Source organism: Neolamprologus brichardi, chromosome 20 (genome assembly GCF_056152115.1).
Source record: "Neolamprologus brichardi isolate AB-2024 chromosome 20, ASM5615211v1, whole genome shotgun sequence".
NCBI lineage: Eukaryota > Metazoa > Chordata > Actinopteri > Cichliformes > Cichlidae > Neolamprologus > Neolamprologus brichardi.
The window spans coordinates 30,884,239-30,956,327 of record NC_142123.1 but is presented as its reverse complement, the minus strand read 5'-3'; the positions used below and the strand labels follow the sequence as shown (position 1 = coordinate 30,956,327).

The window sequence follows — 72,089 nt, the reverse complement described above, 5'->3', positions numbered from 1 at the left end:
GCACCAGATAAGAAGTAGCGTTTGCGTACATAAGATTTTCTGGAAGAGGACAGACATTTGTTTAGAACTCTTAAAGATGTAGAAGAAGCTCCTTTAAGCAATTACTTTGGTGTTCCTCCACCTCCAAAGAAATGTCAGAAGGAGTCTGAACCGTAAAAGAAGTGCCTTTTCTCGGAAAAGTGGTTGCTAGAGGTGAGCTGGCTTCAAACAAATGATGAACGCACAGAGATGTGGTGCAGAATATGCCATGAAAATCCCACTCTAGCGGACAAAAACAGTGCCTTTTATATTTACGCAAACACGCGTTGCAACTTCTTATGTGGTGCGCATCTATTATTTTGACAGCGAATGCGCACCTGCGGACCACTTATATGCACCCCTGAATATAATGTATGTTTTTCTGATAGGTCCCTGATAATTCAGTACTTCTATCTATTACTTACTATACTTTGACCTATTATGGATTTTACTGTATTTTATTGTAGCTGTGGCTACAACGTAGCTTGCCATTGCCAGTGTGTGAATGTGTGTGTGAATGGGTGAATGACTGAATGTAGTGTAAAGCGCTTTGGGGTCCTTAGGGACTGATTAAAGCGCTATACAAATGCAGGCCATTTACCATTTACCAAAAAGAGAAAGAAGAGAAAAAAAATCTCCTGGATCACCTGTTGAGAGAAAAAGAAGTGAAAACAAGCAAAAAAAACCAGAGCAACATACTAAACACAACACCATCACGTTAATCTAGCTAAGTGTAAACAGCAGTAAATACTAAATATTGAATGTTGTTGTGTAGCAAGCAGGACCAACAGCACACAATGTGCTTGGAAATAGCAGCCAATAAAGGTGTAGTTTATGTCTATGAACAGTGAACACCCGTGTGCATACCTGTGTGGATCAGCGCGCTTGTATTCAAAAGGTTTCCCCATGTAATGGTCTGCCAGAGGATGTAGAGAGCCATAGCCCTGTCCCCCAGAGCATGAAGCAGGCATGGAGGAGATCCAGGCTCCAGACATCCAGTGGCCCCAGAGTGCGAGAGCCCAAGGAGGACCACCGGAGGGGCATCCGTGCCACCCTCCTGGGAAGAGCTGAGGAGAGCCCCAGATGAGGGGTCACCCAGTAGCCACGGAGCAGAAGCCAGAGGGGGCTGCAGTGGCGTGCCCGCCGGCTCTGCCGGCAGCCAGCTGTGCCAGAGTGTACTGAGCCGCAGGCCCAGGGGCTGGAGGCCCGAGGGCCCCCTTTACCCTGGAGGAGGCCTGACCGAGCAACAGGCGCCAGGCCCCGCCAAGTAGTCACCGGGAGTGAGCTGGTACATACCTGAGCGCCAAGTCCCGGACAACAAGAACCACCAATGCACCGACCCCACAATCACAATCCCCAAGCGTACTCTAAGAACCAGGTCTAGGTACCCTTGCCCCCGGAGGGGGAAACTGCACCAAGACCCAGGTAGTGTTACCCTTTTCCCTGGGGTGGAGAGAAGAAGAGTGCCCCGGCTCGGCAGCAGCAGGGAGGCCCCACATTCCAGACCCCAATCGGACGGCCAACTTCTCCTCCAAGCCCCCCTGCTCCAACAGGCTGCAGAGAATGGGGGTGTGAGAAGACTCCAAACCTCCCTCTGCCCGCTCATATGTAGTGTTGATGCATGTGTGTTCTAAGGTGCATTTAAAACCCAGGAGGGCATCGAGCTACCTGCCAATAATCATATTATTGTTTTGTAATATTTCAGGGTTATTCCAGATAGGTGTACGTCTGCATGGGATTAATGAAGACTCCGTTATTTTTAGAAACTCCCACCATGCTGTCAGAGAAGAGCTGATGTTGATGCTTTTAAAGCATTCATGTCTTTTGATGTTTGAGCTGATAAATGATAGGTCTGAAATCCCTAGATCATTGCATAGTGCCTGTTCAACATCTAGCCAGGGCTCATCTAAGAAGGTACGTTTTAACCATCCTGAGATGTACTGAAGCCTGTTGGCTAAGAAATATTGTTGAAAATTAGACCGATCTAATCCTCCTTTATCCTTGGTTCTTTGAAGCGTTTCTAAGCTGATACGCAGGGGTTTATCTTTCCAAAGGAATTTAGAAATATACGAATCCAGAGATCTGAACCAATCTTGTGATGGTTTGTTCGGGATCATTAAAAATAAGTAATTTATTTTTGGCAAGGTCATCATTTTTATAGTGGCGACCCTTGCCATCAGTGATATGGGTAGAGATTTCCATCTAGTCAGATCGCCTTCTACTTTCTTTAGAAGTGGGATGTGGTTTAATTTAGTTAAGTCTGAAAGCTTAGGAGAGACATTAATACCTAAATATTTAATATTTCCAGATTGTTGTGGGGCAGAAGAAGAATTATGGAAGGAGCAGTTAAGTGACTCATTTCCAACTGTGTTTAACCACAGAAACCCAGAACATATAAAGGACTGATAAAAAATAAGGAAACAATGAAACAGTTTATTAGTACAACTGCTCAACAAAAAACTCAAACTTAGTGATCAACTAGAAATAAAAAAGAAACCAAAAAAAACCCCAATACTAAGAACAAGAAAAGAAATGTGAGAATTTATTCACCAAGGAAGATGAAGGACACCAAAGCATGACAGACTTTCATACCTATGGTTAATCTGACGGTTTAATTTGTCACTTCTCTTTTAAGATAAGGTCCTTTCTTCAAAGAAATCACACCCATACCCCCCCCCCCCCCCGCCCCCCCCAACACACACATACAATTGTACACTTTATGGAGTTCATGTAATCACAATTGTTATTCATTTATTGCCTTTTGTGACAGTGTAGATTACCACCTTCTCTAACTGTAATAACACCTAAACACTTATTTCCATTTCTACTGTCTAAAAAACTTGTTCTAACGCTAAAGACAATAAAACGATTCTCTGAAGGCAACCTTTATTGTGCTAGAAAGCAATATAACAACATCCAGGTAATGTTGAAAATGTTTCTCTCTCCGATGTTGTCATAACTTTCATTTCATCTTTTTTTTTTAATGTCGCTCCCCTTTGGAGCAGGCGGGTGGGGCTGTGAGCCTTGGGTCTCCCTGACACACCCACACAAACCACTAACTGACTCTATTGGACTCCACATATCACTGCCTTTGTAAATATAGATGCTGCTCTATGGACAATCCTACTCTCAGGAATCCTGCTCATGATGGTTACTCTATTTCACACTGCAATCTGTAAAGCTGCTACATGGGTAATTTAAACCACTTCAAAGTCACTTTAAATCTCAATTTTTAAATTGTAAATTTTACTGTTATTAACCCTTTTTACCTCAAAGTGTATCTATATTTATTCTTACTTATTTGTTGTTGTTCTTTTGCACTGAATCGAACTGGAGCCTCATTGTCTCGTCTCTCTATACACTGTACTGTATATAGCAGAGATGACAATAAAGTTTACTTTGACTTTGACTTCACACACGTGGAGCATCAGGCAGCTATTTAAGGAGCGGCATTGCAGACGTCCGGTGTTGGAGTATTTTCTCAGCCAAAAGTCGTAACGAGTCAGTCGTTCTTTGTGTGTAAATTCTGCAACAAAGTATTTATAGGATTCAATGCCAACTTGCTTCACAGTCAATCCAGCCGTCCACAGCCTAAAGACCTCTTCCATGCTCGCCATCTTCCCTTACCATACTTCCTTCCTTGTCATTGACCCACACCACCCCAGCCTCAGCCACTAGCTCCACCCCGTCCAAGTCCTCAGTAAACGTGTGACAAGTAAGCTGTCCAATTTTATTCTTTGCGTTATGGTCTTCCTCTCATCGTTACCCATTTATTATAACCTCTTCTCACTCTCCCTGCCCATAGAATGGTCCAGTGTCTCTGTCAGCAGGCTCCCGCATCCCCGTATTGAATTAGTATTATTTCTCACTGTAAAAAAATATATTTTACTACTACCAAGTAGTGAAATAAGCTGAACACTAAGACCTTTTACCATTTTTTAGCTACGATGTAGAGTGGGGGGAGACGACACAGCAATCTTGTTCTTCCCTAGGTCACAAAACAGTGTACTGAGCTTTGCTTCTTCCACAATAAATACAGCATATTTACAAAAGTATTCACTCACCCATCCAGATGATTGAATTCAGGTGTATAAAACCAAACATCTAGGCTTCCACAATGTTTCTACAATCCTTTGTAAAAGAATATGAAAGAAATTTGCTCAACACTAAATATTCCAGTCAACTGTATAAAGTTATAAAGTAACACATTACTGTAATCACATTACATTTTTCAGTAACACAGTAATGTAATACATTACTATTGTAAAAACAGTTTTAATTACTTTACAGTTATAACTATTTTATTACTTTCATTTAAATATAATCTTCCATTATCAGACCAGGTAGATAGAAAAAAACATCAAACAAATCATTCGTTTTGTTTTCTTCTTGCACACTTATGAAGCAATCGGCTGATTTAAGTTCATGTGCTGAGAGATGGGAAATGGTGAAGCAGTTTACAATTTTCCAGGAGCAGAAATATGAACACACTATTTCTGTCTTTCATTCTTTCATTTTTTTAATTGCACAAAAGGACAAGAACACGATGATGAAATGGAAACTGTGTCCAGGACAGAAACAACTGAATTATACTACTAACATCGGGAATGTCCTGGTGCATCCATGATTCAGTGAAACACATCAGGCTACACTCTCGGTATTCCCTCTGACTCCGTACCAGTGCTGAGAGCTCGTCGATTTTATTCGATAACAATCGCACATTTCCCATTACGATAGACGGCAGACATGGTTTATACCTCCTCCTCGCTTCGAGCCTCCACTGTCTCACCGTCTCCTTCTTTCTTCTCTTCTGTCCTTGACCTCTGCATCCCCGATGTGTTTTTCTCCAAATTTCAGCTGGTACTTCTGCGGGTCTGGCCAGCGAGCCGGCCGGCATCAGAAGAACAAAAACTCTCTCAATCCACATGATTGAGTGAAAGATAATAAACGGGATTTAGGTCCCCTCTTAAAATAGTCAATCATTAAAAAGTAGAATACGACCGACAGGGGCATGTGCTAGGACGTGCTACTGCAAAATAACAAAAGCAAAGTAAAGAAAGAAAACCTGTTTAACTTTGATAAGTTCAAATTTAAATGTGCCATTACACTCAGAGGACCAATATGAATTAAAATATATGTAAATTTTGCATGAAGTACATGACTGATAACTGTTCTCTCCTGAGCTTTTGTTTTTTATAGCACCCACTTGACCACACCATCAGTTTTCCACTGCCAAAGGAGGGTAACTGCAAATGTTTGAGGGAGGAATATCACCGAAAAGTGGGAAAGGTAAGCCCCGATGGGGGTGATAACACCATAAATTTCACTTATGGTCAATTTCCTAAAATTTGACACCAAGCATAAAATTCTCCAAAACAAAACATACCAAACAGGAAGCCAAGGTTGTAACTTTGTCTCACTGAGAGAGAGAAAGAATGTGGATGTTTAGGTTTTATGACTTTGGAGGGGGGCTGAAGCTATAAGAATGTGAGAGACGGTTAGACACTTCCAGATTTTGCCAGACACCCTCCTGTGAAAATCTCCCTTCCTGACTTAATGCTCAAAGTGTTGTATGGAATAAAGAGATTGTTGATTGAGCATTAAACACAGAGTTTTTTTCTTCCTTCAGCCCAGAGATCAAAGAATTGGGGTATTTAACAACACAAATAAAAACATATCTTGAGAATCAAACAGTTTCAACTGCTTTTTTTTATTTCATTTTTATATTTTGTGTAATTTATTGTAGATAAAGATAAGAAAATGCAGTAAAGTCACACACGTAGGTGCCAGTCACTTTCAAAAACACTTGTACATCTAGACGGTATACACAATCAAAACACTGTCAGCATGACAAAAAAAAAAAAAACAGACTCAAAGGATATTACATGGATAACATACAACTCTTGTTATATTCACAGTTTTATTAAGCAAAGTAGTCAGATATTTGTGTTAGTTAAGCCACTTAGCACTCATCTATAAATTATTTAAGCATAAAAATGCTACTAAGTCAAGGGATGAACTGCTGTTGTGTCTCTACATAACGATTAACCTAGTGAAGAATCAATTTTAATTGCATCTCTAGGCACTTTGTTACAAGCGTACAGTCACAAAACACATTTGTTCTCATTTATGTCTGTGAAGGTTCTCAGTAACCCAGGTCATTGTAGTCTAAGGAGCTTGGAAAGAAAAGTGTCTGAGTCTGAGAACAAAGAAAAGCATTTGTTCTCATTTAGTTTCAGACATGGACAAAATTGTTGGTACCCTTCAGTCAATGAAAGAAAAACTCACAATGGTAACAGAAATAACTTTAATCTGACAAAAGTAATAATAAATAAAAATTCTATAAATCTTACCCAGTGAAAGTCAGACATTGCTTTTCAACCATGCTTCAACTGAATTATTTAAAAAAAATAAATGCATTAAACAGGCCTGGACAAAAATGATGGTACCCACAACTTAATATTTTGTTGTACAACCTTTTGAGGCAATCACTGCAATCAAACAATTCCTGCAACTGTCAGTGAGACTTCTGCACCTCTCAGCAGGTATTTTGGCCCACTCCTCATGAGCAAACTGCTCCAGTTGTATCTGGTTTGAAGGGTGCCTTTTCAAGACTGCATGTTTCAGTTCCTTCCAAAGATGCTCATTAGGATTGAGGTCAGGGCTCATAGAAGGCCACTTTAAAATAGTCCAATGTTTTCCTCTTAGCCATTTTTGGGTGTTTTTAGCTGAGTGTTTTGGGTCATTGTCCTGTTTTAAGACCCATGACCTGCAACTGAGACCAAGCTTTCTGACACTGGCCAGCACATTTCTGTCTAGAATCCCTTGATAGTCTTGAGATTTCATTGTACCCTGCACAGATTCAAGACTCCCTGTGCCAGATGCGGCAAAGCATCCCCAGAACATAACCAAGCCTCCCCCATGTTTCACAGTTGGGACAGTGTTCTTAAATTTCTGAATAATATGTGCAACTGTAGTTACAGGAACATCTAGCTGCTTGGAGTTGGCCTTATAGCCTTTACCTTTAACATGCATGTCTATGATTTTCTTTCTAATCTCCTGAGACAACTCTTTCCTCTGGTCCATGTTGAGCGTGGTACACACCATGTCACCAAACAACACAGTGACTACCTGGAGTCCTATATATAGGCCCACTGACTGATTACAAGATTGTAGACACCTGTGATGCTGATTAGTGGACACACCTTGGATTAACAAGTCTCTTTGGTCACATTATTTTCCTTCTTTTCTAGGGGTACCATCATTTTTGTCCAGGCCTGTTTCATGCATTTATTTTTTTAAATAATTCAGTTGAAGCATGGTTGAAAAGCAATGTCTGACTTTCATTGGTTAAGATTTATAGAATTTTTATTTATTATTACTTTTGTCAAGTTATTTCTGTGATCTGTGAGTTTTTCTTTCATTGACCGAAGGGTACCAACAATTTTGTCCATGTCTGTAGGTGAATGTACAAAAAATGCCAATGATGGCACAGTTTGACAGACATAAAATAGTAATTTTGTAGCAACGAGGTGATTCCTAAAAACCTATTAGCTGTAACATGCCACTTTTCTTAAAAAACTATGAAAAATTACATGTTTCAACAAAAAAAGAGGAGGCAGGGTGGAAGGGTGGCTGTCGAGAAGCCATTCCTAAGGAAGGGAAACTACTTGGGAAGGCTTAGGCAGTTTACAGGTCAGGAAAGAGGTACAACAGTGAGTGCCTACAGCCATCTGTAAAACACAGTAGAGGTGGAGATTAAGCCTACTTAAAGAGAAAGCCTGCTTAAGAGGCTGTGCTGAAGAAAGCTTCATGTGTATTGAGGGTGAAAAATCTTTTTTTTAGGCTATAAGATATCATTGCTTTCAGCATGTCAGACTAATTTTCTTTAATGATATTATTGTATGATTAGCATTAAGCATTTACAAGAATAAAGTATAATCAGTAAGCTCTGTATTTTGTCTTTTTTTAGCAAATGAATTATACTCTCAATAAGAATGAAGGGTGATAGAGAGAGTCTACCACTGACCTTTCTTATGTTGTGTGTTGAGGAGCAGGTATGCCATATACTGTATAAATCTGTGCTAAAATCCAACAAGCCTAGACAGAACTGTGCTGCAGTGGACTCAGGACGGTGTAGGGATTTTAATGGGTTGTTTCGTATGCACACACTAGCGTTTATTCTAAAATAAAGAAAAACAACTAAACAATTAATTATTATTTTTCAAAAAATATGCTCTGCAGACTAAACTCAATTAATGAGAAGAGAGCCGTAACCTTAAATTCAGTAGTCTCTGTGTCATTAAAAACTGATGATGTGGATGGGGAACTAATACGATTCAATGAAAAGTGAGCAAGTGAGCAGGAAGTAACCTGAAATGAGTAAATCTCACCTGAGATGTAAACTTCATCTCAAGATTAATTTATGTAAATAGCAACAGTAAAAGCAGCAGGTACAGAAGGGCTTAGAAAGAAAAACTATTTAATGCAATAACACTTGTAGGTAAAACTGTAACATAGATCAAACATAGTATTTCCATGTTGGTAAGATAAACTCTCCAGCTGCTAAAATTTACCATCACATATGACACCGGCGTCTTCACTGTGGCTGCAGTCGTGAGATCCAAACCCTGAGTGGCGACACTCAGAGAGCTTGGATTCCCTGCCTGTGCATGCAATATTACCCATCCATATGGGCCCTGTGCCCTGTCCAAATCGTGCATTAGTTGGTGCAGAGAGGACCCTACCACAGCCCAGCTGCCTACATACCACCTGAGCATTGCCCAGGCCCCAAGAATCATCACACACTGTCCCCCACTGGCCTCTGTTGAAGATCTCCACCCTGCCAGAGCAGGAGCCATGCCCTCCATTAACCAAGCGAACATTCCCTTGAGTTTCTGTGTTAAAATGAAATGCAAGAAAACAATGATAAATTTAGAATGAGTCACTATAAACTGTAGATTAACATTGCAAATTACCCAATTTAAACTCCACATTCCTTCAACTTTAAATGTTTAACAAAATTGAAGCATTCAATGTCAAAGAGCCTGGAGGTAAAATATTGTAGTGTAAAGTGAATATAATTGTGTAATAGAATTTGTCACTGAAAACCTCTCAGTCAAGATTGTATCGGGGACAAACAGTGAAACAGGTGGAAACCTGAGTGCATCCTACTTCTCAAATTTACCTTCACAAATGACACTGGCGTCTTTACTGTGGCTGCAGTTGTGAGATCCAAACCCTGAGTGGCGACACTCAAACAGGTTGGATTCCCGGCCTGTGCATGACACATCATCCATCCAGATGGGCCCTGTGCCTTGTCCAAATGGTGCATTAGTTGGCATGGAGAGGACCCTACCACAGCCCAGCTGCCTACATACCACCTGAGCATCCTCCAGGCTCCAAGAATCATCACACACTGTCCCCCACTGGCCTCTGTGGAAGATCTCCACCCTGCCAGAGCAGGAGCCGTAATCCCTATTTACCAGGCGGACCACCCCCTTTACTCCTGTGTTGTTATCCACTGCTGTTGAACCAGTGACATCTACCGGGGTGGATGGAGAGGTCTGTGGTATTGAAGCAGGTGTGGAATAAGGAGATCCAGATCCTGTTTATAAGTGAAGAAGAAATACAAATCAATTATAATAGTGCGCTGATGCTGAAGGAATTTTGTCAAAAACAGTTTGAGAACAAGATTGAAAAATTAACTTCTTAGCGTGTATTCATATTTAAAATGTATCAATTCAGAGACAAATTTGAGATTACACATTTGAATTTTAACAGTTGAGTTAAGCTAACAGATCATCTGCAGAGGAATGGTTTATTTGAAGAGTTTCAGTCAGGTTTCAGAGTTCATCACAGCACAGAAACAGCTTTAGTGAAGGTTACAAATGATCTTCTTATGGCCTCTGACAGTGGACTCATCTCTGTGCTTGTCCTGCTAGACCTTAGTGCAGCATTCGATACTGTTGACCATAATATCCTATTAGAGCGATTAGAACATGCTGTAGGTATTACAGGTATTGCACTGCAGTGGTTTGTATCATATCTATCTAATAGACTCCAATTTGTGCATGTAAATGGAGAGTCCTCTTCACACACTGAGGTTAATTATGGAGTTCCACAGGGTTCAGTGCTAGGACCAATTCTGTTTACATTATACATGCTTCCCTTAGGCAGCATCATTAGAAGACATAGCATATATTTTCACTGCTATGCAGATGACACCCAGCTCTATCTGTCCATGAAGCCAGATAACACACACCAATGAGTTAAACTGCAGGAATGTCTTAAAGACATAAAGATCTGGATGGCCGCTAACTTTCTGCTTCTTAATTCAGATAAAACTGAGGTTATTGTACTCGGCGCTGAAAAGCTTAGAAATATGGTATCTAACCAGATTCTTACTCTGGATGGCATTACCTTGGCCTCCAGTAACACTGTGAGGAACCTTGGAGTCATTTTTGACCAGGACATGTCCTTCAACCCACATATTAAACAAATATGTAAGACTGCTTTCTTCCATTTGTGCAACATCTCTAAAATTAGAAATATCCTGTCTCAGACTGACGGTGAAAAACTAGTTCATGCATTTATTACTTCCAGGCTGGACTACTGCAATTCATTATTATCAGGATGTCCAAAAAAACTCACTGAAAAGCCTTCAGCTAATCCAAAATGCTGCAGCAAGAGTACTAGACTACTAGAAAGAGAGAGCATATTTCTCCTGTTTTGGCTTCCCTTCATTGGCTTCCTGTTAAATCCAGAATTGAATTCAAAATCCTGCTCCTCACATACAAGGTCTTAAATAATCAGGCCCCATCTTATCTTAATGACCTTGTAGTACCATATCACCCTATTAGAGCACTTCGCTCGCGCTCTGCAGGCCTACTTGTTGTTCCTAGAGTATTTAAAAGTAGAATGGAAGGGAGAGCCTTCAGTTTTCAGGCCCCTCTTCTGTGGAACCAGCTTCCAGTTTGGATTCGGGAGACAGACACTATCTCTACTTTTAAGATTAGGCTTAAAACTTTCCTTTTTGCTAAAGCATATAGTTAGGGCTGGACCAGGTGACCCTGAATCCTCCCTTAGTTATGCTGCAATAGACGTAGGCTGCCGGGGATTCCCATGATGCATTGAGTTTTTCCTTTCCAGTCACCTTTCTCACTCACTATGTATTAATAGACTTCTCTGCATTGAATCATATCTGTTATTGACCTCTGTCTCTCTTCCACAGGATGTCTTTTATTCTGTCTTCCTTCTCTCACCCCAACCGGTCGCAGCAGCCTGGTTCTTCCGGAGGTTTCTTCCTGTTAAAAGGGAGTTTTTCCATCCCACTGTCGCCAAAGTGCTGGCTCATAGGGGGGCATATGATTGTTGGGTTTTTCTCTGTATCTATGAAGCGCCTTGAGGCGACTTTTTTTTGTGATTTGGTGCTATATAAAAAAAATTGAATTGAATTGAAAAATTGAATTGAATTGAGTTTTAACAGTTTTATGTTCTATTGCGAATTAACGACATTTGTCGTACTGCCACAGAGAAACCCTCCCAACAAAAACTCAAAAAGTCTTTAGATGAAACGAATGAAAGATTATCTTGATCTTATTAAATATTCACCATGAATGTGTTAATGGAAGAGGCAATAATGGAAACATCAGTATAATATCAACTTAAATAAAACAGAAGTTTTACTTGTTGGTACAGCCTCTATCTTAACCAAATCCCACACTTTTTCCATTAACATTGAAAATTCTGCCACCCTTCCCTCCCCTTGGGTTCAGAGTTTGGGTGTCATAATTGATAATAGTCTTTCATTCCAGTCTCACATTAATTACATAACCCGGTCTGCATACTTCCACTTAGGTAATATTAACCGACTCCGTCCCTTCCTTACTCCCCATGCTGCCTCCATCCTTGTCCACAGTCTTATTACGTCACGCATTGATTACTGCAATTCCCTCTTATTTGGTCTCCCTAAAAGGTCCCTTCATAAACTCCAACTTCTTCAAAACTCTGCAGCTCGGGTCATAACTCGTACTCCGTCAAGAGCTCATATTACCCCAGTTCTTCAGCAGCTTCACTGGTTGCCCGTAGAAGCCAGGATAAACTTTAAAATCTTACTTCTCACATACAAGTGTATCCATAAATCTGCTCCTTCCTATTTGTGTGACCTGCTTCATATCACCACTGTTTCCCGCACTCTCAGATCCTCATCTGCTATTCATCTTACTGCTCCGTCTGCACATCTTATCGCTATGGGGAACAGAGCCTTCAGTCGCTCTGCTCCTCGGCTCGGGAACTCTCTTCCTCCAGCCATAAGAAATGTAGACTGTCTTCCCGTATTCAAGCAACAGCTCAAAACACATCTGTTCAAACTGGCTTATTCGCTTTAGTGCTGATTTTATCTGTTGTCAAGTTCTGTTTTGCAATTTTAGCTTATTTTATGTATTTTATCACTATTGCTCCTTTTGTTAATTTTGTTCTTTTGTAAGGCGACCTTGAGTTTTTGTAAGGCGCCCTCAAATAAAATGTAAAATGTAGTAGTTCAATTAATAATAGTGGACAGCCTGCTGGGCCTAGGTTATTGTCCAAAGAAGCATTTTTTTGTTTTTCATTAATAACTGATGGCTCCAAATTTCATGACTGTAACTAAAATGCAGTGATTGGGTTGTTTCACTGAAATATTTCATGAGGGCCAACAAAATCATGGAAGATTCAACCAAGTTTTATGAATATTCAAGTTTTCCTTCTCCCTTAACAATAACTTCCGTATTTCGTGGTGAACTGTCTGCCACCAGAGGAGATCATTATATAACCACACGCATAGTTTTTGCATTCGGGGGAAATCAACGTCATTTTTCTGACCACATTTGAGATGGATGTAGTTAGCTTCTGAGGAGGAATAGGCCAAATATATAACATGGCCTTACATCTAGGTGGCGCTCTTACATCTAGGTGGCGCTCTTACATCTAGGTGGTGCTCTAACGATTGATAAATATTGATGTTTAATGACAAAATATTTGATATAACAAAACCTGTGGCTAGCAGACTTTAATGTCAATCAAACATACAAGATTTCTATTATTGTACAATAACCCTTGAACCACAGACACAGATTTAAAAAAAATGGGACCTCAGTGTGTCCACCTTCTGGAATTTACCTTCACATATGACACCGACATCTTCATTGTGGTTGCAGTTGTGAGATCCAAACCCTGAGTGGCGACACTCAAACAGGTTGGATTCCCGGCCTGTGCATGACACATCATCCATCCAGATGGGCCCTGTGCCTTGTCCAAATTGTGCATTAGTTGATGCTGAGAGGACCCCACCACAGCCCAGCTGCCTACATACCACCTGAGCATCCTCCAGGCCCCAAGAATCATCACACACTGTCCCCCACTGGCCTCTGTGGAAGATCTCCACCCTGCCAGAGCAGGAGCCGTAACCCCTATTTACCAGGCGAACCACCCCCTTTACTCCTGTGTTGTTATCTACTGCTGTTGAACCAGTGACATCTACCGGGGTGGATGGAGAGGTCTGTGGTATTGAAGCAGGTGTGGAATAAGGAGATCCAGATTCTGTTTATAATTGAAGAAGAAATACAAATCAATTATAATAGTGCGCTGATGCTGAAGGGATTTTGTCAAAAACAGTTTGAGAACAAGATTGAAAAATTAAATTCTTAGCGTGTATTCATATTTAAAATGTATCAATTCAGAGACAAATTTGAGATTACACATTTGAATTTTAACAGTTGAGTTTTAACAGTTTTATGTTCTATTGCGAATTAACGACATTTGTCGTACTGCCACAGAGAAACCCTCCCAACAAAAACTCAAAAAGTCTTTAGATGAAACGAATCAAAGATTATCTTGATCTTATTAAATATTGACCATGAATGTGTTAATGGAAGAGGCAATAATGGAAACATCAGTATAATATCAACTTAAATAAAACAGAAGTTTTACTTGTTGGTACAGCCTCTATCTTAACCAAATCCCACACTTTTTCCATTAACACTGAAAATTCTGCCACCCTTCCCTCCCCTTGGGTTCAGAGTTTCGGTGTCATAATTGATAATAGTCTTTCATTCCAGTCTCACATTAATTACATAACCCGGTCTGCATACTTCCACTTAGGTAATATTAACCGACTCCGTCCCTTCCTTACTCCCCATGCTGCCTCCATCCTTGTCCATAGTCTTATTACGTCACGTATTGATTACTGCAATTCCCTCTTATTTGGTCTCCCTAAAAGGTCCCTTCATAAACTCCAACTTCTTTAAAACTCTGCAGCTCGGGTCATAACTCGTACTCCGTCAAGAGCTCATATTACCCCAGTTCTTCAGCAGCTTCACTGGTTGCCCGTAGAAGCCAGGATAAACTTTAAAATCTTACTTCTCACATACAAGTGTATCCATAAATCTGCTCCTTCCTATTTGTGTGACTTGCTTCATATCACCACTGTTTCCCGCACTCTCAGATCCTCATCTGCTATTCATCTTACTGCTCCGTCTGCACATCTTATCGCTATGGGGAACAGAGCCTTCAGTCGCTCTGCTCCTCGGCTCGGGAACTCTCTTCCTCCAGCCATAAGAAATGTAGACTGTCTTCCCGTATTCAAGTCACAGCTCAAATCACATCTGTTCAAACTGGCTTATTCGCTTTAGTGCTGATTTTATCTGTTGTCAAGTTCTGTTTTGCAATTTTAGCTTAGCTCCTTTTATTAATTTTTCTCTTTTGTAAGGCGACCTTGAGTTTTTGTAAGGCGCCCTCAAATAAAATGTAAAATGTAGTAGTTCAATTAATAATAGTGGACAGCCTGCTGGGCCTAGGTTATTGTCCAAAGAAGCATTTTTTTGTTTTTCATTAATAACTGATGGCTCCAAATTTCATGACTGTAACTAAAATGCAGTGATTGGGTTGTTTCACTGAAATATTTCATGAGGGCCAACAAAATCATGGAAGATTCAACCAAGTTTTATGAATATTCAAGTTTTCCTTCTCCCTTAACAATAACTTCCGTATTTCGTGGTGAACTGTCTGCCACCAGAGGAGATCATTATATAACCACACGCATAGTTTTTGCATTCGGGCGAAATCAACGTCATTTTTCTGACCACATTTGAGATGGATGTAGTTAGCTTCTGAGGAGGAATAGGCCAAATATATAACATGGCCTTAGATCTAGGTGGCGCTCTTACATCTAGGTGGCGCTCTAACGATTGATAAATATTGATGTTTAATGACAAAATATTTGATATAACAAAACCTGTGGCTAGCAGACTTTAATGTCAATCAAACATACAAGAATTCTATTATTGTACAATAACCCTTGAACCACGGACACAGATTTAAAAAAAATGGGACCTCAGTGTGTCCACCTTCTGGAATTTACCTTCACATATGACACCGACATCTTCATTGTGGTTGCAGTTGTGAGATCCAAACCCTGAGTGGCGACACTCAAACAGGTTGGATTCCCGGCCTGTGCATGACACATCATCCATCCAGATGGGCCCTGTGCCTTGTCCAAATTGTGCATTAGTTGATGCTGAGAGGACCCCACCACAGCCCAGCTGCCTACATACCACCTGAGCATCCTCCAGGCCCCAAGAATCATCACACACTGTCCCCCACTGGCCTCTGTGGAAGATCTCCACCCTGCCAGAGCAGGAGCCGTAACCCCTATTTACCAGGCGAACCACCCCCTTTACTCCTGTGTTGTTATCTACTGCTGTTGAACCAGTGACATCTACCGGGGTGGATGGAGAGGTCTGTGGTATTGAAGCAGGTGTGGAATAAGGAGATCCAGATTCTGTTTATAATTGAAGAAGAAATACAAATCAATTATAATAGTGCGCTGATGCTGAAGGGATTTTGTCAAAAACAGTTTGAGAACAAGATTGAAAAATTAAATTCTTAGCGTGTATTCATATTTAAAATGTATCAATTCAGAGACAAATTTGAGATTACACATTTGAATTTTAACAGTTGAGTTTTAACAGTTTTATGTTCTATTGCGAATTAACGACATTTGTCGTACTGCCACAGAGAAACCCTCCCAACAAAAACTCAAAAAGTCTTTAGATGAAACGAATCAAAGATTATCTTGATCTTATTAAATATTGACCATGAATGTGTTAATGGAAGAGGCAATAATGGAAACATCAGTATAATATCAACTTAAATAAAACAGAAGTTTTACTTGTTGGTACAGCCTCTATCTTAACCAAATCCCACACTTTTTCCATTAACACTGAAAATTCTGCCACCCTTCCCTCCCCTTGGGTTCAGAGTTTCGGTGTCATAATTGATAATAGTCTTTCATTCCAGTCTCACATTAATTACATAACCCGGTCTGCATACTTCCACTTAGGTAATATTAACCGACTCCGTCCCTTCCTTACTCCCCATGCTGCCTCCATCCTTGTCCATAGTCTTATTACGTCACGTATTGATTACTGCAATTCCCTCTTATTTGGTCTCCCTAAAAGGTCCCTTCATAAACTCCAACTTCTTTAAAACTCTGCAGCTCGGGTCATAACTCGTACTCCGTCAAGAGCTCATATTACCCCAGTTCTTCAGCAGCTTCACTGGTTGCCCGTAGAAGCCAGGATAAACTTTAAAATCTTACTTCTCACATACAAGTGTATCCATAAATCTGCTCCTTCCTATTTGTGTGACTTGCTTCATATCACCACTGTTTCCCGCACTCTCAGATCCTCATCTGCTATTCATCTTACTGCTCCGTCTGCACATCTTATCGCTATGGGGAACAGAGCCTTCAGTCGCTCTGCTCCTCGGCTCGGGAACTCTCTTCCTCCAGCCATAAGAAATGTAGACTGTCTTCCCGTATTCAAGTCACAGCTCAAATCACATCTGTTCAAACTGGCTTATTCGCTTTAGTGCTGATTTTATCTGTTGTCAAGTTCTGTTTTGCAATTTTAGCTTAGCTCCTTTTATTAATTTTTCTCTTTTGTAAGGCGACCTTGAGTTTTTGTAAGGCGCCCTCAAATAAAATGTAAAATGTAGTAGTTCAATTAATAATAGTGGACAGCCTGCTGGGCCTAGGTTATTGTCCAAAGAAGCATTTTTTTGTTTTTCATTAATAACTGATGGCTCCAAATTTCATGACTGTAACTAAAATGCAGTGATTGGGTTGTTTCACTGAAATATTTCATGAGGGCCAACAAAATCATGGAAGATTCAACCAAGTTTTATGAATATTCAAGTTTTCCTTCTCCCTTAACAATAACTTCCGTATTTCGTGGTGAACTGTCTGCCACCAGAGGAGATCATTATATAACCACACGCATAGTTTTTGCATTCGGGCGAAATCAACGTCATTTTTCTGACCACATTTGAGATGGATGTAGTTAGCTTCTGAGGAGGAATAGGCCAAATATATAACATGGCCTTAGATCTAGGTGGCGCTCTTACATCTAGGTGGCGCTCTAACGATTGATAAATATTGATGTTTAATGACAAAATATTTGATATAACAAAACCTGTGGCTAGCAGACTTTAATGTCAATCAAACATACAAGAATTCTATTATTGTACAATAACCCTTGAACCACGGACACAGATTTAAAAAAAATGGGACCTCAGTGTGTCCACCTTCTGGAATTTACCTTCACATATGACACCGACATCTTCATTGTGGTTGCAGTTGTGAGATCCAAACCCTGAGTGGCGACACTCAAACAGGTTGGATTCCCGGCCTGTGCATGACACATCATCCATCCAGATGGGCCCTGTGCCTTGTCCAAATTGTGCATTAGTTGATGCTGAGAGGACCCCACCACAGCCCAGCTGCCTACATACCACCTGAGCATCCTCCAGGCCCCAAGAATCATCACACACTGTCCCCCACTGGCCTCTGTAGAAGATCTCCACCCTGCCAGAGCAGGAGCCGTAACCCCTATTTACCAGGCGAACCACCCCCTTTACTCCTGTGTTGTTATCCACTGCTGTTGAACCAGTGACATCTACCGGGGTGGATGGAGAGGTCTGTGGTATTGAAGCAGGTGTGGAATAAGGAGATCCAGATTCTGTTTATAATTGAAGAAGAAATACAAATCAATTATAATAGTGCGCTGATGCTGAAGGAATTTTGTCAAAAACAGTTTGAGAACAAGATTGAAAAATTAAATTCTTAGCGTGTATTCATATTTAAAATGTATCAATTCAGAGACAAATTTGAGATTACACATTTGAATTTTAACAGTTGAGTTTTAACAGTTTTATGTTCTATTGCGAATTAAAGACATTTGTCGTACTGCCACAGAGAAACCCCCCCAACAAAAACTCAAAATGTCTTTAGATGAAACGAATCAAAGATTATCTTGATCTTATTAAATATTCACCATGAATGTGTTAATGGAAGAGGCAATAATGGAACCAGCAGTATAATATCAACTTAAATAAAACAGAAGTTTTACTTGTTGGTATAGCCTCTATCTTAACCAAATCCCACACTTTTTCCATTAACATTGAAAATTCTTCCACCCTTCCCTTTTTGTAAGGCGCCCTCAAATAAAATGTAAAATGTAGTAGTTCAATTAATAATAGTGGACAGCCTGCTGGGCCTAGGTTATTGTCCAAAGAAGCATTTTTTTGTTTTTCATTAATAACTGATGGCTCCAAATTTCATGACTGTAACTAAAATGCAGTGATTGGGTTGTTTCACTGAAATATTTCATGAGGGCCAACAAAATCATGGAAGATTCAACCAAGTTTTATGAATATTCAAGTTTTCCTTCTCCCTTAACAATAACTTTGTATTTCGTGGTGAACTGTCTGCCACAAGAGGAGATCATTATATAACCACACGCATAGTTTTTGCATTCGGGGGAAATCAACGTCATTTTTCTGACCACATTTGAGATGGATGTAGTTAGCTTCTGAGGAGGAATAGGCCAAATATATAACATGGCCTTACATCTAGGTGGCGCTCTTACATCTAGGTGGCGCTCTTACATATAGGTGGCGCTCTAACGATTGATAAATATTGATGTTTAATGACAAAATATTTGATATAACAAAACCTGTGGCTAGCAGACTTTAATGTCAATCAAACATAAAAGATTTCTATTATTGTACAATAACCCTTGAACCACAGACACAGATTTTAAAAAAATGGGACCTCAGTGTGTCCACCTTCTGGAATTTACCTTCACATATGACACCGACATCTTCATTGTGGTTGCAGTTGTGAGATCCAAACCCTGAGTGGCGACACTCAAACAGGTTGGATTCCCAGCCTGTGCATGACACATCATCCATCCAGATGGGCCCTGTGCCTTGTCCAAATTGTACATTAGTTGATGCTGAGAGGACCCCACCACAGCCCAGCTGCCTACATACCACCTGAGCATCCTCCAGGCCCCAAGAATCATCACACACTGTCCCCCACTGGCCTCTGTGGAAGATCTCCACCCTGCCAGAGCAGGAGCCGTAACCCCTATTTACCAGGCGGACCACCCCCTTTACTCCTGTGTTGTTATCCACTGCTGTTGAACCAGTGACATCTACCGGGGTGGATGGAGAGGTCTGTGGTATTGAAGCAGGTGTGGAATAAGGAGATCCAGATTCTGTTTATAATTGAAGAAGAAATACAAATCAATTATAATAGTGCGCTGATGCTGAAGGAATTTTGTCAAAAACAGTTTGAGAACAAGATTGAAAAATTAACTTCTTAGCGTGTATTCATATTTAAAATGTATCAATTCAGAGACAAATTTGAGATTACACATTTGAATTTTAACAGTTTTATGTTCTATTGCGAATTAACGACATTTGTCGTACTGCCACAGAGAAACCCTCCCAACAAAAACTCAAAAGGACTTTAAACGAAACGAATCAAAGATTATCTTGATCTTATTAAATATTCAGCAGGAATTTGTTAATGGAAGAGGCAATAATGGAACCAGCAGTATAATATCAAATTAAATTAAAAATGGTAGACATCCTCTTTGGCCTAGGTGATTGCCCAAAGAAGCATTTTTTTTGTTTTTCAATAATAAGTTATTGACCAAGTTGAAAATTCCATGAAGTTATGAATATCATGAATATTCAAGTTTTCCTTCTCCCATAAAAATAGCTTCATATTTCGTGGTGAATTGTCAGCCACAGGAGGACATCATTATATGAATACCCATAATTTTTGCATTCAGGGAAAATCGAGGTCTTTTTCTGACCACATTTGAGATGGATGTAGTCAGCTTCTGAGGAGGAGTGTGGCAAAGTATATAACATGATATGTTATTATTGTTGTTATGTTATTGTATAATAATTCTTGCAGCATGGACACAGAGGAAAACAATGGGACCTCAGTGTGTCCACCTTCTGGAATTTACCTTCACATATGACACCGACATCTTCATTGTGGCCGCAGTTGTGAGATCCAAACCCTGAGTGGCGACACTCAAACAGGTTGGATTCCCGGCCTGTGCATGACACATCATCCATCCAGATGGGCCCTGTGCCTTGTCCAAATTGTACATTAGTTGATGCTGAGAGGACCCCACCACAGCCCAGCTGCCTACATACCACCTGAGCATCCTCCAGGCCCCAAGAATCATCACACACTGTCCCCCACTGGCCTCTGTGGAAGATCTCCACCCTGCCAGAGCAGGAGCCGTAACCCCTATTTACCAGGCGAACCACCCCCTTTACTCCTGTGTTGTTATCCACTGCTGTTGAACCAGTGACATCTACCGGGGTGGATGGAGAGGTCTGTGGTATTGAAGCAGGTGTGGAATAAGGAGATCCAGATTCTGTTTATAATTGAAGAAGAAATACAAATCAATTATAATAGTGCGCTGATGCTGAAGGAATTTTGTCAAAAACAGTTTGAGAACAAGATTGAAAAATTAAATTCTTAGCGTGTATTCATATTTAAAATGTATCAATTCAGAGACAAATTTGAGATTACACATTTGAATTTTAACAGTTGAGTTTTAACAGTTTTATGTTCTATTGCGAATTAACGACATTTGTCATACTGCCACAGAGAAACCCTCCCAACAAAAACTCAAAATGTCTTTAGATGAAACGAATCAAAGATTATCTTGATCTTATTAAATATTCACCATGAATGTGTTAATGGAAGAGGCAATAATGGAAACATCAGTATAATATCAACTTAAATAAAACAGAAGTTTTACTTGTTGGTATAGCCTCTATCTTAACCAAATCCCACACTTTTTCCATTAACATTGAAAATTCTTCCACCCTTCCCTTTTTGTAAGGCGCCCTCAAATAAAATGTAAAATGTAGTAGTTCAATTAATAATAGTGGACAGCCTGCTGGGCCTAGGTTATTGTCCAAAGAAGCATTTTTTTGTTTTTCATTAATAACTGATGGCTCCAAATTTCATGACTGTAACTAAAATGCAGTGATTGGGTTGTTTCACTGAAATATTTCATGAGGGCCAACAAAATCATGGAAGATTCAACCAAGTTTTATGAATATTCAATTTATCCTTCTCCCTTAACAATAACTTTGTATTTCGTGGTGAACTGTCTGCCACCAGAGGAGATCATTATATAACCACACGCATAGTTTTTGCATTCGGGGGAAATCAACGTCATTTTTCTGACCACATTTGAGATGGATGTAGTTAGCTTCTGAGGAGGAATAGGCCAAATATATAACATGGCCTTACATCTAGGTGGCGCTCTTACATCTAGGTGGCGCTCTTACATCTAGGTGGCGCTCTAACGATTGATAAATATTGATGTTTAATGACAAAATATTTGATATAACAAAACCTGTGGCTAGCAGACTTTAATGTCAATCAAACATACAGGAATTCTATTATTGTATAATAACCCTTGAACCACGGACACAGATTTAAAAAAAATGGGACCTCAGTGTGTCCACCTTCTGGAATTTACCTTCACATATGACACCGACATCTTCATTGTGGTTGCAGTTGTGAGATCCAAACCCTGAGTGGCGACACTCAAACAGGTTGGATTCCCGGCCTGTGCATGACACATCATCCATCCAGATGGGCCCTGTGCCTTGTCCAAATTGTGCATTAGTTGATGCTGAGAGGACCCCACCACAGCCCAGCTGCCTACATACCACCTGAGCATCCTCCAGGCCCCAAGAATCATCACACACTGTCCCCCACTGGCCTCTGTGGAAGATCTCCACCCTGCCTGAGCAGGAGCCGTAACCCCTATTTACCAGGCGAACCACCCCCTTTACTCCTGTGTTGTTATCCACTGCTGTTGAACCAGTGACATCTACCGGGGTGGATGGAGAGGTCTGTGGTATTGAAGCAGGTGTGGAATAAGGAGATCCAGATTCTGTTTATAATTGAAGAAGAAATACAAATCAATTATAATAGTGCGCTGATGCTGAAGGGATTTTGTCAAAAACAGTTTGAGAACAAGATTGAAAAATTAACTTCTTAGCGTGTATTCATATTTAAAATGTATCAATTCAGAGACAAATTTGAGATTACACATTTGAATTTTAACAGTTGAGTTTTAACAGTTTTATGTTCTATTGCGAATTAACGACATTTGTCATACTGCCACAGAGAAACCCTCCCAACAAAAACTCAAAATGTCTTTAGATGAAACGAATCAAAGATTATCTTGATCTTATTAAATATTCACCATGAATGTGTTAATGGAAGAGGCAATAATGGAAACATCAGTATAATATCAACTTAAATAAAACAGAAGTTTTACTTGTTGGTACAGCCTCTATCTTAACCAAATCCCACACTTTTTCCATTAACATTGAAAATTCTGCCACCCTTCCCTTTTTGTAAGGCGCCCTCAAATAAAATGTAAAATGTAGTAGTTCAATTAATAATAGTGGACAGCCTGCTGGGCCTAGGTTATTGTCCAAAGAAGCATTTTTTTGTTTTTCATTAATAACTGATGGCTCCAAATTTCATGACTGTAACTAAAATGCAGTGATTGGGTTGTTTCACTGAAATATTTCATGAGGGCCAACAAAATCATGGAAGATTCAACCAAGTTTTATGAATATTCAAGTTTTCCTTCTCCCTTAACAATAACTTCCGTATTTCGTGGTGAACTGTCTGCCACAAGAGGAGATCATTATATAACCACACGCATAGTTTTTGCATTCGGGGGAAATCAACGTCATTTTTCTGACCACATTTGAGATGGATGTAGTTAGCTTCTGAGGAGGAATAGGCCAAATATATAACATGGCCTTAGATCTAGGTGGCGCTCTTACATCTAGGTGGCGCTCTAACGATTGATAAATATTGATGTTTAATGACAAAATATTTGATATAACAAAACCTGTGGCTAGCAGACTTTAATGTCAATCAAACATACAGGAATTCTATTATTGTATAATAACCCTTGAACCACGGACACAGATTTAAAAAAAATGGGACCTCAGTGTGTCCACCTTCTGGAATTTACCTTCACATATGACACCGACATCTTCATTGTGGTTGCAGTTGTGAGATCCAAACCCTGAGTGGCGACACTCAAACAGGTTGGATTCCCGGCCTGTGCATGACACATCATCCATCCAGATGGGCCCTGTGCCTTGTCCAAATTGTGCATTAGTTGATGCTGAGAGGACCCCACCACAGCCCAGCTGCCTACATACCACCTGAGCATCCTCCAGGCCCCAAGAATCATCACACACTGTCCCCCACTGGCCTCTGTGGAAGATCTCCACCCTGCCAGAGCAGGAGCCGTAACCCCTATTTACCAGGCGAACCACCCCCTTTACTCCTGTGTTGTTATCCACTGCTGTTGAACCAGTGACATCTACCGGGGTGGATGGAGAGGTCTGTGGTATTGAAGCAGGTGTGGAATAAGGAGATCCAGATTCTGTTTATAATTGAAGAAGAAATACAAATCAATTATAATAGTGCGCTGATGCTGAAGGAATTTTGTCAAAAACAGTTTGAGAACAAGATTGAAAAATTAACTTCTTAGCGTGTATTCATATTTAAAATGTATCAATTCAGAGACAAATTTGAGATTACACATTTGAATTTTAACAGTTGAGTTTTAACAGTTTTATGTTCTATTGCAAATTAACGACATTTGTCGTACTGCCACAGAGAAACCCTCCCAACAAAAACTCAAAAGGACTTTAAACGAAACGAATCAAAGATTATCTTGATCTTATTAAATATTCAGCAGGAATTTGTTAATGGAAGAGGCAATAATGGAACCAGCAGTATAATATCAAATTAAATTAAAAATGGTAGACATCCTCTTTGGCCTAGGTGATTGCCCAAAGAAGCATTTTTTTTGTTTTTCAATAATAAGTTATTGACCAAGTTGAAAATTCCATGAAGTTATGAATATCATGAATATTCAAGTTTTCCTTCTCCCATAAAAATAGCTTCATATTTCGTGGTGAATTGTCTGCCACAGGAGGACATCATTATATGAATACCCATAATTTTTGCATTCAGGGAAAATCGAGGTCTTTTTCTGACCACATTTGAGATGGATGTAGTCAGCTTCTGAGGAGGAGTGTGGCAAAGTATATAACATGATATGTTATTATTGTTGTTATGTTATTGTATAATAATTCTTGCAGCATGGACACAGAGGAAAACAATGGGACCTCAGTGTGTCCACCTTCTGGAATTTACCTTCACATATGACACCGACATCTTCATTGTGGCCGCAGTTGTGAGATCCAAACCCTGAGTGGCGACACTCAAACAGGTTGGATTCCCGGCCTGTGCATGACACATCATCCATCCAGATGGGCCCTGTGTCGAGTCCAAATTGTGCATTAGTTGATGCTGAGAGGACCCTACCACAGCCCAGCTGCCTACATACCACCTGAGCATCCTCCAGGCCCCAAGAATCATCACACACTGTCCCCCACTGGCCTCTGTGGAAGATCTCCACCCTGCCAGAGCAGGAGCCGTAACCCCTATTTACCAGGCGGACCACCCCCTTTACTCCTGTGTTGTTATCCACTGCTGTTGAACCAGTGACATCTACCGGGGTGGATGGAGAGGTCTGTGGTATTGAAGCAGGTGTGGAATAAGGAGATCCAGATTCTGTTTATAATTGAAGAAGAAATACAAATCAATTATAATAGTGCGCTGATGCTGAAGGAATTTTGTCAAAAACAGTTTGAGAACAAGATTGAAAAATTAACTTCTTAGCGTGTATTCATATTTAAAATGTATCAATTCAGAGACAAATTTGAGATTACACATTTGAATTTTAACAGTTGAGTTTTAACAGTTTTATGTTCTATTGCGAATTAAAGACATTTGTCGTACTGCCACAGAGAAACCCTCCCAACAAAAACTCAAAATGTCTTTAGATGAAACGAATCAAAGATTATCTTGATCTTATTAAATATTCACCATGAATGTGTTAATGGAAGAGGCAATAATGGAAACATCAGTATAATATCAACTTAAATAAAACAGAAGTTTTACTTGTTGGTATAGCCTCTATCTTAACCAAATCCCACACTTTTTCCATTAACATTGAAAATTCTTCCACCCTTCCCTTTTTGTAAGGCGCCCTCAAATAAAATGTAAAATGTAGTAGTTCAATTAATAATAGTGGACAGCCTGCTGGGCCTAGGTTATTGTCCAAAGAAGCATTTTTTTGTTTTTCATTAATAACTGATGGCTCCAAATTTCATGACTGTAACTAAAATGCAGTGATTGGGTTGTTTCACTGAAATATTTCATGAGGGCCAACAAAATCATGGAAGATTCAACCAAGTTTTATGAATATTGAAGTTTTCCTTCTCCCTTAACAATAACTTTGTATTTCGTGGTGAACTGTCTGCCACAAGAGGAGATCATTATATAACCACACGCATAGTTTTTGCATTCGGGGGAAATCAACGTCATTTTTCTGACCACATTTGAGATGGATGTAGTTAGCTTCTGAGGAGGAATAGGCCAAATATATAACATGGCCTTACATCTAGGTGGCGCTCTTACATCTAGGTGGCGCTCTTACATATAGGTGGCGCTCTAACGATTGATAAATATTGATGTTTAATGACAAAATATTTGATATAACAAAACCTGTGGCTAGCAGACTTTAATGTCAATCAAACATACAAGAATTCTATTATTGTATAATAAACCTTGAACCACGGACACAGATTTAAAAAAAATGGGACCTCAGTGTGTCCACCTTCTGGAATTTACCTTCACATATGACACCGACATCTTCATTGTGGTTGCAGTTGTGAGATCCAAACCCTGAGTGGCGACACTCAAACAGGTTGGATTCCCGGCCTGTGCATGACACATCATCCATCCAGATGGGCCCTGTGCCTTGTCCAAATTGTGCATTAGTTGATGCTGAGAGGACCCCACCACAGCCCAGCTGCCTACATACCACCTGAGCATCCTCCAGGCCCCAAGAATCATCACACACTGTCCCCCACTGGCCTCTGTGGAAGATCTCCACCCTGCCAGAGCAGGAGCCGTAACCCCTATTTACCAGGCGAACCACCCCCTTTACTCCTGTGTTGTTATCCACTGCTGTTGAACCAGTGACATCTACCGGGGTGGATGGAGAGGTCTGTGGTATTGAAGCAGGTGTGGAATAAGGAGATCCAGATTCTGTTTATAATTGAAGAAGAAATACAAATCAATTATAATAGTGCGCTGATGCTGAAGGAATTTTGTCAAAAACAGTTTGAGAACAAGATTGAAAAATTAACTTCTTAGCGTGTATTCATATTTAAAATGTATCAATTCAGAGACAAATTTGAGATTACACATTTGAATTTTAACAGTTGAGTTTTAACAGTTTTATGTTCTATTGCGAATTAACGACATTTGTCGTACTGCCACAGAGAAACCCTCCCAACAAAAACTCAAAAGGACTTTAAACGAAACGAATCAAAGATTATCTTGATCTTATTAAATATTCAGCAGGAATTTGTTAATGGAAGAGGCAATAATGGAACCAGCAGTATAATATCAAATTAAATTAAAAATGGTAGACATCCTCTTTGGCCTAGGTGATTGCCCAAAGAAGCATTTTTTTTGTTTTTCAATAATAAGTTATTGACCAAGTTGAAAATTCCATGAAGTTATGAATATCATGAATATTCAAGTTTTCCTTCTCCCATAAAAATAGCTTCATATTTCGTGGTGAATTGTCTGCCACAGGAGGACATCATTATATGAATACCCATAATTTTTGCATTCAGGGAAAATCGAGGTCTTTTTCTGACCACATTTGAGATGGATGTAGTCAGCTTCTGAGGAGGAGTGTGGCAAAGTATATAACATGATATGTTATTATTGTTGTTATGTTATTGTATAATAATTCTTGCAGCATGGACACAGAGGAAAACAGTGGGACCTCAGTGTGTCCACCTTCTGGAATTTACCTTCACATATGACACCGACATCTTCATTGTGGCCGCAGTTGTGAGATCCAAACCCTGAGTGGCGACACTCAAACAGGTTGGATTCCCGGCCTGTGCATGACACATCATCCATCCAGATGGGCCCTGTGTCGAGTCCAAATTGTGCATTAGTTGATGCTGAGAGGACCCTACCACAGCCCAGCTGCCTACATACCACCTGAGCATCCTCCAGGCCCCAAGAATCATCACACACTGTCCCCCACTGGCCTCTGTGGAAGATCTCCACCCTGCCAGAGCAGGAGCCGTAACCCCTATTTACCAGGCGAACCACCCCCTTTACTCCTGTGTTGTTATCCACTGCTGTTGAACCAGTGACATCTACCGGGGTGGATGGAGAGGTCTGTGGTATTGAAGCAGGTGTGGAATAAGGAGATCCAGATTCTGTTTATAATTGAAGAAGAAATACAAATCAATTATAATAGTGCGCTGATGCTGAAGGGATTTTGTCAAAAACAGTTTGAGAACAAGATTGAAAAATTAACTTCTTAGCGTGTATTCATATTTAAAATGTATCAATTCAGAGACAAATTTGAGATTACACATTTGAATTTTAACAGTTGAGTTTTAACAGTTTTATGTTCTATTGCGAATTAACGACATTTGTCATACTGCCACAGAGAAACCCTCCCAACAAAAACTCAAAATGTCTTTAGATGAAACGAATCAAAGATTATCTTGATCTTATTAAATATTCACCATGAATGTGTTAATGGAAGAGGCAATAATGGAAACATCAGTATAATATCAACTTAAATAAAACAGAAGTTTTACTTGTTGGTACAGCCTCTATCTTAACCAAATCCCACACTTTTTCCATTAACATTGAAAATTCTGCCACCCTTCCCTTTTTGTAAGGCGCCCTCAAATAAAATGTAAAATGTAGTAGTTCAATTAATAATAGTGGACAGCCTGCTGGGCCTAGGTTATTGTCCAAAGAAGCATTTTTTTGTTTTTCATTAATAACTGATGGCTCCAAATTTCATGACTGTAACTAAAATGCAGTGATTGGGTTGTTTCACTGAAATATTTCATGAGGGCCAACAAAATCATGGAAGATTCAACCAAGTTTTATGAATATTCAAGTTTTCCTTCTCCCTTAACAATAACTTCCGTATTTCGTGGTGAACTGTCTGCCACAAGAGGAGATCATTATATAACCACACGCATAGTTTTTGCATTCGGGGGAAATCAACGTCATTTTTCTGACCACATTTGAGATGGATGTAGTTAGCTTCTGAGGAGGAATAGGCCAAATATATAACATGGCCTTAGATCTAGGTGGCGCTCTTACATCTAGGTGGCGCTCTAACGATTGATAAATATTGATGTTTAATGACAAAATATTTGATATAACAAAACCTGTGGCTAGCAGACTTTAATGTCAATCAAACATACAGGAATTCTATTATTGTATAATAACCCTTGAACCACGGACACAGATTTAAAAAAAATGGGACCTCAGTGTGTCCACCTTCTGGAATTTACCTTCACATATGACACCGACATCTTCATTGTGGTTGCAGTTGTGAGATCCAAACCCTGAGTGGCGACACTCAAACAGGTTGGATTCCCGGCCTGTGCATGACACATCATCCATCCAGATGGGCCCTGTGCCTTGTCCAAATTGTGCATTAGTTGATGCTGAGAGGACCCCACCACAGCCCAGCTGCCTACATACCACCTGAGCATCCTCCAGGCCCCAAGAATCATCACACACTGTCCCCCACTGGCCTCTGTGGAAGATCTCCACCCTGCCAGAGCAGGAGCCGTAACCCCTATTTACCAGGCGAACCACCCCCTTTACTCCTGTGTTGTTATCCACTGCTGTTGAACCAGTGACATCTACCGGGGTGGATGGAGAGGTCTGTGGTATTGAAGCAGGTGTGGAATAAGGAGATCCAGATTCTGTTTATAATTGAAGAAGAAATACAAATCAATTATAATAGTGCGCTGATGCTGAAGGAATTTTGTCAAAAACAGTTTGAGAACAAGATTGAAAAATTAACTTCTTAGCGTGTATTCATATTTAAAATGTATCAATTCAGAGACAAATTTGAGATTACACATTTGAATTTTAACAGTTTTATGTTCTATTGCGAATTAACGACATTTGTCGTACTGCCACAGAGAAACCCTCCCAACAAAAACTCAAAAGGACTTTAAACGAAACGAATCAAAGATTATCTTGATCTTATTAAATATTCAGCAGGAATTTGTTAATGGAAGAGGCAATAATGGAACCAGCAGTATAATATCAAATTAAATTAAAAATGGTAGACATCCTCTTTGGCCTAGGTGATTGCCCAAAGAAGCATTTTTTTTGTTTTTCAATAATAAGTTATTGACCAAGTTGAAAATTCCATGAAGTTATGAATATCATGAATATTCAAGTTTTCCTTCTCCCATAAAAATAGCTTCATATTTCGTGGTGAATTGTCAGCCACAGGAGGACATCATTATATGAATACCCATAATTTTTGCATTCAGGGAAAATCGAGGTCTTTTTCTGACCACATTTGAGATGGATGTAGTCAGCTTCTGAGGAGGAGTGTGGCAAAGTATATAACATGATATGTTATTATTGTTGTTATGTTATTGTATAATAATTCTTGCAGCATGGACACAGAGGAAAACAATGGGACCTCAGTGTGTCCACCTTCTGGAATTTACCTTCACATATGACACCGACATCTTCATTGTGGCCGCAGTTGTGAGATCCAAACCCTGAGTGGCGACACTCAAACAGGTTGGATTCCCGGCCTGTGCATGACACATCATCCATCCAGATGGGCCCTGTGCCTTGTCCAAATTGTGCATTAGTTGATGCTGAGAGGACCCCACCACAGCCCAGCTGCCTACATACCACCTGAGCATCCTCCAGGCCCCAAGAATCATCACACACTGTCCCCCACTGGCCTCTGTGGAAGATCTCCACCCTGCCAGAGCAGGAGCCGTAACCCCTATTTACCAGGCGAACCACCCCCTTTACTCCTGTGTTGTTATCCACTGCTGTTGAACCAGTGACATCTACCGGGGTGGATGGAGAGGTCTGTGGTATTGAAGCAGGTGTGGAATAAGGAGATCCAGATTCTGTTTATAATTGAAGAAGAAATACAAATCAATTATAATAGTGCGCTGATGCTGAAGGGATTTTGTCAAAAACAGTTTGAGAACAAGATTGAAAAATTAAATTCTTAGCGTGTATTCATATTTAAAATGTATCAATTCAGAGACAAATTTGAGATTACACATTTGAATTTTAACAGTTGAGTTTTAACAGTTTTATGTTCTATTGCGAATTAACGACATTTGTCATACTGCCACAGAGAAACCCTCCCAACAAAAACTCAAAATGTCTTTAGATGAAACGAATCAAAGATTATCTTGATCTTATTAAATATTCACCATGAATGTGTTAATGGAAGAGGCAATAATGGAAACATCAGTATAATATCAACTTAAATAAAACAGAAGTTTTACTTGTTGGTACAGCCTCTATCTTAACCAAATCCCACACTTTTTCCATTAACATTGAAAATTCTGCCACCCTTCCCTTTTTGTAAGGCGCCCTCAAATAAAATGTAAAATGTAGTAGTTCAATTAATAATAGTGGACAGCCTGCTGGGCCTAGGTTATTGTCCAAAGAAGCATTTTTTTGTTTTTCATTAATAACTGATGGCTCCAAATTTCATGACTGTAACTAAAATGCAGTGATTGGGTTGTTTCACTGAAATATTTCATGAGGGCCAACAAAATCATGGAAGATTCAACCAAGTTTTATGAATATTCAAGTTTTCCTTCTCCCTTAACAATAACTTCCGTATTTCGTGGTGAACTGTCTGCCACCAGAGGAGATCATTATATAACCACACGCATAGTTTTTGCATTCGGGGGAAATCAACGTCATTTTTCTGACCACATTTGAGATGGATGTAGTTAGCTTCTGAGGAGGAATAGGCCAAATATATAACATGGCCTTAGATCTAGGTGGCGCTCTTACATCTAGGTGGCGCTCTAACGATTGATAAATATTGATGTTTAATGACAAAATATTTGATATAACAAAACCTGTGGCTAGCAGACTTTAATGTCAATCAAACATACAGGAATTCTATTATTGTATAATAACCCTTGAACCACGGACACAGATTTAAAAAAAATGGGACCTCAGTGTGTCCACCTTCTGGAATTTACCTTCACATATGACACCGACATCTTCATTGTGGTTGCAGTTGTGAGATCCAAACCCTGAGTGGCGACACTCAAACAGGTTGGATTCCCGGCCTGTGCATGACACATCATCCATCCAGATGGGCCCTGTGCCTTGTCCAAATTGTGCATTAGTTGATGCTGAGAGGACCCCACCACAGCCCAGCTGCCTACATACCACCTGAGCATCCTCCAGGCCCCAAGAATCATCACACACTGTCCCCCACTGGCCTCTGTGGAAGATCTCAACCCTGCCAGAGCAGGAGCCGTAACCCCTATTTACCAGGCGAACCACCCCCTTTACTCCTGTGTTGTTATCCACTGCTGTTGAACCAGTGACATCTACCGGGGTGGATGGAGAGGTCTGTGGTATTGAAGCAGGTGTGGAATAAGGAGATCCAGATTCTGTTTATAATTGAAGAAGAAATACAAATCAATTATAATAGTGCGCTGATGCTGAAGGAATTTTGTCAAAAACAGTTTGAGAACAAGATTGAAAAATTAACTTCTTAGCGTGTATTCATATTTAAAATGTATCAATTCAGAGACAAATTTGAGATTACACATTTGAATTTTAACAGTTGAGTTTTAACAGTTTTATGTTCTATTGCAAATTAACGACATTTGTCGTACTGCCACAGAGAAACCCTCCCAACAAAAACTCAAAAGGACTTTAAACGAAACGAATCAAAGATTATCTTGATCTTATTAAATATTCAGCAGGAATTTGTTAATGGAAGAGGCAATAATGGAACCAGCAGTATAATATCAAATTAAATTAAAAATGGTAGACATCCTCTTTGGCCTAGGTGATTGCCCAAAGAAGCATTTTTTTTGTTTTTCAATAATAAGTTATTGACCAAGTTGAAAATTCCATGAAGTTATGAATATCATGAATATTCAAGTTTTCCTTCTCCCATAAAAATAGCTTCATATTTCGTGGTGAATTGTCTGCCACAGGAGGACATCATTATATGAATACCCATAATTTTTGCATTCAGGGAAAATCGAGGTCTTTTTCTGACCACATTTGAGATGGATGTAGTCAGCTTCTGAGGAGGAGTGTGGCAAAGTATATAACATGATATGTTATTATTGTTGTTATGTTATTGTATAATAATTCTTGCAGCATGGACACAGAGGAAAACAATGGGACCTCAGTGTGTCCACCTTCTGGAATTTACCTTCACATATGACACCGACATCTTCATTGTGGCCGCAGTTGTGAGATCCAAACCCTGAGTGGCGACACTCAAACAGGTTGGATTCCCGGCCTGTGCATGACACATCATCCATCCAGATGGGCCCTGTGTCGAGTCCAAATTGTGCATTAGTTGATGCTGAGAGGACCCTACCACAGCCCAGCTGCCTACATACCACCTGAGCATCCTCCAGGCCCCAAGAATCATCACACACTGTCCCCCACTGGCCTCTGTGGAAGATCTCCACCCTGCCAGAGCAGGAGCCGTAACCCCTATTTACCAGGCGGACCACCCCCTTTACTCCTGTGTTGTTATCCACTGCTGTTGAACCAGTGACATCTACCGGGGTGGATGGAGAGGTCTGTGGTATTGAAGCAGGTGTGGAATAAGGAGATCCAGATTCTGTTTATAATTGAAGAAGAAATACAAATCAATTATAATAGTGCGCTGATGCTGAAGGAATTTTGTCAAAAACAGTTTGAGAACAAGATTGAAAAATTAACTTCTTAGCGTGTATTCATATTTAAAATGTATCAATTCAGAGACAAATTTGAGATTACACATTTGAATTTTAACAGTTGAGTTTTAACAGTTTTATGTTCTATTGCGAATTAAAGACATTTGTCGTACTGCCACAGAGAAACCCTCCCAACAAAAACTCAAAATGTCTTTAGATGAAACGAATCAAAGATTATCTTGATCTTATTAAATATTCACCATGAATGTGTTAATGGAAGAGGCAATAATGGAAACATCAGTATAATATCAACTTAAATAAAACAGAAGTTTTACTTGTTGGTATAGCCTCTATCTTAACCAAATCCCACACTTTTTCCATTAACATTGAAAATTCTTCCACCCTTCCCTTTTTGTAAGGCGCCCTCAAATAAAATGTAAAATGTAGTAGTTCAATTAATAATAGTGGACAGCCTGCTGGGCCTAGGTTATTGTCCAAAGAAGCATTTTTTTGTTTTTCATTAATAACTGATGGCTCCAAATTTCATGACTGTAACTAAAATGCAGTGATTGGGTTGTTTCACTGAAATATTTCATGAGGGCCAACAAAATCATGGAAGATTCAACCAAGTTTTATGAATATTGAAGTTTTCCTTCTCCCTTAACAATAACTTTGTATTTCGTGGTGAACTGTCTGCCACAAGAGGAGATCATTATATAACCACACGCATAGTTTTTGCATTCGGGGGAAATCAACGTCATTTTTCTGACCACATTTGAGATGGATGTAGTTAGCTTCTGAGGAGGAATAGGCCAAATATATAACATGGCCTTACATCTAGGTGGCGCTCTTACATCTAGGTGGCGCTCTTACATATAGGTGGCGCTCTAACGATTGATAAATATTGATGTTTAATGACAAAATATTTGATATAACAAAACCTGTGGCTAGCAGACTTTAATGTCAATCAAACATACAAGAATTCTATTATTGTATAATAAACCTTGAACCACGGACACAGATTTAAAAAAAATGGGACCTCAGTGTGTCCACCTTCTGGAATTTACCTTCACATATGACACCGACATCTTCATTGTGGTTGCAGTTGTGAGATCCAAACCCTGAGTGGCGACACTCAAACAGGTTGGATTCCCGGCCTGTGCATGACACATCATCCATCCAGATGGGCCCTGTGCCTTGTCCAAATTGTGCATTAGTTGATGCTGAGAGGACCCCACCACAGCCCAGCTGCCTACATACCACCTGAGCATCCTCCAGGCCCCAAGAATCATCACACACTGTCCCCCACTGGCCTCTGTGGAAGATCTCCACCCTGCCAGAGCAGGAGCCGTAACCCCTATTTACCAGGCGAACCACCCCCTTTACTCCTGTGTTGTTATCCACTGCTGTTGAACCAGTGACATCTACCGGGGTGGATGGAGAGGTCTGTGGTATTGAAGCAGGTGTGGAATAAGGAGATCCAGATTCTGTTTATAATTGAAGAAGAAATACAAATCAATTATAATAGTGCGCTGATGCTGAAGGAATTTTGTCAAAAACAGTTTGAGAACAAGATTGAAAAATTAACTTCTTAGCGTGTATTCATATTTAAAATGTATCAATTCAGAGACAAATTTGAGATTACACATTTGAATTTTAACAGTTGAGTTTTAACAGTTTTATGTTCTATTGCGAATTAACGACATTTGTCGTACTGCCACAGAGAAACCCTCCCAACAAAAACTCAAAAGGACTTTAAACGAAACGAATCAAAGATTATCTTGATCTTATTAAATATTCAGCAGGAATTTGTTAATGGAAGAGGCAATAATGGAACCAGCAGTATAATATCAAATTAAATTAAAAATGGTAGACATCCTCTTTGGCCTAGGTGATTGCCCAAAGAAGCATTTTTTTTGTTTTTCAATAATAAGTTATTGACCAAGTTGAAAATTCCATGAAGTTATGAATATCATGAATATTCAAGTTTTCCTTCTCCCATAAAAATAGCTTCATATTTCGTGGTGAATTGTCTGCCACAGGAGGACATCATTATATGAATACCCATAATTTTTGCATTCAGGGAAAATCGAGGTCTTTTTCTGACCACATTTGAGATGGATGTAGTCAGCTTCTGAGGAGGAGTGTGGCAAAGTATATAACATGATATGTTATTATTGTTGTTATGTTATTGTATAATAATTCTTGCAGCATGGACACAGAGGAAAACAGTGGGACCTCAGTGTGTCCACCTTCTGGAATTTACCTTCACATATGACACCGACATCTTCATTGTGGCCGCAGTTGTGAGATCCAAACCCTGAGTGGCGACACTCAAACAGGTTGGATTCCCGGCCTGTGCATGACACATCATCCATCCAGATGGGCCCTGTGTCGAGTCCAAATTGTGCATTAGTTGATGCTGAGAGGACCCTACCACAGCCCAGCTGCCTACATACCACCTGAGCATCCTCCAGGCCCCAAGAATCATCACACACTGTCCCCCACTGGCCTCTGTAGAAGATCTCCACCCTGCCAGAGCAGGAGCTGTAACCCCTATTTACCAGGCGAACCACCCCCTTTACTCCTGTGTTGTTATCCACTGCTGTTGAACCAGTGACATCTACCGGGGTGGATGGAGAGGTCTGTGGTATTGAAGCAGGTGTGGAATAAGGAGATCCAGATTCTGTTTATAATTGAAGAAGAAATACAAATCAATTATAATAGTGCGCTGATGCTGAAGGGATTTTGTCAAAAACAGTTTGAGAACAAGATTGAAAAATTAAATTCTTAGCGTGTATTCATATTTAAAATGTATCAATTCAGAGACAAATTTGAGATTACACATTTGAATTTTAACAGTTGAGTTTTAACAGTTTTATGTTCTATTGCGAATTAACGACATTTGTCATACTGCCACAGAGAAACCCTCCCAACAAAAACTCAAAATGTCTTTAGATGAAACGAATCAAAGATTATCTTGATCTTATTAAATATTCACCATGAATGTGTTAATGGAAGAGGCAATAATGGAAACATCAGTATAATATCAACTTAAATAAAACAGAAGTTTTACTTGTTGGTATAGCCTCTATCTTAACCAAATCCCACACTTTTTCCATTAACATTGAAAATTCTTCCACCCTTCCCTTTTTGTAAGGCGCCCTCAAATAAAATGTAAAATGTAGTAGTTCAATTAATAATAGTGGACAGCCTGCTGGGCCTAGGTTATTGTCCAAAGAAGCATTTTTTTGTTTTTCATTAATAACTGATGGCTCCAAATTTCATGACTGTAACTAAAATGCAGTGATTGGGTTGTTTCACTGAAATATTTCATGAGGGCCAACAAAATCATGGAAGATTCAACCAAGTTTTATGAATATTCAATTTATCCTTCTCCCTTAACAATAACTTTGTATTTCGTGGTGAACTGTCTGCCACAAGAGGAGATCATTATATAACCACACGCATAGTTTTTGCATTCGGGGGAAATCAACGTCATTTTTCTGACCACATTTGAGATGGATGTAGTTAGCTTCTGAGGAGGAATAGGCCAAATATATAACATGGCCTTACATCTAGGTGGCGCTCTTACATCTAGGTGGCGCTCTTACATATAGGTGGCGCTCTAACGATTGATAAATATTGATGTTTAATGACAAAATATTTGATATAACAAAACCTGTGGCTAGCAGACTTTAATGTCAATCAAACATAAAAGATTTCTATTATTGTACAATAACCCTTGAACCACAGACACAGATTTAAAAAAAATGGGACCTCAGTGTGTCCACCTTCTGGAATTTACCTTCACATATGACACCGACATCTTCATTGTGGTTGCAGTTGTGAGATCCAAACCCTGAGTGGCGACACTCAAACAGGTTGGATTCCCGGCCTGTGCATGACACATCATCCATCCAGATGGGCCCTGTGCCTTGTCCAAATTGTGCATTAGTTGATGCTGAGAGGACCCCACCACAGCCCAGCTGCCTACATACCACCTGAGCATCCTCCAGGCCCCAAGAATCATCACACACTGTCCCCCACTGGCCTCTGTGGAAGATCTCCACCCTGCCAGAGCAGGAGCCGTAACCCCTATTTACCAGGCGAACCACCCCCTTTACTCCTGTGTTGTTATCCACTGCTGTTGAACCAGTGACATCTACCGGGGTGGATGGAGAGGTCTGTGGTATTGAAGCAGGTGTGGAATAAGGAGATCCAGATCCTGTTTATAATTGAAGAAGAAATACAAATCAATTATAATAGTGCGCTGATGCTGAAGGAATTTTGTCAAAAACAGTTTGAGAACAAGATTGAAAAATTAACTTCTTAGCGTGTATTCATATTTAAAATGTATCAATTCAGAGACAAATTTGAGATTACACATTTGAATTTTAACAGTTTTATGTTCTATTGCGAATTAACGACATTTGTCGTACTGCCACAGAGAAACCCTCCCAACAAAAACTCAAAAGGACTTTAAACGAAACGAATCAAAGATTATCTTGATCTTATTAAATATTCAGCAGGAATTTGTTAATGGAAGAGGCAATAATGGAAACATCAGTATAATATCAAATTAAATTAAAAATGGTAGACATCCTCTTTGGCCTAGGTGATTGCCCAAAGAAGCATTTTTTTTGTTTTTCAATAATAAGTTATTGACCAAGTTGAAAATTCCATGAAGTTATGAATATCATGAATATTCAAGTTTTCCTTCTCCCATAAAAATAGCTTCATATTTCGTGGTGAATTGTCAGCCACAGGAGGACATCATTATATGAATACCCATAATTTTTGCATTCAGGGAAAATCGAGGTCTTTTTCTGACCACATTTGAGATGGATGTAGTCAGTTTCTGAGGAGGAGTGTGGCAAAGTATATAACATGATATGTTATTATTGTTGTTATGTTATTGTATAATAATTCTTGCAGCATGGACACAGAGGAAAACAATGGGACCTCAGTGTGTCCACCTTCTGGAATTTACCTTCACATATGACACCGACATCTTCATTGTGGCCGCAGTTGTGAGATCCAAACCCTGAGTGGCGACACTCAAACAGGTTGGATTCCCGGCCTGTGCATGACACATCATCCATCCAGATGGGCCCTGTGCCTTGTCCAAATTGTGCATTAGTTGATGCTGAGAGGACCCCACCACAGCCCAGCTGCCTACATACCACCTGAGCATCCTCCAGGCCCCAAGAATCATCACACACTGTCCCCCACTGGCCTCTGTGGAAGATCTCCACCCTGCCAGAGCAGGAGCCGTAACCCCTATTTACCAGGCGAACCACCCCCTTTACTCCTGTGTTGTTATCCACTGCTGTTGAACCAGTGACATCTACCGGGGTGGATGGAGAGGTCTGTGGTATTGAAGCAGGTGTGGAATAAGGAGATCCAGATTCTGTTTATAATTGAAGAAGAAATACAAATCAATTATAATAGTGCGCTGATGCTGAAGGGATTTTGTCAAAAACAGTTTGAGAACAAGATTGAAAAATTAAATTCTTAGCGTGTATTCATATTTAAAATGTATCAATTCAGAGACAAATTTGAGATTACACATTTGAATTTTAACAGTTGAGTTTTAACAGTTTTATGTTCTATTGCGAATTAACGACATTTGTCATACTGCCACAGAGAAACCCTCCCAACAAAAACTCAAAATGTCTTTAGATGAAACGAATCAAAGATTATCTTGATCTTATTAAATATTCACCATGAATGTGTTAATGGAAGAGGCAATAATGGAAACATCAGTATAATATCAACTTAAATAAAACAGAAGTTTTACTTGTTGGTACAGCCTCTATCTTAACCAAATCCCACACTTTTTCCATTAACATTGAAAATTCTGCCACCCTTCCCTTTTTGTAAGGCGCCCTCAAATAAAATGTAAAATGTAGTAGTTCAATTAATAATAGTGGACAGCCTGCTGGGCCTAGGTTATTGTCCAAAGAAGCATTTTTTTGTTTTTCATTAATAACTGATGGCTCCAAATTTCATGACTGTAACTAAAATGCAGTGATTGGGTTGTTTCACTGAAATATTTCATGAGGGCCAACAAAATCATGGAAGATTCAACCAAGTTTTATGAATATTCAAGTTTTCCTTCTCCCTTAACAATAACTTCCGTATTTCGTGGTGAACTGTCTGCCACCAGAGGAGATCATTATATAACCACACGCATAGTTTTTGCATTCGGGGGAAATCAACGTCATTTTTCTGACCACATTTGAGATGGATGTAGTTAGCTTCTGAGGAGGAATAGGCCAAATATATAACATGGCCTTAGATCTAGGTGGCGCTCTTACATCTAGGTGGCGCTCTAACGATTGATAAATATTGATGTTTAATGACAAAATATTTGATATAACAAAACCTGTGGCTAGCAGACTTTAATGTCAATCAAACATACAGGAATTCTATTATTGTATAATAACCCTTGAACCACGGACACAGATTTAAAAAAAATGGGACCTCAGTGTGTCCACCTTCTGGAATTTACCTTCACATATGACACCGACATCTTCATTGTGGTTGCAGTTGTGAGATCCAAACCCTGAGTGGCGACACTCAAACAGGTTGGATTCCCGGCCTGTGCATGACACATCATCCATCCAGATGGGCCCTGTGCCTTGTCCAAATTGTGCATTAGTTGATGCTGAGAGGACCCCACCACAGCCCAGCTGCCTACATACCACCTGAGCATCCTCCAGGCCCCAAGAATCATCACACACTGTCCCCCACTGGCCTCTGTGGAAGATCTCCACCCTGCCAGAGCAGGAGCCGTAACCCCTATTTACCAGGCGAACCACCCCCTTTACTCCTGTGTTGTTATCCACTGCTGTTGAACCAGTGACATCTACCGGGGTGGATGGAGAGGTCTGTGGTATTGAAGCAGGTGTGGAATAAGGAGATCCAGATTCTGTTTATAATTGAAGAAGAAATACAAATCAATTATAATAGTGCGCTGATGCTGAAGGGATTTTGTCAAAAACAGTTTGAGAACAAGATTGAAAAATTAACTTCTTAGCGTGTATTCATATTTAAAATGTATCAATTCAGAGACAAATTTGAGATTACACATTTGAATTTTAACAGTTGAGTTTTAACAGTTTTATGTTCTATTGCAAATTAACGACATTTGTCGTACTGCCACAGAGAAACCCTCCCAACAAAAACTCAAAAGGACTTTAAACGAAACGAATCAAAGATTATCTTGATCTTATTAAATATTCAGCAGGAATTTGTTAATGGAAGAGGCAATAATGGAACCAGCAGTATAATATCAAATTAAATTAAAAATGGTAGACATCCTCTTTGGCCTAGGTGATTGCCCAAAGAAGCATTTTTTTTGTTTTTCAATAATAAGTTATTGACCAAGTTGAAAATTCCATGAAGTTATGAATATCATGAATATTCAAGTTTTCCTTCTCCCATAAAAATAGCTTCATATTTCGTGGTGAATTGTCTGCCACAGGAGGACATCATTATATGAATACCCATAATTTTTGCATTCAGGGAAAATCGAGGTCTTTTTCTGACCACATTTGAGATGGATGTAGTCAGCTTCTGAGGAGGAGTGTGGCAAAGTATATAACATGATATGTTATTATTGTTGTTATGTTATTGTATAATAATTCTTGCAGCATGGACACAGAGGAAAACAATGGGACCTCAGTGTGTCCACCTTCTGGAATTTACCTTCACATATGACACCGACATCTTCATTGTGGCCGCAGTTGTGAGATCCAAACCCTGAGTGGCGACACTCAAACAGGTTGGATTCCCGGCCTGTGCATGACACATCATCCATCCAGATGGGCCCTGTGTCGAGTCCAAATTGTGCATTAGTTGATGCTGAGAGGACCCTACCACAGCCCAGCTGCCTACATACCACCTGAGCATCCTCCAGGCCCCAAGAATCATCACACACTGTCCCCCACTGGCCTCTGTGGAAGATCTCCACCCTGCCAGAGCAGGAGCCGTAACCCCTATTTACCAGGCGGACCACCCCCTTTACTCCTGTGTTGTTATCCACTGCTGTTGAACCAGTGACATCTACCGGGGTGGATGGAGAGGTCTGTGGTATTGAAGCAGGTGTGGAATAAGGAGATCCAGATTCTGTTTATAATTGAAGAAGAAATACAAATCAATTATAATAGTGCGCTGATGCTGAAGGAATTTTGTCAAAAACAGTTTGAGAACAAGATTGAAAAATTAACTTCTTAGCGTGTATTCATATTTAAAATGTATCAATTCAGAGACAAATTTGAGATTACACATTTGAATTTTAACAGTTGAGTTTTAACAGTTTTATGTTCTATTGCGAATTAAAGACATTTGTCGTACTGCCACAGAGAAACCCTCCCAACAAAAACTCAAAATGTCTTTAGATGAAACGAATCAAAGATTATCTTGATCTTATTAAATATTCACCATGAATGTGTTAATGGAAGAGGCAATAATGGAAACATCAGTATAATATCAACTTAAATAAAACAGAAGTTTTACTTGTTGGTATAGCCTCTATCTTAACCAAATCCCACACTTTTTCCATTAACATTGAAAATTCTTCCACCCTTCCCTTTTTGTAAGGCGCCCTCAAATAAAATGTAAAATGTAGTAGTTCAATTAATAATAGTGGACAGCCTGCTGGGCCTAGGTTATTGTCCAAAGAAGCATTTTTTTGTTTTTCATTAATAACTGATGGCTCCAAATTTCATGACTGTAACTAAAATGCAGTGATTGGGTTGTTTCACTGAAATATTTCATGAGGGCCAACAAAATCATGGAAGATTCAACCAAGTTTTATGAATATTGAAGTTTTCCTTCTCCCTTAACAATAACTTTGTATTTCGTGGTGAACTGTCTGCCACAAGAGGAGATCATTATATAACCACACGCATAGTTTTTGCATTCGGGGGAAATCAACGTCATTTTTCTGACCACATTTGAGATGGATGTAGTTAGCTTCTGAGGAGGAATAGGCCAAATATATAACATGGCCTTACATCTAGGTGGCGCTCTTACATCTAGGTGGCGCTCTTACATATAGGTGGCGCTCTAACGATTGATAAATATTGATGTTTAATGACAAAATATTTGATATAACAAAACCTGTGGCTAGCAGACTTTAATGTCAATCAAACATACAAGAATTCTATTATTGTATAATAAACCTTGAACCACGGACACAGATTTAAAAAAAATGGGACCTCAGTGTGTCCACCTTCTGGAATTTACCTTCACATATGACACCGACATCTTCATTGTGGTTGCAGTTGTGAGATCCAAACCCTGAGTGGCGACACTCAAACAGGTTGGATTCCCGGCCTGTGCATGACACATCATCCATCCAGATGGGCCCTGTGCCTTGTCCAAATTGTGCATTAGTTGATGCTGAGAGGACCCCACCACAGCCCAGCTGCCTACATACCACCTGAGCATCCTCCAGGCCCCAAGAATCATCACACACTGTCCCCCACTGGCCTCTGTGGAAGATCTCCACCCTGCCAGAGCAGGAGCCGTAACCCCTATTTACCAGGCGAACCACCCCCTTTACTCCTGTGTTGTTATCCACTGCTGTTGAACCAGTGACATCTACCGGGGTGGATGGAGAGGTCTGTGGTATTGAAGCAGGTGTGGAATAAGGAGATCCAGATCCTGTTTATAATTGAAGAAGAAATACAAATCAATTATAATAGTGCGCTGATGCTGAAGGAATTTTGTCAAAAACAGTTTGAGAACAAGATTGAAAAATTAACTTCTTAGCGTGTATTCATATTTAAAATGTATCAATTCAGAGACAAATTTGAGATTACACATTTGAATTTTAACAGTTGAGTTTTAACAGTTTTATGTTCTATTGCGAATTAACGACATTTGTCGTACTGCCACAGAGAAACCCTCCCAACAAAAACTCAAAAGGACTTTAAACGAAACGAATCAAAGATTATCTTGATCTTATTAAATATTCAGCAGGAATTTGTTAATGGAAGAGGCAATAATGGAACCAGCAGTATAATATCAAATTAAATTAAAAATGGTAGACATCCTCTTTGGCCTAGGTGATTGCCCAAAGAAGCATTTTTTTTGTTTTTCAATAATAAGTTATTGACCAAGTTGAAAATTCCATGAAGTTATGAATATCATGAATATTCAAGTTTTCCTTCTCCCATAAAAATAGCTTCATATTTCGTGGTGAATTGTCTGCCACAGGAGGACATCATTATATGAATACCCATAATTTTTGCATTCAGGGAAAATCGAGGTCTTTTTCTGACCACATTTGAGATGGATGTAGTCAGCTTCTGAGGAGGAGTGTGGCAAAGTATATAACATGATATGTTATTATTGTTGTTATGTTATTGTATAATAATTCTTGCAGCATGGACACAGAGGAAAACAGTGGGACCTCAGTGTGTCCACCTTCTGGAATTTACCTTCACATATGACACCGACATCTTCATTGTGGCCGCAGTTGTGAGATCCAAACCCTGAGTGGCGACACTCAAACAGGTTGGATTCCCGGCCTGTGCATGACACATCATCCATCCAGATGGGCCCTGTGTCGAGTCCAAATTGTGCATTAGTTGATGCTGAGAGGACCCTACCACAGCCCAGCTGCCTACATACCACCTGAGCATCCTCCAGGCCCCAAGAATCATCACACACTGTCCCCCACTGGCCTCTGTAGAAGATCTCCACCCTGCCAGAGCAGGAGCTGTAACCCCTATTTACCAGGCGAACCACCCCCTTTACTCCTGTGTTGTTATCCACTGCTGTTGAACCAGTGACATCTACCGGGGTGGATGGAGAGGTCTGTGGTATTGAAGCAGGTGTGGAATAAGGAGATCCAGATTCTGTTTATAATTGAAGAAGAAATACAAATCAATTATAATAGTGCGCTGATGCTGAAGGGATTTTGTCAAAAACAGTTTGAGAACAAGATTGAAAAATTAAATTCTTAGCGTGTATTCATATTTAAAATGTATCAATTCAGAGACAAATTTGAGATTACACATTTGAATTTTAACAGTTGAGTTTTAACAGTTTTATGTTCTATTGCGAATTAACGACATTTGTCATACTGCCACAGAGAAACCCTCCCAACAAAAACTCAAAATGTCTTTAGATGAAACGAATCAAAGATTATCTTGATCTTATTAAATATTCACCATGAATGTGTTAATGGAAGAGGCAATAATGGAAACATCAGTATAATATCAACTTAAATAAAACAGAAGTTTTACTTGTTGGTATAGCCTCTATCTTAACCAAATCCCACACTTTTTCCATTAACATTGAAAATTCTTCCACCCTTCCCTTTTTGTAAGGCGCCCTCAAATAAAATGTAAAATGTAGTAGTTCAATTAATAATAGTGGACAGCCTGCTGGGCCTAGGTTATTGTCCAAAGAAGCATTTTTTTGTTTTTCATTAATAACTGATGGCTCCAAATTTCATGACTGTAACTAAAATGCAGTGATTGGGTTGTTTCACTGAAATATTTCATGAGGGCCAACAAAATCATGGAAGATTCAACCAAGTTTTATGAATATTCAATTTATCCTTCTCCCTTAACAATAACTTTGTATTTCGTGGTGAACTGTCTGCCACAAGAGGAGATCATTATATAACCACACGCATAGTTTTTGCATTCGGGGGAAATCAACGTCATTTTTCTGACCACATTTGAGATGGATGTAGTTAGCTTCTGAGGAGGAATAGGCCAAATATATAACATGGCCTTACATCTAGGTGGCGCTCTTACATCTAGGTGGCGCTCTTACATATAGGTGGCGCTCTAACGATTGATAAATATTGATGTTTAATGACAAAATATTTGATATAACAAAACCTGTGGCTAGCAGACTTTAATGTCAATCAAACATAAAAGATTTCTATTATTGTACAATAACCCTTGAACCACAGACACAGATTTAAAAAAAATGGGACCTCAGTGTGTCCACCTTCTGGAATTTACCTTCACATATGACACCGACATCTTCATTGTGGTTGCAGTTGTGAGATCCAAACCCTGAGTGGCGACACTCAAACAGGTTGGATTCCCGGCCTGTGCATGACACATCATCCATCCAGATGGGCCCTGTGCCTTGTCCAAATTGTGCATTAGTTGATGCTGAGAGGACCCCACCACAGCCCAGCTGCCTACATACCACCTGAGCATCCTCCAGGCCCCAAGAATCATCACACACTGTCCCCCACTGGCCTCTGTGGAAGATCTCCACCCTGCCAGAGCAGGAGCCGTAACCCCTATTTACCAGGCGAACCACCCCCTTTACTCCTGTGTTGTTATCCACTGCTGTTGAACCAGTGACATCTACCGGGGTGGATGGAGAGGTCTGTGGTATTGAAGCAGGTGTGGAATAAGGAGATCCAGATCCTGTTTATAATTGAAGAAGAAATACAAATCAATTATAATAGTGCGCTGATGCTGAAGGAATTTTGTCAAAAACAGTTTGAGAACAAGATTGAAAAATTAACTTCTTAGCGTGTATTCATATTTAAAATGTATCAATTCAGAGACAAATTTGAGATTACACATTTGAATTTTAACAGTTTTATGTTCTATTGCGAATTAACGACATTTGTCGTACTGCCACAGAGAAACCCTCCCAACAAAAACTCAAAAGGACTTTAAACGAAACGAATCAAAGATTATCTTGATCTTATTAAATATTCAGCAGGAATTTGTTAATGGAAGAGGCAATAATGGAAACATCAGTATAATATCAAATTAAATTAAAAATGGTAGACATCCTCTTTGGCCTAGGTGATTGCCCAAAGAAGCATTTTTTTTGTTTTTCAATAATAAGTTATTGACCAAGTTGAAAATTCCATGAAGTTATGAATATCATGAATATTCAAGTTTTCCTTCTCCCATAAAAATAGCTTCATATTTCGTGGTGAATTGTCAGCCACAGGAGGACATCATTATATGAATACCCATAATTTTTGCATTCAGGGAAAATCGAGGTCTTTTTCTGACCACATTTGAGATGGATGTAGTCAGCTTCTGAGGAGGAGTGTGGCAAAGTATATAACATGATATGTTATTATTGTTGTTATGTTATTGTATAATAATTCTTGCAGCATGGACACAGAGGAAAACAATGGGACCTCAGTGTGTCCACCTTCTGGAATTTACCTTCACATATGACACCGACATCTTCATTGTGGCCGCAGTTGTGAGATCCAAACCCTGAGTGGCGACACTCAAACAGGTTGGATTCCCGGCCTGTGCATGACACATCATCCATCCAGATGGGCCCTGTGCCTTGTCCAAATTGTGCATTAGTTGATGCTGAGAGGACCCCACCACAGCCCAGCTGCCTACATACCACCTGAGCATCCTCCAGGCCCCAAGAATCATCACACACTGTCCCCCACTGGCCTCTGTGGAAGATCTCCACCCTGCCAGAGCAGGAGCCGTAACCCCTATTTACCAGGCGAACCACCCCCTTTACTCCTGTGTTGTTATCCACTGCTGTTGAACCAGTGACATCTACCGGGGTGGATGGAGAGGTCTGTGGTATTGAAGCAGGTGTGGAATAAGGAGATCCAGATTCTGTTTATAATTGAAGAAGAAATACAAATCAATTATAATAGTGCGCTGATGCTGAAGGGATTTTGTCAAAAACAGTTTGAGAACAAGATTGAAAAATTAAATTCTTAGCGTGTATTCATATTTAAAATGTATCAATTCAGAGACAAATTTGAGATTACACATTTGAATTTTAACAGTTGAGTTTTAACAGTTTTATGTTCTATTGCGAATTAACGACATTTGTCATACTGCCACAGAGAAACCCTCCCAACAAAAACTCAAAATGTCTTTAGATGAAACGAATCAAAGATTATCTTGATCTTATTAAATATTCACCATGAATGTGTTAATGGAAGAGGCAATAATGGAAACATCAGTATAATATCAACTTAAATAAAACAGAAGTTTTACTTGTTGGTACAGCCTCTATCTTAACCAAATCCCACACTTTTTCCATTAACATTGAAAATTCTGCCACCCTTCCCTTTTTGTAAGGCGCCCTCAAATAAAATGTAAAATGTAGTAGTTCAATTAATAATAGTGGACAGCCTGCTGGGCCTAGGTTATTGTCCAAAGAAGCATTTTTTTGTTTTTCATTAATAACTGATGGCTCCAAATTTCATGACTGTAACTAAAATGCAGTGATTGGGTTGTTTCACTGAAATATTTCATGAGGGCCAACAAAATCATGGAAGATTCAACCAAGTTTTATGAATATTCAAGTTTTCCTTCTCCCTTAACAATAACTTCCGTATTTCGTGGTGAACTGTCTGCCACCAGAGGAGATCATTATATAACCACACGCATAGTTTTTGCATTCGGGGGAAATCAACGTCATTTTTCTGACCACATTTGAGATGGATGTAGTCAGCTTCTGAGGAGGAATAGGCCAAATATATAACATGGCCTTAGATCTAGGTGGCGCTCTTACATCTAGGTGGCGCTCTAACGATTGATAAATATTGATGTTTAATGACAAAATATTTGATATAACAAAACCTGTGGCTAGCAGACTTTAATGTCAATCAAACATACAGGAATTCTATTATTGTATAATAACCCTTGAACCACGGACACAGATTTAAAAAAAATGGGACCTCAGTGTGTCCACCTTCTGGAATTTACCTTCACATATGACACCGACATCTTCATTGTGGTTGCAGTTGTGAGATCCAAACCCTGAGTGGCGACACTCAAACAGGTTGGATTCCCGGCCTGTGCATGACACATCATCCATCCAGATGGGCCCTGTGCCTTGTCCAAATTGTGCATTAGTTGATGCTGAGAGGACCCCACCACAGCCCAGCTGCCTACATACCACCTGAGCATCCTCCAGGCCCCAAGAATCATCACACACTGTCCCCCACTGGCCTCTGTGGAAGATCTCCACCCTGCCAGAGCAGGAGCCGTAACCCCTATTTACCAGGCGAACCACCCCCTTTACTCCTGTGTTGTTATCCACTGCTGTTGAACCAGTGACATCTACCGGGGTGGATGGAGAGGTCTGTGGTATTGAAGCAGGTGTGGAATAAGGAGATCCAGATTCTGTTTATAATTGAAGAAGAAATACAAATCAATTATAATAGTGCGCTGATGCTGAAGGGATTTTGTCAAAAACAGTTTGAGAACAAGATTGAAAAATTAACTTCTTAGCGTGTATTCATATTTAAAATGTATCAATTCAGAGACAAATTTGAGATTACACATTTGAATTTTAACAGTTGAGTTTTAACAGTTTTATGTTCTATTGCAAATTAACGACATTTGTCGTACTGCCACAGAGAAACCCTCCCAACAAAAACTCAAAAGGACTTTAAACGAAACGAATCAAAGATTATCTTGATCTTATTAAATATTCAGCAGGAATTTGTTAATGGAAGAGGCAATAATGGAACCAGCAGTATAATATCAAATTAAATTAAAAATGGTAGACATCCTCTTTGGCCTAGGTGATTGCCCAAAGAAGCATTTTTTTTGTTTTTCAATAATAAGTTATTGACCAAGTTGAAAATTCCATGAAGTTATGAATATCATGAATATTCAAGTTTTCCTTCTCCCATAAAAATAGCTTCATATTTCGTGGTGAATTGTCTGCCACAGGAGGACATCATTATATGAATACCCATAATTTTTGCATTCAGGGAAAATCGAGGTCTTTTTCTGACCACATTTGAGATGGATGTAGTCAGCTTCTGAGGAGGAGTGTGGCAAAGTATATAACATGATATGTTATTATTGTTGTTATGTTATTGTATAATAATTCTTGCAGCATGGACACAGAGGAAAACAATGGGACCTCAGTGTGTCCACCTTCTGGAATTTACCTTCACATATGACACCGACATCTTCATTGTGGCCGCAGTTGTGAGATCCAAACCCTGAGTGGCGACACTCAAACAGGTTGGATTCCCGGCCTGTGCATGACACATCATCCATCCAGATGGGCCCTGTGTCGAGTCCAAATTGTGCATTAGTTGATGCTGAGAGGACCCTACCACAGCCCAGCTGCCTACATACCACCTGAGCATCCTCCAGGCCCCAAGAATCATCACACACTGTCCCCCACTGGCCTCTGTGGAAGATCTCCACCCTGCCAGAGCAGGAGCCGTAACCCCTATTTACCAGGCGGACCACCCCCTTTACTCCTGTGTTGTTATCCACTGCTGTTGAACCAGTGACATCTACCGGGGTGGATGGAGAGGTCTGTGGTATTGAAGCAGGTGTGGAATAAGGAGATCCAGATTCTGTTTATAATTGAAGAAGAAATACAAATCAATTATAATAGTGCGCTGATGCTGAAGGAATTTTGTCAAAAACAGTTTGAGAACAAGATTGAAAAATTAACTTCTTAGCGTGTATTCATATTTAAAATGTATCAATTCAGAGACAAATTTGAGATTACACATTTGAATTTTAACAGTTGAGTTTTAACAGTTTTATGTTCTATTGCGAATTAAAGACATTTGTCGTACTGCCACAGAGAAACCCTCCCAACAAAAACTCAAAATGTCTTTAGATGAAACGAATCAAAGATTATCTTGATCTTATTAAATATTCACCATGAATGTGTTAATGGAAGAGGCAATAATGGAAACATCAGTATAATATCAACTTAAATAAAACAGAAGTTTTACTTGTTGGTATAGCCTCTATCTTAACCAAATCCCACACTTTTTCCATTAACATTGAAAATTCTTCCACCCTTCCCTTTTTGTAAGGCGCCCTCAAATAAAATGTAAAATGTAGTAGTTCAATTAATAATAGTGGACAGCCTGCTGGGCCTAGGTTATTGTCCAAAGAAGCATTTTTTTGTTTTTCATTAATAACTGATGGCTCCAAATTTCATGACTGTAACTAAAATGCAGTGATTGGGTTGTTTCACTGAAATATTTCATGAGGGCCAACAAAATCATGGAAGATTCAACCAAGTTTTATGAATATTGAAGTTTTCCTTCTCCCTTAACAATAACTTTGTATTTCGTGGTGAACTGTCTGCCACAAGAGGAGATCATTATATAACCACACGCATAGTTTTTGCATTCGGGGGAAATCAACGTCATTTTTCTGACCACATTTGAGATGGATGTAGTTAGCTTCTGAGGAGGAATAGGCCAAATATATAACATGGCCTTACATCTAGGTGGCGCTCTTACATCTAGGTGGCGCTCTTACATATAGGTGGCGCTCTAACGATTGATAAATATTGATGTTTAATGACAAAATATTTGATATAACAAAACCTGTGGCTAGCAGACTTTAATGTCAATCAAACATACAAGAATTCTATTATTGTATAATAAACCTTGAACCACGGACACAGATTTAAAAAAAATGGGACCTCAGTGTGTCCACCTTCTGGAATTTACCTTCACATATGACACCGACATCTTCATTGTGGTTGCAGTTGTGAGATCCAAACCCTGAGTGGCGACACTCAAACAGGTTGGATTCCCGGCCTGTGCATGACACATCATCCATCCAGATGGGCCCTGTGCCTTGTCCAAATTGTGCATTAGTTGATGCTGAGAGGACCCCACCACAGCCCAGCTGCCTACATACCACCTGAGCATCCTCCAGGCCCCAAGAATCATCACACACTGTCCCCCACTGGCCTCTGTGGAAGATCTCCACCCTGCCAGAGCAGGAGCCGTAACCCCTATTTACCAGGCGAACCACCCCCTTTACTCCTGTGTTGTTATCCACTGCTGTTGAACCAGTGACATCTACCGGGGTGGATGGAGAGGTCTGTGGTATTGAAGCAGGTGTGGAATAAGGAGATCCAGATTCTGTTTATAATTGAAGAAGAAATACAAATCAATTATAATAGTGCGCTGATGCTGAAGGGATTTTGTCAAAAACAGTTTGAGAACAAGATTGAAAAATTAAATTCTTAGCGTGTATTCATATTTAAAATGTATCAATTCAGAGACAAATTTGAGATTACACATTTGAATTTTAACAGTTGAGTTTTAACAGTTTTATGTTCTATTGCGAATTAACGACATTTGTCGTACTGCCACAGAGAAACCCTCCCAACAAAAACTCAAAAGGACTTTAAACGAAACGAATCAAAGATTATCTTGATCTTATTAAATATTCAGCAGGAATTTGTTAATGGAAGAGGCAATAATGGAACCAGCAGTATAATATCAAATTAAATTAAAAATGGTAGACATCCTCTTTGGCCTAGGTGATTGCCCAAAGAAGCATTTTTTTTGTTTTTCAATAATAAGTTATTGACCAAGTTGAAAATTCCATGAAGTTATGAATATCATGAATATTCAAGTTTTCCTTCTCCCATAAAAATAGCTTCATATTTCGTGGTGAATTGTCTGCCACAGGAGGACATCATTATATGAATACCCATAATTTTTGCATTCAGGGAAAATCGAGGTCTTTTTCTGACCACATTTGAGATGGATGTAGTCAGCTTCTGAGGAGGAGTGTGGCAAAGTATATAACATGATATGTTATTATTGTTGTTATGTTATTGTATAATAATTCTTGCAGCATGGACACAGAGGAAAACAGTGGGACCTCAGTGTGTCCACCTTCTGGAATTTACCTTCACATATGACACCGACATCTTCATTGTGGCCGCAGTTGTGAGATCCAAACCCTGAGTGGCGACACTCAAATAGGTTGGATTCCCGGCCTGTGCATGACACATCATCCATCCAGATGGGCCCTGTGTCGAGTCCAAATTGTGCATTAGTTGATGCTGAGAGGACCCTACCACAGCCCAGCTGCCTACATACCACCTGAGCATCCTCCAGGCCCCAAGAATCATCACACACTGTCCCCCACTGGCCTCTGTAGAAGATCTCCACCCTGCCAGAGCAGGAGCTGTAACCCCTATTTACCAGGCGAACCACCCCCTTTACTCCTGTGTTGTTATCCACTGCTGTTGAACCAGTGACATCTACCGGGGTGGATGGAGAGGTCTGTGGTATTGAAGCAGGTGTGGAATAAAGAGATCCAGATTCTGTTTATAATTGAAGAAGAAATACAAATCAATTATAATAGTGCGCTGATGCTGAAGGAATTTTGTCAAAAACAGTTTGAGAACAAGATTGAAAAATTAAATTCTTAGCGTGTATTCATATTTAAAATGTATCAATTCAGAGACAAATTTGAGATTACACATTTGAATTTTAACAGTTGAGTTTTAACAGTTTTATGTTCTATTGCGAATTAAAGACATTTGTCGTACTGCCACAGAGAAACCCTCCCAACAAAAACTCAAAATGTCTTTAGATGAAACGAATCAAAGATTATCTTGATCTTATTAAATATTCACCATGAATGTGTTAATGGAAGAGGCAATAATGGAAACATCAGTATAATATCAACTTAAATAAAACAGAAGTTTTACTTGTTGGTATAGCCTCTATCTTAACCAAATCCCACACTTTTTCCATTAACATTGAAAATTCTGCCACCCTTCCCTCCCCTTGGGTTCAGAGTTTCGGTGTCATAATTGATAATAGTCTTTCATTCCAGTCTCACATTAATTACATAACCCGGTCTGCATACTTCCACTTAGGTAATATTAACCGACTCCGTCCCTTCCTTACTCCCCATGCTGCCTCCATCCTTATCCATAGTCTTATTACGTCACGTATTGATTACTGCAATTCCCTCTTATTTGGTCTCCCTAAAAGGTCCCTTCATAAACTCCAACTTCTTTAAAACTCTGCAGCTCGGGTCATAACTCGTACTCCGTCAAGAGCTCATATTACCCCAGTTCTTCAGCAGCTTCACTGGTTGCCCGTAGAAGCCAGGATAAACTTTAAAATCTTACTTCTCACATACAAGTGTATCCATAAATCTGCTCCTTCCTATTTGTGTGACCTGCTTCATATCACCACTGTTTCCCGCACTCTCAGATCCTCATCTGCTATTCATCTTACTGCTCCGTCTGCACATCTTATCGCTATGGGGAACAGAGCCTTCAGTCGCTCTGCTCCTCGGCTCGGGAACTCTCTTCCTCCAGCCATAAGAAATGTAGACTGTCTTCCCGTATTCAAGTCACAGCTCAAATCACATCTGTTCAAACTGGCTTATTCGCTTTAGTGCTGATTTTATCTGTTGTCAAGTTCTATTTTGCAATTTTAGCTTAGCTCCTTTTATTAATTTTTCTCTTTTGTAAGGCGACCTTGAGTTTTTGTAAGGCGCCCTCAAATAAAATGTAAAATGTAGTAGTTCAATTAATAATAGTGGACAGCCTGCTGGGCCTAGGTTATTGTCCAAAGAAGCATTTTTTTGTTTTTCATTAATAACTGATGGCTCCAAATTTCATGACTGTAACTAAAATGCAGTGATTGGGTTGTTTCACTGAAATATTTCATGAGGGCCAACAAAATCATGGAAGATTCAACCAAGTTTTATGAATATTCAAGTTTTCCTTCTCCCTTAACAATAACTTTGTATTTCGTGGTGAACTGTCTGCCACCAGAGGAGATCATTATATAACCACACGCATAGTTTTTGCATTCGGGCGAAATCAACGTCATTTTTCTGACCACATTTGAGATGGATGTAGTTAGCTTCTGAGGAGGAATAGGCCAAATATATAACATGGCCTTAGATCTAGGTGGCGCTCTTACATCTAGGTGGCGCTCTAACGATTGATAAATATTGATGTTTAATGACAAAATATTTGATATAACAAAACCTGTGGCTAGCAGACTTTAATGTCAATCAAACATACAAGAATTCTATTATTGTACAATAACCCTTGAACCACGGACACAGATTTAAAAAAAATGGGACCTCAGTGTGTCCACCTTCTGGAATTTACCTTCACATATGACACCGACATCTTCATTGTGGTTGCAGTTGTGAGATCCAAACCCTGAGTGTCGACACTCAAACAGGTTGGATTCCCGGCCTGTGCATGACACATCATCCATCCAGATGGGCCCTGTGCCTTGTCCAAATTGTGCATTAGTTGATGCTGAGAGGACCCCACCACAGCCCAGCTGCCTACATACCACCTGAGCATCCTCCAGGCCCCAAGAATCATCACACACTGTCCCCCACTGGCCTCTGTGGAAGATCTCAACCCTGCCAGAGCAGGAGCCGTAACCCCTATTTACCAGGCGAACCACCCCCTTTACTCCTGTGTTGTTATCCACTGCTGTTGAACCAGTGACATCTACCGGGGTGGATGGAGAGGTCTGTGGTATTGAAGCAGGTGTGGAATAAGGAGATCCAGATTCTGTTTATAATTGAAGAAGAAATACAAATCAATTATAATACTGCAGTGCCGCTGAAGGAATTTTGCTATAAACAGTTTGAGAGCAAGATTTTAAAAATTGATTTGTTAGTGTGTGTTCATATTTGAAATGTATCAATATTGAGAAACATTTGAGATTATACATTTGAGTTTTAACAGTTTTATGTGCTATTGCAACACAAAGACATTTGCCGTACTGCCACAGAGAAACCCTCCTAGCAAATATCAAATAAAAAGTCTTTAGATGAAGCAAATGAAAGCTTATCTTGATCTTCTTAAATATTCAGCAGGAATTTGTTAATTGAAGAGGCAATAACGGAAACATCATAATAATAATGGATTGCATTTATATAGCGCTTTTCAAGGCAGCCAACGCGCTTTATAATTCCACTATTCATTCACTCTCACATTCACACACTGGTGGAGGCAAGCTACAGCTGTAGCCACAGCTGTCCTGGGGCAGACTGACAGAGGCGAGGCTGCCATATCACGCCATCGGCCCCTCTGGCCAACACCAGTAGGCGGTAGGTGAAGTGTCTTGCCCAAGGACACAATGACCAGGACAGACAGAGGACAGCTGGGGATCAAACCGGCAACTTTCCAGTTATAAGATGAGCTTCCAACCCCCTGAACCACAGTCGCCCCATCAGTACATCAGTACAATATCAACTTAAATTAGAAATGGTGGACATCCTGTTGGGCCTATTACCCAAAGAAGCAATTTTTGTTTTTCAATAATAAATGATGCCTCTAAATTTCATGACTGTGACTAAGATTCAGTGATTGTGTTGTTTCAATGAGATGTTTCACGTGGGCCAACAGAATCATGGAAGATTCAACCAAGTTTTATGAATATTCAAGTTTTCCTTCACCCTTAACAATAACTTCTTATTTCGTGGTAACTTGTTTGCCACCAGAGGAAATCATTATATGAAAACCCATAATTTTTCCTTTAAGGGAAAAATTTAAGATCATTTTTCTGAACCACATTTGAGATGGATGTAGTCAGCTTCTGGTGAGGAGTAGGCCAAAGTATATAACATGATATGTTCTCTTACATCTAGGTGGCGCTCTAACGATTGATAAATACTGATGTTTAATGACGAAATATTTAATATGACAAAACCTGTGGGTAGAAGACTTGAGTGTCAATCAAACTAAAAATTTCTATTATTGTCTAATAAACTTTACAGCATCAACATAAAAGAAAACAGTGGGACCTCAGTGTGTCCACCTTCTCAAATTTACCTTGGCAGATGACACCGGCGTCTTCACTGTGGCTGCAGTCGTGAGATCCAAACCCTGAGTGGCGACACTCAAACAGGTTGGATTCCCAGCCTGTACAATGCACATCATCCATCCAGATGGGCCCTGTGCCATGTCCAAATCGTGCATTAGTTGATGCAGAGAGGACCCCACCACAGCCCAGCTGCCTACATACCACCTGAGCATCCCTCAGGTCCCAAGAATCATCACACACTGTCCCCCACTGGCCTCTGTGGAAGATCTCCACCCTGCCAGAGCAGGAGCCGTAACCCCTATTTACCAGGCGAACCACCCCCTTTACTCCTGTGTTGTTATCCACTGCTGTTGAACCAGTGACATCTACCGGGGTGGATGGAGAGGTCTGTGGTATTGAAGCAGGTGTGGAATAAGGAGATCCAGATTCTGTTTATAATTGAAGAAGAAATACAAATCAATTATAATAGTGCGCTGATGCTGAAGGAATTTTGTCAAAAACAGTTTGAGAACAAGATTGAAAAATTAACTTCTTAGCGTGTATTCATATTTAAAATGTATCAATTCAGTGACAAATTTGAGATTACACATTTGAATTTTAACAGTTGAGTTTTAACAGTTTTTTGTTCTATTGCGAATTAACGACATTTGTCATACTGCCACAGAGAAACCCTCCCAACAAAAACTCAAAAAGTCTTTAGATGAAACGAATGAAAGATTAACTTGATCTTATTAAATATTCACCATGAATGTGTTAGTTGAAGAGACAATAATGGAAACATCAGTATAATATCAACTTAAATCGTTAGGTGGACAGTCTGCTGGGCCTTGGTTATTGCCAAAGAAGTATTTTTTTTGTTTTTCAATAATAAATGATGCATCTAAATTTCATGACTTTAACTAAAATGCAGTGATTGGGTTGTTTCAATGAAATATTTCAGGAGAACCAACAGAATAATGGAAGTTTCAAGCAAGTTTTTTGAATATTCAAGTTTTCCTTCTCTCTTAACAATAGCTTCATGTTTCATGGTGAATTGTCTGCCACCAGAGGACATCATTATATGAAAACCCTTATTTTTTGCATTCAGAGGAAATCAAGGTAATTTTTCTGACCACATTTGAGATGGATGTAGTCAGCTTCTGAGGAGGAGTATGCTAAAGTATATAACATGATATGTTCTCTTACATCCAGGTGGTGCTCTAACGATTAATAAATATTGATGTTTAATGAGAAAAAAAACATTAATATAACAAAACCTGTGGGTAGCAACTTTAATGTAAACAAAACATAGTTTTTCTATTATTGTATAATAAACTTTACAGCATAGACACAGAGTAAAAAAATGTAACCTCCGTGATGCCACCTTCTCAAATTTACCTTCACAGATGACACCGGCATCTTCATTGTGGCTGCAGTCATGAGATCCTAACCCTGAGTGTCGACACTCAAACAGGTTGGATTCCCAGCCTGTGCAATGCACATCATCCATCCAGATGGGCCCTGTGCCTTGTCCAAATCGTGCATTAGTTGATGCTGAGAGGACCCTACCACAGCCCAGCTGCCTACATACCACCTGAGCATCCTCCAGGCCCCAAGAATCATCACACACTGTCCCCCACTGGCCTCTGTGGAAGATCTCCACCCTGCCAGAGCAGGAGCCGTAACCCCTATTTACCAAGCGGACCACCCCCTCAACTCCTGTGCTGTTGTCCACTGCTGTTGAACCAGTGACATTAACCGGGGTGGATGGAGAGGTCTGTGGTATTGAAGCACGTGTGGAATAAGGAGATCCAGATTCTGTTTATAATTGAAGAAGAAATACAAATCAATTATAATAGTGCGCTGATGCTGAAGGAATTTTGTCAAAAACAGTTTGAGAACAAGATTTAATAATTAACGGTATGATGGAGAGGTCTGCGGTCTTGAAGTAGTTGTGGATAAACCAAAGCCCAGATCTGTTGAGTTCACTTCTGTTTGACATTGAAAAAGAAATACAAATGAATAATAGTAGTGCAGCAATGATGTTTGAACCATATTTTTTATAAAAAACTTTAATTTAAGAACAACATAACAAAAATAAGAGATTTATTTCAGTGTACCTATATGAAAAATGTTGCAGTTCCAGCACAGTATGCATGCTTTCATATGACAGGCTACACAAGGTTGTAGATGAAATAGTTTCCATAGCAGGTTTGACCAGTATTACGCAGTAATAGACACCCTGGTCCACAGAGTTTATGTCATGCTTTGCCTCTTGCAAGCATGATATTGGTTGTATGAATTATCAAATTACGCACCGAATATCACCAAAATAGCAATTGCAGCAATTGCCTTTCCAAGGACTGCACATTTTGCAAAATACTGGAGTATAGGATCCACACCTGTTTGAGTTTATACATCTCACTTTTATTCTTTGCTTTAAGCACATTTCTGACTATCACGCACTTTCACATTATGATGGTGCATTGGTGGCAATTTGGAGTACAAGACTGTGTGAATCGAAAGGAGCCAGCTGAGGTGGTTTGGGCATCTGGTAAGGATGCCCCCTGGGCGCCTCCTGGGTGAGGTGTTCCAGGCATGTCCCACCGGGAGGAGGCCCCGGGGCAGACCCAGGACACGCTGGAGAGATTATATCTCTCGGCTGGCCTGGGAACGCCTTGGTGTTCCCCCGGATGAGCTGGAGGAGGTGGCTGGGGAGAGGGAGGTCTGGGCCTCTTTGCTTAGGCTGCTGCCCCCGCGACCCGGCCCCGGATAAAGCGGATGAAGATGGATGGATGGATGGATGGACTGTGTGAAGCCTGGGACAGATTTAACAACATAGATTAACAACTGGCTACCTGAATGACTGCTACAGTTTGTTGTGTACAGTTGTCAATTTAATTATTTGTTTCCAAAAAAACAAAAAAGCAGAAGAAAGATATCAATAAAAGAAAGCAATGGGCACTCAGAGAATGCTTGTATATTGGGCCCTGAGTTCTGTGCTACAGCCCAACATCCACCTGTGGCGTTTCGTCCTTCCATTTCTGTATGGTTGGGAGTTTCTGGATTGACAAGACAAGTGATTCCATCCTGAAGATCTGTTAAAAAGATAAACAATCAGTAGTTACTATTGTCCTGTGAAATACTAAAATATAATATTTGTAATTTTATTGAACACAGATTATTTACTTTATTTTATTGTGATAAAGTTTTAAAATTAGTTGTTAAACTCGCTATATTTTCACTTAATTATTTGAATTTGCAAAAATCAAAACTTTGTGATCCTTCCCTACACAAACCATCTACTGATAAAGATTATGTTAAAAGGTTGTGAAGAAGAAATTAGGATTTGAGTTTGTTTGTGATGACATCTTCTTCAGCTTTTTGTACTTTTGTTAAATCAGGCTTTTAAAATTGTTTCAGCATGTGAACTTGGAAAATTATTTATTTATTTTTGTTGTGTTGAGTTTTGGAATAGGAGTCATGGGTTACTCTATCCAGTAAGCGTCCTTAGGCCTGACACCTGATCACCCCAGGGGAAGGGGTTACATGAATAGGATAAGGAGCCTATTGGAATCTTTGATATCCAGTATCAAGATTGACGGCGAAACAACTAGTAGCTCAGTGTTCCAAATTCGGAAGTAGGAACTGCTGTCACGGCTAGAGATTGATGAGGTACAACACAAATGCTACGGCAAGGGGGCGCCAGGATGGCAGGTCAGAGAGGTGATATCATGAGAGAATAACTGACCTGAAAGATGGCATCATGGCAAAGCTTAAAACCTGCAACCTCTGTAGCCAATTAATAAGATTATGTAAAGTGCCCTCTGAGGATCTACTAGATGTGATGTGAATGCAGCGCTGCGATGATTACCGAGACTAACTAGCTGACCATAGCAGCAGTGATCAGTGAGTGATCAGCCACAAGGAGCAGTACCCTCCATGGAGAATGAGACTAGACTACAGAAAGGTGCAATGAAGAAGGTGCCTAAGAAGTACAGGAAGCTGTGAAACTGCCGAGCAAAGAGGTATACCAGAAAAATAGAACGCAGGAGAATAAACCACTTGTTCTCTACAGAACATCTAAGGTGTACTTTATTTCACCATATAATATGAGAAAAACACCACCAAGGCTGGAGACATAGCAATACTGGAAGAGCGTATGTGATAAGTGCTCAACACATAACTGCAATGCTCATGAGCACTGCCGTTACTGGACCTGAGCATGGTCCAGTAACCATCACATTGGTAGACATCCAAGAAAGTGTCTCCAGATGAAGAATTGGACATCACCAGGCCCCAACATTCACACCTACTGGCTGAAGAATCTGACTGCACTTCATGAGTGTCTGGAATGGCTAACTGAAGGCCTGACAGTCTTGATCCGAAGGATCCGCCAGAACCTGCCTCAGAACCACATGGAAGCTCTGTTCAGGCATCATAGCGGCTAAGATGAACAGGCACATTGCTCAAAAAGACCTTGTGTTTCTGCTTCCTACCTCAGGCAGCAGAAACACAAGAACGAAGAGGCACAAGGAGAAGAACCATCATGAAAGGACAGACCCCTGCATGGTAGCACCAGCAGATAGAAAAAGTCAAAGCAGCTTAAACTGATTAATATACCCTGCTGCTACTTAACTAACCAGATTAATAAGCCAGAGTTTTAATTAACTTGATGCTATACTCTAATTAAAAGTTTTTTGAGCAGTGTAGATTATTCTGAGTTTATCTTCTTAAACTGGAGGAAAAACAACAGCGATCTAAAAAATAATTTCTAAAATCGGGATGAAATGAACACACCATAACTAGCACATAGCAGTTGTGAAACTCATTACTGACAGGTTTATATTAATTTATATTATGTTATCTTGTACTTTTAATGTACTGCATGCTCATGGGAAGTGGTGTATGCTGCGGTTCACTGTTGACCTATTTTCAACCTTGAACAAATAAAATGAAAAAAGACTTAAGCAGTTAGTAGATAAAAATGAACAAAGCTTAAGGATTAATTCCTAAGAAAAGAAAAGAAAAGAAAAGAAAAGAAAAGAAAAGAAAGACAAGTAACACTGAATATTAGAGATGAGAATTTACTCACCCAGGAGGATGAAGCAAATCAAAATGTGATAGACTTTCATCTTGAGCCACTGATGGGTTAATGTTGCTTCTTTTCTTTTTTACTTGTAAACCAGGAACTTCTCACTTCTCGTTCTTATGTCCCCTCCTCCTGACTCCTCCCTCTCCTTAGGGTTTTACCAACTGCACATTCAAAGAATAACTATGTACGAATTCATGGTTTTCTGTTCAAGTTAGTTATCAAAATGTAAATATTCTTTGGTTTTGTTCATTTAGTCTCTACTGAAAACAGGCTGTTTGGGGTTTTATTACATTACAAAATATTAATTTATCATCTGGCAGTAATGTAGATTCAACTTATCAAACAGTGAAAACACTGTTTGTACATTTTTTGGCCAAAACAGCAGTGGTTAAAAGATATAACAAACTGTAGACAGGCACAGGCACAGGCAATGAAAATGAAAATGATATGAAAAGTGGCAGGTTAGCCTTCTTAGACTGTGAAATTTCCATCAGTAATGGAGGACATCTAAAAGTGTTCGCTACAACATAGAGCGAACACCATCCCCACTGACACAGTGGCCAGGGAAGAAGAAGAACATCACATCAAGAAGGCCCTGAGTAAATGTGGTTATCCCAGCTGGACATTTGTCAAAGCTGGGAAGGCCCCAAAAAAAAGCTCCAGCCGATCCAGGAGAGAAGGACAACCGCTGCCTAAGCGAAAACCTGTAGTGATCCCATATGTGTCAGGAGTATCGGAACAGTTGAGACACATTTTTTCGAAACACTGTGGCTTTTAAACCCCAAAACACGCTGCGCCAAAAATTGGTCCACCCCAAGGGTCCCCCAACACAAACAGAGTAACATAGTTTACGCTGTTAAGTGCCAGGAGGATTGCCAGGATTTATACATCGGGGAAACCAAACAACCTCTGGCGAAGCGGATGGCACAACACAGAATAGCTACCTCGTCAGGCCAGGACTCTGCAGTCTATTTACACCTACAGGCCAGTGGACACTCTTTCAATGATGAGGATGTAAAAATCCTGGACAGGGAGGAACGCTGGTTTGAGCGCGGAGTCAAGGAGGCCATTAACGTGAAAAGGGAAAGACCATCTCTGAATCGAGGAGGGGGCCTAAGGGTACATCTGTCACCGTCTTACAATGCTGTGATTGCAGCCATTCCCCAACTCTCTGTGAATGGTACTCATGGCCATTGAACAGTGGTTGTTGATCATTGGTCATGAGAATTTGCATATTAATGATCAAGAAACTGACCTCCCAGTCCATTGTTCCTTCAGTGGTGCTAGTTTTAGTCATTATGGAAATTAACTGTTTATAAGATTGGGGAAACCTGCAGTCAGAGACTGATGAAGTCCCTTGGATGAGTGACAAAATGTTTCTCCCACTGAAAACGCAACGTCCAGATGAACAGAGTCAACTTTTGTGGATCTACTTACCTTGACGATTGAGCATGCATCAAGAAATGTTTTGCACCATTGTTTCAAGTTTATAATAAGCCATGTTTTACATGTTACTGTAAATCAGAGGTTCCCAAAGTGGGGGGCACTTGGACACTGCTAGCATAATGGACAGGTTTTTTGACAGGGCTCCCACACAAAGCAGAAGATGAAGCATCAACAGATATGTTTCCAAACCAACTTCCTGGCAAGCCAAATACTAGAAAATATGATGAAGCATATCTTGCCTTTGGCTTCACCTGCACAAGTGCCAAGGTCTGCTTGACAGAATTAGTGTCCCCTGAATCAGGAGCACCCACTGGGCTGTCCAAATCAAGGACAAATAGTATACCTCATTCTTGATTTTTAGTTCACAAACACTTCTTATAATGACTAACTAGTCCTGAAATGTTGGAGATGTTGCCTCTTTATTAAGTAAACTTACAGTGGGATACAAATAATATCAGGCTGATCCTGCCACAATTTGTTATGACTGTCCAAATCACAGGCAAACAATATCCCACAGTAGTTGTGTTTTTGAACCAATTTTGCACAGAGAGGCATTTTTTGAAAAATGTATTGATAATAATGCTGAATATTATTGCACAGGGGAAAAAAACAACTACTTGTAAAACAATTACACCATGATGCCTCTGCCTTTCTAAATGGAGGGACAGTAGCTGCGTGTGTATATGTAAATGCGTGTAAAAATTGCAGATAGTAAGATTAACAGTAACAGTATTTTGTCTCTATCCGCCATTGTAGAAATTCATCTCATGAAACGTGTAACGTGGCGCACAGTGTGAAGTGAAAAAAGGCACATACCTTTGACGTTGTGTGACGAACTCCGTATCCCTCGTCCACACATAAACGCAAAAACTGAGTTTTCGGAAATCTCCAACCTGACAGGAGTTTTTAAAAATCACAGTTTTCGGTGATACATGTAGACAAAAGCTCAAAGCACATAGAAAAAGCTGTGTTTTCAAAAATACCCGTCTAGGTGTGGACGTAGGGTAAAAAAGTTAGTAGTTTATTTTATTGCTGCTTGTAATTTATTGCAGTTTACGTCTTGATGCATTCTCAATCATCCAGGTAAGTAAATCCACAAAAGTTGATTCTGTTCATCTGGACGTAGTGTTTTCAGTGGGGGAAACATTTTGTCACTCAACCAAGTGACTTCTTCAGTCTCAGCTGACTGCAGGTTTCCCCAATCTTATAAACAGTACATTTGCATAATGGCTGAAACCAACCCACTGAAGGAAAAATGGACTGGGAGGTCACCTTCATCATAATTATGCAAATTCTGATGGCCATTGATCAACAAACACTGATCAATGACCATGAATAACATTAACAGGGAGTTGGGGAATGGCTGCAATCACAGCATTGTAAGATGGTGAAAGACTTATTGCAGTTTACTTTTATTTGTTTAATTGTTTACTAAAAGTTTGAGGTGTGAAATAAACTGCAATGGAGTTTGAAAACAAATATAGGTGTGTGTGGTTGGAGGATGTGTTTGTGCCGGGGGGTTAGGTGGTGTTGGGCGCAAAGATTTTCTTGTAAAACAAACGGGGGCCTAGCAAAAAAAAAGTTTGGGAACCACTGCTGTAAATGTCGAATTGAAAGATGGTAAGCTGAGGCCATAAAGGGATGTACAGGGTCAGGAAGAGCTCTCAGGCCGCAGCATTAAAACCTTGACTTATTAGTTATTAAATACCTAAAGTGTGCCAAGAAAACAAGCTGCAGCCACCTACTGACTTCAAATTGTGAGTCTTAGAGACTGCTTACTGATCTTTTATGAACACTTCAGAACAGAGGTTTAGCTGGGATTTGGTATTTGGGATATCTAAGTTTGTAACAGTGAATTAGTGAAAAGTGGAAAAAATGACTCAAGTCAATAAATCTGCTTTGAATCTCTTGTCTCCGTGTTTGGCATGTCCTCCCTCTCTTCCCAGCCTGTCATAACTCCATGTCTGTTTCTCTGCAGTCTCAGAGTCAAGCCCTGATGTCTTAATCTGAGTCTCATGCTGTGTCCCATTTCAGGGTCTGCACGCTTGAAGTACGCATTTTAAGTGCGGTTACGTCACAGCCACGCGATGACGGCTGTCCCAATTCGAAGTGTACTTCAAATACATACTCCAAATGCGCCGTCGATTTCCCCAAATATCAAGCGTGGTCCGGTGCACGCTTCATGGTCCCATATATCCCACAATTCATAGCGCGGCGATGGGTGTGGATAATTTTGCTGCAAAATACGGCAGAAGGGAGCGGCCGAAAAGTGAACTGTCAAAAGTAAGTACTGAATATGACGTCACTTATTCATGTGCGAATGTTTAATAATGAAGAACATTAAAACATTGCTGATGGCCACATGTGGCAAAGTTGTGTGACACTAGTGATGTTTGTACTTTCAGCATTAACTTGGTTTCAAAGCCTCTACTTCTAAATATACACATATTTGCTGTGGCTGCACCCAGACTGTGGAACAGTTTACCTCCTCACATCAGATTCTCCACAAGCCTAGGAACTTTTAAAACTGCTCTTAAAACTCACCTCTTCTCATTGGCTTTTAGCAAGGTTTAACTTAGTGTTTTAATTTATTGTTTTTATCAGTGAGGTGTTTTATGTACTTGTGTTTTATTGTATTTTATATTTGTATTTTATTGTACAGCACTTTGGTCAGCCTTGGTTGTTTTTAAATGTGCTTTATAAATAAACTTGACTTGACTTGACTTGATATAGTCGACCTTAATCTTACAGAGAATCTAATGATTTTATGGATAATTAAAGTCAGTCATATATCCACAAACACAACAAGCTGAAAGTCAGTGATATATATATCAATCATAATAATCTGACAATACTATAATATTGGCCATATTATATTTACATTACCATAGTGAGATGACTTTAGTCTCATGAACAACATTAACTAATTATTATTTACTAGCTAATCTTAAATGACTGTTCAGTACAGAAATGAAGCCCTTGAATCATGTTTTACAGTCCTGTGGTCTCAGCCTCAGATACTCAACTAATCAAAGTGATGTCATGACAAAAATGAATGACCAACAAAACAATTTTCTCCTTCATTTCTGTCAAACAAAGCTGTATGTAACGTGTCTCGCGGTTAGTATCATGGTTGCTAGGCAACCTGAACAGCGCGACGAAGCATATACCGTCCCATTTCACAAGTCTCTCACTTCCGCACTTCTTGTACTTATAGTACGCACCGTACGTAGTACGCGTCGTGCGCGTACTTCAAGCGTGCAGACCCTGAAATGGGACACAGCCTCAGTCTGTTACTTCCTGTTTTATTTTGATAGTCTTTCTTCCTGTGATCACTGTTTTCAGTTATACTTCCTCTGTTTCTTTAGTTAGTAGTTAGTTAGGGTGACCAACTGTCCTCTTTTTTTACCCTTGTTGACTTGTAAAAGCCTGTATGACAATTTTTTTTAATTTCACCATTCATTAACCACACAGAGAAGGCATCGTTTAAATATGTTTAAAATGGAGAGAATGTTGTCTCCGGGAGTTTAGCTGATTTGATTTAGAGCGGCAAGGTATGGTGGGTGTGTTCCGGTTAAAGAACACGGAGGCAGCTTCCAAGTTTAGGAGATTTATTCAGCTGTGGTCTGTAGTAATGATACATAAAGCAACTATCAGTACAGCACACATAAAACATTCAACATGTCTAGACATTATTCTAGCACACAGATAGCACAAGGAACTGTATTCAACACTCACATCTATAACAACTTCAATAACTACACAAGATTTATAGTTAGCATTAACTAGCTTAGTAGCTTACATAGCATATTAGCGTATTAGCGTATTAGCATATTAGCGTATTAGCATAGGATAACATTAGCATAGCCACGAGGGAACAAATGCACACAATAGCAGCTGACATACACAACATCATGTAAACAGAACCCACCTTCTGGCATTCACACACAGCAATAAACCAAAACCCACGAGATACTGGTGAGAAGACACAAGGAAAAATGCTGGCTATCAGCAGCTACAAAGGCAGACTAGCAGCACACGGCACAGAGTGGTGCATTCAAGGAGCGTCAGCATAGACGTGGTGAGTTCAATGACGTAGGACATATCAAATTCCACAGCGCAAACACTATCTATCGACAAACCACAACACTTCAACCAAGCAAATAACGTGTAAACAGTGGGCTTTCTAACACAGCCGCCCCCGACTGTCTGCACAGACAGTCGAATCCAAGGTAGAAAGGTCACTCAGGTACGTGGATCCTTATCATCTTCAAGCATAGGGAGTGAGACCAAGCGGGCTACTGGTCGAATATACGTTCGATCTTTGACCTTAACGGCAGCAGTCCGGATGCGTCCATCAGGAGAAGTTTCTCACCTTTGATATAATCATCTGCTTCACTGTGCGAACTTGAGTTTGGGTCAGCCGCCCCATGTAGGGACCGCACTGTTGTCTTCATGAGATCCTTCCAGGTGGAGAACATGCTGATTTCAGGAAGTTGAGGGCAGGAGTCAACCCTAACCTGTCCACAGAAATATGATTTCTTCAGCTCACCATCCTCTGGCTCTGGATATGCTGATGGGCTGGTCGGCCAATGCTCCTCGGATCGACGTAAAAACTCAGGGCCTTGGTGCCACCGGTGTGGTCGTGACAGCTCCTTCAAGGTCTTGCCCCGGGTAATGTCATCAGCAGGGTTATTCGCGCTATCCACATATCTCCAGGTGCTCCCATCTGTAAGACTCTGGATCTCTGCCACCCGCGTGCCCACAAAAACTTTATAGCTGCAAGATTCTGACTTGATCCAGTGGAGAACGGTAGTAGAGTCCGACCAGAGAATAACCTTCCGAATGGGCAGCGTGAGCTCAGCTTGAAGGAGACCAGCTAGTTGTGCACCAGTGAGAGCGGCACTTAGCTCCAACCGTGGCATGGACAACTGTTTCTTTGGAGCCACTCGGGATCTAGCCATTACAAAGGCAACATAGACTTCCTTCTGAGCAGTTTCTGTCCGCAGGTAAGCGACAGACCCATATGCTCTCTCGGAAGCGTCACAAAAGATGTGAAGGTCTCTGCTCGAAGCAGACGAATCAGCAGATGCTGGTGCATAACATCTGGGGATTTCCATCTGGATAAGATCCGGAATCTCCTTTTCCCAGGCAAGCCATCTGTCACGAAGGCTAGGTGGCTGGATCGGGTCGTCCCAGCCGAGCTGCTCCTTCCAAAGATCCTGTACCAGAATCTTGGCCCGCGTGGTGAACGGCACTATATAACCTAGCGGATCATACTGACACGCAAGTGTTTTGTAGACGTTTCTCAGTGTGGGTTCAGTTCTCTCCCCCAGTCGATGTCTGTATTTGAAGGAGTCACGAAGGCAATCCCATGTCAATCCCAGAGTTGGCTCCCACAGGTCCGTGCTAGATTGAAAGAGCCATAGGTCACTACTCTCAGATCTGACATTGGATGGAAGATGCTCAATGACAGCAGGAATGTTGCTGGCCCATTGACGTATCTCAAAGCCCCCGGTGTGAAGCAGCTGGCACAGACTGTCGACTAGGGCCTTAGCTTCCTCTTGGGAGTGGGTGCTGCGGAGACAGTTATCCACGTAGAACGACTGCTCTACACAATTGACGAGGTCATGATTGGAACTACAAGTGTCCCGGACGTGCTGCTGCAATGCATAGATGGCACAGCAAGGACTGCATGTAGTGCCAAATGGTAGCACTTGCCATTCATAGATCTTCGGCTCCTCATTCCTCTTCATGTCCCGCCAGAGGAAGCGCAGCACTGGTTTGTCTTCTGGTAACAGGCGTATCTGGTGGAACATACCTTTGATGTCGCCACTCACAGCAACTGGATACTGTCGAAACCGAAGAAGAACTCCTAGCAAAGATGGACCTAGGGCAGGTCCAGGGAGGAGAATAGAGTTGAGGGACTTCCCTTCGTACTGGAAAGAACAGTTAAAGACGATCCTGTCCTTGTTATTGTGTCGCACCATGTGGTGAGGTATGAACCAGGATTCTGCAGTGGTTCTAGCTATCTCATGTGGCACCACAGCTACATAGCCCAAATTCTCTAGCTTCTGAATCTCCTGACAATATACTTCGGCACGTTGTGGGTCTTTGACAAGTCTCCTCTCTGTACTGCGCAGACTTGGCAAAACTGCTTCCATAGGAGCTTGAAGTGTGGCGGAGTTGGCGCGACGAAGCAGTGGTGTGGCATACCTCTGTGTCCCATCAACAGTGACCCTGATGGTGGATGTCTGGAGTAGGTTCAGAGCTTGCTGATCTTGCTTCGATCGGGTTACCTGCTTCTCGCTCACATAAGGCAGCGTATCAATCTGCCAGAGACGCTCAACATTCCTGAAAAGCTCACTGGTTGGCACAACGGTTGTTGTGAACAGGCACTGCTGCTCAGTTGCAGGAGTCTGGTCGATACTGATGGGACCTTGGAGCGACCAACCAAGCTTCGTATGGACAGCGATGGGTCCCCCTGTCGGGCCCAGATGAACTGGTTCTGTAGGTGCCAGGAGATGAGGCATGTCAGAGCCGATAAGCAGCAGAGGTTGAACATGGTCTACCAAAGGCAGAGGTAAGTCACGCAGGTGTTCATAGCGGCGTTGGAGAATCCTCACCGGATAGGAATGTTCTGAGAGACCAAGGGCCTCGGCGGTGAATGCCTTTTGTATATGATACTTCTCCCCAGGTTTGTAGGGGGAAGACACATGGAAGGAGACTGAGGCGCCACGAAGCTGCACTACCTCTTGGTGGACAGTCCGCAGGGTAAGTGTCTCAGGCTCTGAGCTGAGGTTTAAGCGTCGAACAGCTTGTGGTAAAATGATGCTTCGTTCTGAGCCATCATCAAGTATTGCATGAGTCTCCAATGTTTGGTCCCTGTTGTACAGCAAGACCTTTACAACCTTCAGCATCACCTTGGGGGAACGGTTTGGCCTATCCAAGTACACTGTTGTAGTCGGAGCAGTCATCATGAGCACACTCTTCTGGATCTGCTGGACAGCATCATGCAGTACAGTCAGGTGTTGCTCTCTGCAGGTATTACAAGGTCGTTTGAGGGTGCAAACCTCTGGCTGGTGAGTTCTTCCACATTTCCAGCACCGCTGTTCATCAGTTAACCACCTCACCATCTGGTCGGTGGTCAGTTTTTTAAAGTCTACACAAGTGTTCAGGAAATGTTCCTTATTCTCGCAGCGCGGACAGTATGGTTTTGGTCTGGATGAGGACTTTGGTCGGAAAGAACTCCCTTCTGCGCTGGGGTTTTCCCGGGAAGTCAGGAAGAAGGCTGTAGATTTCTCCTTTGGTGTATGGGGAAGACGCTGGTCTTTCTTTGTCGGCTTATAAGCTTCAGGACTATAGAGTGAAGCAGCTCTACCTGCGATGCGCTTCGCTTGGGATTTCATCTGCAGCCAGGAACTCAGATCAGGCAGGGTATAGGTTTGGTCAGTACCTGTCCGAAGAATGCCTTGGTTCAGGCAATGCTCTACAAACCCATCGCGATAACTGGGTGGCATCTTACTCAGTAGTCGGTCGACATGAGACCCACATCTTAGCTCAAAGCCGTTCTGGCCCTCCAGTGTCCTAAGCATTCCTACTAGAGATTGGATAGACAAGGCAAATGCATCAAAGGCTTCTGCGTCGCCGAATTTGATAGCTGGAGCATTCAGAATTGTGCCCAATTCACTTTGGACGAGCTGGCGGGGTTGCCCATACTTATCCTGCAGGGCGTGCATGGCCATGGTGTACGGCGTTGGGTCGTGCATGTATGCCTTAGCTAGCTGGATTGCACTAGGTAGCCGTAGGTGCCCAAGCAGCACTTGATATTTATACTGCTCATTCAGGTGTGGATGACTGTTCAACAGGTTGTCAAGGGCCATTTTCAATAAGGCAAAGTCACTTTCACGGCCACTCTCAAAGGAGGGAATCATAGGTTTGGGAATGCCATAACCTGTGGCGAGGAAAGGGTACGCATTAGCTGTCGGTAGTTGATGTAGCTCGGACTTAGTCTGGGTGGGGGTGCAAGATGCCTCTGCTTTGGCAGGGTTGGTGCAGGCTGCACGAGCGTACTGCGATGGCTGAACTGAGAATGGAGTAGATGCCTGGTAAGAGGTATCAGGTGCAAGGGTAATAGACCGAGGTCCAGCTGGAACAGTTGGGTGCAGCACTTGGGGCATGCATTGAGAATGCAGTGGATGCGAGGCCATGGTTACTGGAGGTGGAGCTACCACGGGCGCTGGAGGCTGGGTCACGGTAAGTGTTGAGGGTGGAGCGACTAGCGGTAGAGGAGGCTGACCCACGGGACCGACTGAAGGTAGAGCTGCATGGGAGCTCGAATTACTATTCTCCGATGGGCATGGTGAGACTCTGGAACCACTGGGTTCTTGTGCTTTCTCTTTAAGGAGAGAAGTAACCATCTTGGCTATCTCCAACTCGTTTACCCTCTTCTTTAGCTGTCGTCGCCTCTCCAGCTGTCTGTTCAGCGATTCTTGGGTTCTAATGGCTTCTTCTTGTAGCTGCTGGGCCTCTCTGGCTTGAGCTTGAAGTCGTTGACATTCATATTCGACTTGTTGATCCTCTTCCAGGTGCTGTTGGAATTCCTCAAGTTCCATCTGCTTTACTCGCTCTTCGAGCTGGGCTGTTTCCAGGTCTGATAATGCGTGGGAAGGGAATCTGCCTATCGACGAGCGTGATGCCCTTGTGGACCTGGAGCTGGAGCTCTTCTGGGATGAGCGTGTTTTACCACTATGTGAACACTGGGAAGCAGTAGCCGGTTGCGTGGTTTGGGTTTGTCCCTCAAGAGGGAGTGTTGAAACCTCATAATTGGTCAGGTAAGCAGGTGGCCGTCGCTCTCTCTGTGAAACACGTGGGGGTGCTGAGTCAGCCTGGACATCTGTCTGTTCCATACCTTAATCAGTACTCTAATCCGGCTCGAAGGACCATAAAATGGAGAGAATGTTGTCTCCGGGAGTTTAGCTGATTTGATTTAGAGCGGCAAGGTATGGTGGGTGTGTTCCGGTTAAAGAACACGGAGGCAGCTTCCAAGTTTAGGAGATTTATTCAGCTGTGGTCTGTAGTAATGATACATAAAGCAACTATCAGTACAGCACACATAAAACATTCAACATGTCTAGACATTATTCTAGCACACAGATAGCACAAGGAACTGTATTCAACACTCACATCTATAACAACTTCAATAACTACACAAGATTTATAGTTAGCATTAACTAGCTTAGTAGCTTACATAGCATATTAGCGTATTAGCGTATTAGCATATTAGCGTATTAGCATAGGATAACATTAGCATAGCCACGAGGGAACAAATGCACACAATAGCAGCTGACATACACAACATCATGTAAACAGAACCCACCTTCTGGCATTCACACACAGCAATAAACCAAAACCCACGAGATACTGGTGAGAAGACACAAGGAAAAATGCTGGCTATCAGCAGCTACAAAGGCAGACTAGCAGCACACGGCACAGAGTGGTGCATTCAAGGAGCGTCAGCATAGACGTGGTGAGTTCAATGACGTAGGACATATCAAATTCCACAGCGCAAACACTATCTATCGACAAACCACAACACTTCAACCAAGCAAATAACGTGTAAACAGTGGGCTTTCTAACAATGTTCAAGTTTTCTTTAAGCAAACGGTTTTATTAAAGTTCTTCATGACTGGGCCAAGTGTCCTCTTTTTT

General features: G+C 40.6%; 1 protein-coding gene across 1 annotated transcript; it reads right to left on the bottom strand.

Annotated features, from left to right (window-relative positions):
• Window positions 1-12,946: 12,946 nt before the first annotated feature.
• LOC148097027 (uncharacterized) lies at window positions 12,947-57,611 on the bottom strand (the record flags this gene model as incomplete). Its single annotated transcript, XM_087833647.1, has 32 exons — window positions 12,947-12,996; window positions 13,177-13,596; window positions 15,416-15,736; window positions 17,655-17,975; window positions 19,197-19,514; window positions 20,388-20,699; window positions 21,930-22,241; window positions 23,454-23,768; window positions 24,647-24,967; window positions 26,189-26,509; window positions 27,388-27,705; window positions 28,918-29,229; window positions 30,103-30,414; window positions 31,627-31,933; window positions 32,806-33,132; window positions 34,348-34,682; window positions 35,561-35,878; window positions 37,109-37,423; window positions 38,288-38,608; window positions 39,812-40,132; window positions 41,011-41,331; window positions 42,553-42,870; window positions 43,758-44,072; window positions 45,294-45,614; window positions 46,479-46,799; window positions 48,003-48,323; window positions 49,202-49,519; window positions 50,750-51,061; window positions 51,949-52,260; window positions 54,187-54,493; window positions 55,853-56,184; window positions 57,242-57,611. Coding segments are annotated over 32 exons (10,065 nt in total), but the record flags the coding sequence as incomplete, so codon positions are not given.
• Window positions 57,612-72,089: the final 14,478 nt, after the last annotated feature.